General features: G+C 50.2%; 8 protein-coding genes across 8 annotated transcripts; 3 read left to right on the forward strand and 5 right to left on the reverse strand.

Moving 5' to 3' along the window:
• Window positions 1-20,931: 20,931 nt before the first annotated feature.
• Window positions 20,932-23,158, reverse strand: MIND_01120900 (SWIM-type domain-containing protein; the record flags this gene model as incomplete). Its single annotated transcript, XM_037367766.1, has 5 exons — window positions 20,932-21,504; window positions 21,556-21,810; window positions 21,857-22,011; window positions 22,058-22,800; window positions 22,854-23,158. The coding sequence occupies 5 exons, from the start codon at window positions 23,156-23,158 to the stop codon at window positions 20,932-20,934; spliced, it is 2,031 nt and encodes a 676-aa protein (XP_037215598.1).
• Window positions 23,159-28,078: 4,920 nt separating this feature from the next.
• On the forward strand, window positions 28,079-29,274 carry MIND_01121000 (Fe2OG dioxygenase domain-containing protein; the record flags this gene model as incomplete). The annotated part of the gene is made up of 4 exons (XM_037367767.1): window positions 28,079-28,206; window positions 28,258-28,558; window positions 28,628-28,736; window positions 28,784-29,274. 4 exons carry the CDS (start codon window positions 28,079-28,081, stop codon window positions 29,272-29,274), a joined length of 1,029 nt encoding a protein of 342 aa, XP_037215599.1.
• A 1,740-nt stretch (window positions 29,275-31,014) lies between these two features.
• MIND_01121100 (uncharacterized protein) lies at window positions 31,015-32,367 on the forward strand (the record flags this gene model as incomplete). The annotated part of the gene is made up of 1 exon (XM_037367768.1): window positions 31,015-32,367. The coding sequence occupies one exon, from the start codon at window positions 31,015-31,017 to the stop codon at window positions 32,365-32,367; it is 1,353 nt and encodes a 450-aa protein (XP_037215600.1).
• A 27,168-nt stretch (window positions 32,368-59,535) lies between these two features.
• Window positions 59,536-61,227, forward strand: MIND_01121200 (uncharacterized protein; the record flags this gene model as incomplete). The annotated part of the gene is made up of 5 exons (XM_037367769.1): window positions 59,536-59,706; window positions 59,750-60,108; window positions 60,152-60,884; window positions 60,933-61,159; window positions 61,206-61,227. 5 exons carry the CDS (start codon window positions 59,536-59,538, stop codon window positions 61,225-61,227), a joined length of 1,512 nt encoding a protein of 503 aa, XP_037215601.1.
• A 1,954-nt stretch (window positions 61,228-63,181) lies between these two features.
• MIND_01121300 (DNA-directed RNA polymerase subunit) lies at window positions 63,182-63,568 on the reverse strand (the record flags this gene model as incomplete). Its single annotated transcript, XM_037367770.1, has 1 exon — window positions 63,182-63,568. One exon carries the CDS (start codon window positions 63,566-63,568, stop codon window positions 63,182-63,184), a length of 387 nt encoding a protein of 128 aa, XP_037215602.1.
• A 1,014-nt stretch (window positions 63,569-64,582) lies between these two features.
• MIND_01121400 (DNA-directed RNA polymerase subunit) lies at window positions 64,583-64,846 on the reverse strand (the record flags this gene model as incomplete). The annotated part of the gene is made up of 1 exon (XM_037367771.1): window positions 64,583-64,846. One exon carries the CDS (start codon window positions 64,844-64,846, stop codon window positions 64,583-64,585), a length of 264 nt encoding a protein of 87 aa, XP_037215603.1.
• Window positions 64,847-67,363: 2,517 nt separating this feature from the next.
• Window positions 67,364-69,290, reverse strand: MIND_01121500 (DNA-directed RNA polymerase subunit; the record flags this gene model as incomplete). Its single annotated transcript, XM_037367772.1, has 8 exons — window positions 67,364-68,194; window positions 68,238-68,503; window positions 68,550-68,833; window positions 68,892-68,959; window positions 69,009-69,069; window positions 69,117-69,164; window positions 69,212-69,233; window positions 69,278-69,290. The coding sequence occupies 8 exons, from the start codon at window positions 69,288-69,290 to the stop codon at window positions 67,364-67,366; spliced, it is 1,593 nt and encodes a 530-aa protein (XP_037215604.1).
• A 496-nt stretch (window positions 69,291-69,786) lies between these two features.
• On the reverse strand, window positions 69,787-70,224 carry MIND_01121600 (DNA-directed RNA polymerase subunit; the record flags this gene model as incomplete). The annotated part of the gene is made up of 4 exons (XM_037367773.1): window positions 69,787-69,867; window positions 69,920-69,992; window positions 70,053-70,061; window positions 70,118-70,224. 4 exons carry the CDS (start codon window positions 70,222-70,224, stop codon window positions 69,787-69,789), a joined length of 270 nt encoding a protein of 89 aa, XP_037215605.1.
• Window positions 70,225-70,987: the final 763 nt, after the last annotated feature.

Below are 70,987 nucleotides of genomic sequence, written 5' to 3' on the forward strand. Positions count from 1 at the left end.
CTGGGCCGGCGCTGACGTCATCATCTCGGCAAAGGCTCGTGTTCGCCACTGCCATATCTTCAACACTCCCCCTCGAACCGAGTCGAGCCGAGTGCTCCGGATTGCTCAATAGCAATGAGACTTGATCCGGGCTTGGTGTACCGGCGTGTTCGCGGACCAATCACTATATTGTCCGTTGTGATGTCCAGATTAATCGCCTTGGGCGCAAGGTGAGGCGGTGAGTCGCGCGTTGGACTGGGGTGGCGCAAAGACATGGGCGTAAGTGTGCTCGGTGCGGCGGAGACGGGCGGCCTTGGCGCGGTAAGCGGTGGGGTAAGCGGGGTCGGCGATCCGGGCTTGATCTCCGAATGCGGTCCATCGGTCCGCTGCTCCCCCTTGCTCTGTAGTCTGGGTGCAGTCCAGTAGCCGTCGTCGTCGTCCGCGTTGGGTGGATAGACCGGGGTAACGTTCCCAAATGCGAAGACGTTGCCAACGTTGCAACAGTGGGCTAGTCGTTGCCCAGTCGTCTGATTGGTGATTTTGACGTCGCCTGATGACGCCGAAATTGATGTTGTAGCCGGCGCGGTGGATTCGTCCCATCGAGATGATGTTGTGAGGGGAGTGGGGCACATGCAGGACATGCAATAGTGTTACAGTCTTGGTTTGAGTTCCAATTCTGAACTGCAACTTCACAGTTCCTTCTCCGGGTGCTGCAAGTTGTCCAATACCAAAAAACCTGATGTCCGTCGAGTGCTGTGTAGGTGTGAAATAAAGATTTGTTGTTCATGATGTGTGTGCTGGCACCACTGTCCAGCAGCTAAGAGTTGCGCATGAGCCATTCCCGGCCGAAAGCCATGAACGCGATGTCTTCCTCGTCCTCTCGGGCCATGTGTGCCGTCTGCCGGCCGTTCTGCCCACCATTCTGGGCCTGGTATCGCATAGCACGAGCATAGTTCTCGTCCTTCTCTTGATCAGTATACGTGATTCCCTTCTCGGCGTCGGGGCACCACTGCTTCCGGTGTCTGGGCCGGCCGCAATTCCAGCAGCTCCGCGGCTCCCGTTCCCACTGCCTGATCCATTCTCATTCCCATTCCTGTTGCCCTGCTGCCCATCTCCGCGTCGCGCTGGCATCGCCGTCGTCATATCTGTGTCGGCGTCCGGCTTGGCGTGGGGTCGTCCGGCCTGTTGCAATATCCTTCCAATCACATCTTCTGAATCATCAATCTTCGTCAAGTCAATTCCATTCACCCAGTGGTCCCACGAAGTCGGTAGTGATGTCAAGACAATGATGGCAAACTCGGCCTCGTCGATGGAGCTGCCGAATCCCGCAAGTTGTGTCCGGTAAGTTGAGAGCCGTCTGATATGTTCTTCTACATCCTCCCCCTCGGCGCACGAGGTGTGATATAGCGCACGTCGAAGCCGTATAATACTGATGGCACCCTTTGGCTGGTAGATCGACTCCAACTTCCTCCAGGCCACAATGCCGAGGGTCATGGTGTTGATATAGGCCATTGGGCCATCGCTGACGCGCTGTCGGAAAAGCGACAAGACCTTCCGCTGCTTCTTTTCCCATATTGTCGTCGCCTTCTTCTCTGCCTCTGTTGGCTCCCCCACCTTGACTACCTTCGGCGGCTCCGTCTCATCGCCGATAAGGTACTCATCCAAGTCGTGCTCATTTGCCAAGTCAAGGATCTTCACGCGCCAAGTCGTGCTCATTTGCCAAGTCAAGGATCTTCACGCGCCAAGTCGCGTAGCCGGCCTGGCCTTCAAGAGCCTTGATGACATTGCGAGAAGTCGAAGTCGTCGAGTCTGACATGATGTGTCAAGTGGGTGGTGCAGCAAGTTAGAATGTCGATGTCGTTGTCTTTTAGTTATGGCTAGCGGGGCCCATAACCTGTTGAAAGAATAAGAGCTTAATTCAATGTTTATTACTGAGAAAGGCCACAGTATTTATACTCCTACAAGTATTCTAGCAAGTTCTATAAAATGAGTCAAGAGAATATTAGAGAAAGTTCCCGATGTGTCGTGCGTCGGTGATGGCGCCGGAGCCTGGGCCGGCGCTGACGTCATCATCTCGGCGAAGGCTCGCGTTCGCCACTGCCATATCTTCAACAGATGCTTGGCTGGATGGAATAGATTGTCATAAGCATAAATAGAAAGCAAGAAAATTGTGCTTACGTCTCAACCTTTGAGCTTTGACTTTGCTCAACATCTTTCTCGGGATTCCTGGCCGCAGTCAGTAAACTGGATTGGACTTGCTAGGACATACTGTGTGGATTCATCGAGAATGTCTTGTAAGCTGAAAGTTATTAGAACATAACCACACAAGATAATTTGCTTAACCTACATTTGCTCGTCCTCCGAAGCACTAGGAGTTAACTCTGGGAGCGGAGATCCTGATTGAGGCTGAGAATTATCGAGAGCAGCTTGCTGAGTGATGGCTTGTTCTTTGGCTTTCTTCTTGGGAGATGTGTCGGGAGTAAGACTAGAAATAGGTCAGCGGAAGCTTGTGTGGATGTTCGTTGTGGACGAACTCGACTGGTGCAGATTTACGCTTAGGAGGCATGGTGGAAGAGGGCGAAGAAAGAAAGAAGAAGATCAGACATGTTGTCTTTTGTATGCTCAGAGCGTTGAATACAAGGCTCGAGAGCATGTGGTGGGGGCGAAATATGAAGCATGATTGAATTGAAGCTGAGGTGACGCACTCGGTGACGTGTGTCACGCTCTTGTTTGGTCCATCTTCGTCCATGGCCAGTGAAGAAATGAAACATACGACAGCCTGTCACTCATCCACATAACCTCGTACTCGTATCGTACCGATGCCCCCCCGCTCGCAATCTGGATCGCAAGTTCAAAGTTAGTCCGGTTGAGTTCTGTGAAATTGTCAAAAAAGGCGTAGATTGTAAGTGGTTGGATACTGAAAGATATATACTGACTTTCTCGAGGGAAAAAAATGGAAGAATATCGTGAAGAAGTCTTCAAAGATGAAGAATACTCTCGCTGTGTGTTGCATGAATATAACTCCGCAAACCTAGTGAATGCTTGCTTCCACACACGCGAAGGGAAGAATGGCTACACCTATATAGTCGACAGCGCTGATCAAGACATTGACTTCCTGGTGGTCGGTTTCATTACCAATGTTGCCCTAGGTCCCATCAACCAAAATCTTATGCAAGTAGTCTGTTACCACAGAAGCGTTGACTGAGTTACTCTAGGAACAACAAAATTCACGACGAACCTCATCGCTTCATCCAAACCATCACAATTACCGGGTTCGACGACCAGATATTCCAAGCAACAGCCAAGGCCATGCGTCTGTTCTCAGATCTACTGGTCGAAAGTGGTTCAGATATCTTCCCGCTGGTTTCCTCCTCCTCATTCGGCAATTATCCAACCATCACTGCAGGAAGTCGGCTCATGACACCGTCGAGAAACAACTGTTTTGAACCTGCTGTGATACCTGAAGATCTTGACCCTCAAAAGTTTATGGAGCGTTGGAATGCAAGCCAACAATTCGTGTTTACGACAGACAATGAAGTGGCTTTGCATGACCTGCTTGGAGTGGGTGCAAATGAGTATTTTTTTCTCCTTGCATAGCAAGACATTGAGTTGAATTTTTCAATCAGAGAACGTGACATCCGCGACAATCCAGCTTGCAGTTCATTCTAACAAGGAAATTTGGTGGAAATTGCATTCAACTTGCGAGCAGCGCCGTTTAATAAGGACAAGCAAGTCCTCTGTCACTTGGACCGCATCGTTCGCATTAGCAAAGAAGCGACGACAGTATAGCTTAGTAAAAGATGGGTTAACAACTGACATTGACATAGGACCTTGCTCGATTCGAAGAGACCAAGTCTACTAGTGCTCGATACGACAGCAGACCAAGATCCAACCCAGTTAAACGGATTCTGCCAATGCCGTACCTTCGCAACGTGAAACAGCGTCGGAATCAGGAGTTGGATGACTATCTTACGGAGGAAGAGGAACAAGAGGAACAAGAAGACGGGGGAGGAGAAGGAAGAATGAGATTACTACATCGATGAATATGTTTTTGTATCAATACTATGTAACATTATCGAGTTTATCGCCCTGGAATCCCATCTCAGAAGGAGTCAGGGACTGGCGCCTCGCCGCCATTACCGATATTGTAATGAGCCTTTATTGTGTCCTGGACAGTGAGACAAGCCATCGCTTCTCTCACTGTACCAGGTAGGACATTATATCTTACTTATGCCAGTTTACTCATCGCTTCTCTCACTGTACCAGTACAAATCTATCTCTTGTTTGATAGGTTATGGGCCCCGGTGCACTTGTAATCTGCGATACATTCTGATCATTCACAACAATTTTGACGACTACCACTTGCGAAACATCCACCATGTCGAATACTACAACAAACACATCAGCAGATGGAGAAAAAGAGTGGAAAGGCTTAAAGCTTACCGCAATCAAAGACAACGACGATGGGACCAACAATTATCGAGAGTTCAAGCAGAAGGCGATGTTAGAACTTGATGCTGCTGGATACTGGCAATATGTTGATGGAAGCGACTATCATCCACCGTCAATTCCTGCACTCCGAGTTAGTTAACAAGTCGAAGGTATCGACCAAACTGGAACGGTCACCACCATTACTGTTCCAGGCAACGAGGCCCTTGTGGCGACAGCGAAAAAGAAAGCTGAAGCCTGGATTGCGGGTGACAAAAAGGCACTGGCTATAATTGTCAAAGCGGTTCCGAGCGAGAAGCTGTATGTGGTGCGAGATTGCAAGTCAGCTCACGATGCTTGGTTTGCACTCAAGAATGAATACGAACCTGCCAATGCTCTTACGGCCATCACGATCAAGCAAAAAAATCATCGGCTACCAATACAATGTCGAGGGACGATCCAGTTCTTTGGCGAGAAGTCATGGTCCAACTTTATCAGCGGCTGCACGACGCAGACCCCACCATGATGTCGGACACGGAGTTTGCAAAACATCTGGTCACTCTCATGACACCAGCGGAGCAGTGGCGTTATTGTCGCGATGCACTTCGAGAACGAGTTCGGCAAGCTGAAGTAATGGGTCATCCGTTCTCGTCGAACATGGTTATTCAACGTCTTCGGACTGAAGAGGTTGAGTTGAAGATCGCACGCTCGGTCGTGGCAGTGAATGCATTGGTGTCTGGGAAAGGGAAAGGTCGTGAACTTCCAGTTGTTCCAAGTGCGTATGCGACAGCGCCAGCAAATTGGCGTGACACCAGGATTCAACAACGCCAAATGAAGCGCTTCAACCCATATCCCAACGCTTCTACCCAGCGTTCTCCCATTCAATGTCTTTCTCCAAGCATTTGCGAAAACAAACATTGTGACACACCAGTTGGGCATAGCATTGGAAACTGCTTCTCGTATGGGGGAGGAAAAGCAGGGCAGTACCCAGAAGGTTTTCGCGGTCGCCGGGATGTTCATCTCGCTCCAGAAGCGAGAGTTGCAGCGCAAAGACGTCAGGCCATTGAAAATGCGCAATTGGGCAGTCCAGGGAACTCGCAAGCGGGGAATCGATTTGTGGGATTGGTTGATTTTTCGGAGGACACTGAAGAAGATATCGATCGAGTGATTGGCCAAGTGGGGGACGAGTTTGCGTTCATGATGAATGTTGACCGTGGCGATGATATCGGAACTGATGAAGAAGTTTGGGTGAACGCTGCAATCTTCGGTGTCTCTCTTGCACAAGACGACACAGTCAACCATGACACAGGCGCCTCTCGCCACATCTTCAATAACATGAAATTTTTCCACGAGTACACGCCATTCGAGGCACCTTTGACTGTTCATGGATTTGGGACAAGTTTGACGACAGAAGCTGTTGGGAAGGGGAAGATTGTGATGAAGTCCAAGTACAACAACGAACCTAAGGGGTTTACAATATCGAACACTCTCCATATTCCAACAGCTCGATGCAACTTGATTTCTGGTTCACGCCTGGATAGAAAGGGCGTCAAAACGAAAACTGGGAATGGCCAAATCACATACTTTAGCGCAAACGATACCCCATTCGCTACAGGGACAATCGTCAGAGACCTGTACAAAATGGATGTTGAGTTGGTGGAGGAGAACGAGAAGAGGGAGGAATTGATGACATTTATGATCCCATCGGTCACACAACCTTACTAGCCGCTTGTAATATGTTTACTAGCCAAAAAAGTCATCACAATCACTCTTGAGCCTCATGACAGGTTGAGAAGGGCAATGTAAGGGGATCTCGAAAATGAAAATACGTTACAAAGGTCTTATAATCGCGTGACAAGTCATTTTGGCCTTGTAGCAGCTTTTCCCCCATGCAAGTTTGCACCAGCCTTATTGCGGCTGATTACATGTCCGAAGGACTGGGTGGACTTGTGCAATCTAGGAAGGGCAGTAGGCTGCTAATGACTTGCTCCAAGCTTCCCAACGCTTGCAACCGTTTATTCTTACCTATGACCACTGACAACCGTCACATCGCATTTCAAATGCATCCAACCACTCGAACCAGTTTGCAGATAGAAAGATTGTTATTATAGCATGCATTATCGCGATATACATCATCGTTAAACAGTTACGGGGAAGGATCAAAATCGCCAGCATGCGGTGCCACGAGGAGTGAAAGCGGACAAGCAGGTGGTGGTCAGTGGGGAGCCACAAGCTGGGAGCTTAAAGAGCTGCTGATACCGGGAGATGTTCCGAGGCAGCACGACGACGGCTCTGAATAATCGCCTCGTCGTCATCACTTGCAACTTCCTCATTGTTCGAGTCATTTCCATCTTCTTCGCATTCACCAAAAACATGTCTGAGTGAAGCGCATCAGTAGTCAAAAAGCCAAGGGCAAGCGAATATACTGGGTCAACCAATTCAACGTTTCCGTCGACCAGTTTGGTAAATCAGGGTTGGAATCGTCTCCTCAAAGGCGCGAATAACCTTCTTGTACAGGTCCGTGAACTTATATTTTTTGCTCTCCTTCGTCGCCCACTGAGAAACACTGCTTATAGAAATACGAATCTGAAGTAGAGTCAGATTCGCTGGCAGATGACAGAAATACGCCTGCCTGCACCACAGTATATGCCACGATATGCGCCGTTACTTTGAAGGTGTTGTGTATGGCGGCGAGACAACCAGTTGGAATCTGGTCTGCTTCATGGCTTGCATCGGATCGACTAATGAATAGTAGTCGGATTCCCTGGTGGTCATTAGATGTTGAACCATTTGCGAAAGAAGGCGTCTTACTAGTACTCCGTAGGTTGTCTGTACACCAGAGGTGGAAAATGAATCCGATCCTTCCATGGCAATGATGGCATTATAAGCATCCGGAGTTGTGGGTGCCAGTGAGCGAGACCACGACGAGATTTGCTCAATCCAACATCGATGGGCAGTGGGTAGAAGAAGTCGGATCCATGAACGGGAAGCAGAATGCGCAGGTTATTTTTGAATGTATTAGTATCCTGGGTTCGGGCATCGTGTGCAGCCCTCGCAAGCTAGAGGATAAGAAAGAGACTTGTCGTGTATGGGAGCAAGGGCTTACACGAGAGGCTCCCAGTGCATTCCATGGTCCAGGATTGGTCTTGGACTCAAAATAGAGATGTTGAAGTACCGGAAGGACATCGAAGCGGCAGGTCGCAAAGATGGTAGAGAACACCTGAGCATGATGCTGGGCACACTCGCTAGAAGCTGAAACGCGCGAGATGGGACCTAAGCTGGATGTGGAATGAACTCCACAAACAAACAAAACACCCATCACGTGGTCGGTGTGTTCGGGGCTCCATGGAAAGTATATCTATGCTGCAATCCATAAGAAGCAAGTGCTGACAAGAGGGAATGGTGAAAAGTAGAAGATGAAGAGAAAGAGGAGGAGGTGATAATGTGAGAGGGCCAGGTAGAGGTTGAGCTGAGCATGATAACAGGTGTGACATTTTGAACATGTCTCTTGAGGTGTGACCTGTACTCCCCAACAACTAACCCAAAGGAAACCTAACCAAAACCCAAAACCAGAACTACAACCCAAAATGGCAATGGTCACAGTCACAGTCACATCCGATTTGTTTGAAGGTTTTATGTTTTCTGTTGTTTTTGGTGCTTTTCTTCCTCCTAATAACATAGCCACCACCACCACCACCACCACCACCACCTGCATCAAGAGCAACAGCTGCCATGCTTGCAGCTCCAAAAGGGGTCGCACAATCCAGGAAAGGCAACGTTCCCAGAAGGAAAGTGCATCTGAGAGCAGTGGTATCCACATCTAACCACTCTTACATAAGCGACACCAGTTCAGAAGTTGGGACGATCTTCTTGGAAATTGAGGGATTCGGGGTTCAAAGACGTTCGGCAAAACAAAGCAGAGACAGCAACGGAGACTTTCAACAATAACGGCAGAGGTTCGTCAACAGAAACGGCGACGGTGATCAAGAACGGCGAGAACGGACACACACCCCGCTTCAGTCCGGGGTCAACTCTCTTCTGCTCTCTAGCTACAATACAGCGGGAATTTATACTATATATATTTGTCCCTGCCCGATCCATTGTTCACTAAATCTCATCTGCGAGATTCAGATCTCAATCTCAGATAACATCTCACAACCCAGCGCGCATAGCCCTGCAAGGCTCTCGATGACCTGCGCTGATGGCACCCATATCGCCAGCGCGGCTGTGCACTCCATTCCAATCTTTAGCGATCCATCGGGCCTCCAGATTGCATCTCAGGTGCCCGATTGGGGTGCCCGATACTGAGCTCTGCCTATTGCTGCATACCCCCACTATCTGCCCTCGCAAACGAGCTCTCCCTTGCGCCTGCCATACCGCTGCCTGCCACCAGCTGGCGTCCGGACCTCCGTCACACCGGGTCACACGCTGACTCGGCGTCGCTGTTGTGCTTCGCGTGCACTCATTGACACGCTGTACACCTGTTGAGGACATTCCTCCATCCTCTTGCTGCAGTTCTAGAGCTCTCGCGGTCACCGGGGAGGCACCACTGCCTCCGGATTTGACGTCCCCATCGGCGCGACTCGGTCCGGCTCTCCGCCCGTTCGAATCAGCGTCAACCTGCAACTGGGCTTTTGAAAGTTGCCCTATGGGGGCGCTTCTGCGTGTTTCCCGCGATGCGCGCATCCCGCGCTCGTCAAAGCCTAGATTAGATCTAGATCGCCCACAAGTGATGAGGTGGTACCTCTCTGGCAGGGCTTGAAGCTGTTCGACGCCAGCTTGTTCGAAAGATTTCAGGCAACCATATTCTAAAATCCTTCGCATGTCCCAGAAGGCGTCAGCGCCGCGAGGTGTGAACTTGGCAGCATCAATAAGTTGTTGGTGCGCGCTTCGGTTGGAGCTGGAATATGGAAATCAGCTTGACTTGGACGGTCGTTCGATGTATGATGAACGGACGCATTTCGTGGGGGACCATGACGTCGTTTTGTCGAAGCCGGAGGTGACCGTGAACCGGATGGTAAGAAGCCAAGATTCTTTAATATATCATCGATGAACTGTTGGTGCTCGGCAGAGAGAGAGGGAGCTGATGCGCCAGCTGCTGAGATGGTACTCGTAGCAGTCGCCGCTAACAACTCTAAATTGTTGTTTATGGTTGTCATGAAAAGTGTCGCAGGCTGAGAGCGCGGACGCTGAGGCGCAACCCAATTCCTAGTCGGAGGTGGATTTGGGACGGCCCTGATTCCTGGCAGACGACCCATTTATGCGCCGTCGAAGGTTGTGCTGGTTGATGGAAGAGGATGAATCACTATGACGAGTCATCGGCAGGTCGGCACAGCTCTGAGATTGGCACGTGACCGTAAACAGGTGCCTATTATTCGAGATGAACTAGTGCCGTTCTACACAGTACTAGCACACAGAAAATATAGTTATTCATGGTCATCGACATTCTCTACTAGAAGATTGGATGGCTCCACGCCTAAGAACTAAGAAACGCGGCAAACGCCAGTAGGTTGCGTGAGTGAATTGAATGGCGACAACTTCATGCCAGAGGTCAGCGCAAGAATAGCAAGAAAACAAAAGCGACTTGCTTGGCGAATCTGAAATCAAGTAAGCTACCAAGTTTGAAGACAGCACTGAAAATACTCACACCCTGGAAAAGCCGGATTGAACGAGGGACTTGTTGGCGAAGAGCGAGGTGAAGGAGGACTAGACGACAGCGATTGCGGGCTGTAGCGCGGGGAAGTCAGATGGGCTGGTTGAGGTTAATATCATTGGTGATGTCGGTGAGTAAGTTGGTGAGGTGGGAGCACGGCCACGATCATCGAGTGGTAATAGAGTTGCATAGGGAGATGTGCCGAATGGTGACGTCGCAGCCCCAAACGGCGACTGTGGAACATAGGCAGGTGAGGTTGGAGAATACATATTGGGGGAGCTCGGGCTAAGTTGGTCCAGGCGACATCGCATCAGACCGAGTGGGTGTTTGACCCCAGCCAGGCTGGAACGATGTAAAGTTGGGACCGTCGTCTCTACCATTGACTGCCAAAGGCGAGAAAGCGGCCTGATCGGCCTTGAAGCTTGACCCTGCTTGCCACATGGGTGTGTCGCTATCGTATGGGGTCATCGCAACTTGTCCAGGAGTCATTCCGCCATCGATTCGAGCCACCAACATATGTTGGACTGGGACCCGATGATCGACAATGGCATCTGTCAGAAATCGGCGCTATAGACCACGCCACACGCCCCCGATCGAGTGTCCAGAAGACTAGTAGCTTCACCGCTACAGAGGGTACAAAGGAGACGTAGGGGAGATAAAAGCGTGGCTACCTGCCACGCGGACGCCGCTACTTATAGCGCTATTCCGGCCATGCCCTAACCCGAGCTCCGGCCGGCCACAATCACATGTGGGACCGCGCATCACCGCGCGTCCATCCTTCCTGCTACCGCTAACACACCCCCTCGCGCGTGAGGCGCGAACCCACCCCACCCTGCGAGTCCAAGACCACCGACCAATCCAGCCGGTCCACATCCACCGCACGTCGAGACCAGACCACCGCGCACCTGCGCAGCTAAGACTCTCTGCACGTCCAACAACCTGCGCCACTACCAGCGCCACCCGTCCCGGCAAGCCAAATCCGCCCACCATGACGCACACCCCTGAATCGGTGTACCAGCCCGTCCCATCCCAGAGCCTACCCAACCCAGGTGAAAACCCAGTCCTCCAGGCCGTATTGCGCAAGACCAGCGCCGTGACCAAGACCGAGTTGAAGAACCAGCAGCATGCCGCCACTGAAAAGTCGTCGTCCCGCCAAGTTGATGTTCCTGGAGCAACCCAACCATCCAACCTGACCCGACACCAATCGCACCCCCTCCACGAGTAGTCCCATCCGCCACCGGCGTGTCGAGTACGCCTGAAGCCCGCGAATATCCGAAACTGGCAATAGTTGCCCCCTCGCTGAGTGCGCCCCGCGTATCCGACCCACACCCGCAGCCGTCTGAGTATCCGGTGCCACGCACCACCCATTGAGTACTGCCGCGCTTAGTCGTAACGCAGTTGTGAGCCTGCACGCCCACGTCACCTGGCTGAGCCTCCGAGCCAATCCGTAAGTCGCCGGATGAGTGTGTCGCAACAAGTTCAGTCTTCAGCTACATATTTAAATATATAATTAGTGTGAATGGGATAACAACTTTGTAATGACTTTGCATAAACTTTCTAATGAATGTTACCAGATTGTAGGGACCCTTAATACATGTTACTATTCAGTTTAGACTTATGCTTCAAAGTCAATGGTTGAGTCAGAAAATGCAAATTACTGACCCAACCCTGAGTTTTCAAAACAGTGGTAGGGTCATATCTCAATGAGTTCTTATCCGTTCTCAACATGTTATATATGAGCAGGAAGGTGTTCAATAGGCCTACAAACTGGTATTCAACATAAAGTTTATTGTATACAAAACCATAGACTTTATTACAAAATACATTTTGACTATTAGATTGTTAACCCAATTACTTGATGGTTTCTAAACTGTTCATTAAAAGTCAGATATAGTCAGAAAGGCATTTCAAAGTTCTACAAACTTGATTTCAACCCTGCTATGCTTGATTACAAAACCACAGACTTTCACTACAAGTTAAGGTTTATTGAATTGATTTCAAAATTCAAAGTCAACCAAATGACTCCATATTGCACATGGTAGTAGAGCTTCATTGATTGAGTAAGTGTTCAGTTCAAACCTATTTAAAATTCATAATAGTTGACTTACAGAAGGTGAAATACTCACAAAATATCAACTTTGTTATTTTAAGGCTAGCCTGGCTCAAATAGTATTAGCACTAAATCACTCTTTCTGCTTACTGCTTGCTTACCACTTATAGGATGGAGCACAGGTACAGGTCTAGGTCTGCTTAACTTGACTCAGACCCTGACCCAGACCCCGACTCCGACTCAGACTCAGACTCAGACTCAGACCCAGACCCTGACCTTGACCCTGACTGTCAGGGTTCAGGTTGGCCTGTGCAAGGCTCCTCTTGAGAAACAAGTGCCCAGAACAGAATAGATGAATCGTCAGGCCCATAAGTACGGTGGGTGGGTTTAAATCAAACGCAAAGGGCCTGTTAAAGTGGGTGTCAGGGTCAGGGTCAGGGTCAGGGTCAGGTCAGGCAGGTCAGGTCAGGGTCAGGTCAGGGTCAGGGTCAGGGTCAGGTCAGGTCAACAAGGCCTAATGAGTTTGTAATGCCTTCTTGCATAGGGTGAGGTAGTACAATAGGTGATCTAAGTGATGGAGTACAGTGTATACTATCACAACTTATATATGTAGTCCTGCTAAGGGGTGATCAGACACCCTTAGCCTCTCCTGGTTCCTGGTTGTAGAAAAGATGATTGCACATTCCTTGCAGGCCAGGCACTATTCCTAACCTCCTAGCACTCCTTCCTATTCCTCTGTGCTGCAAGTTGTCAGACTGCGGGTCGGGCCGTGCAAGGACCTCTCCTAAGAACGTGCACCCGGAACAGAACAGACGGATAGTCGGGCCTGCAAGTATGGCGGGCGGGGCATATCGAAACCGAAAGGGCCCGTGAACTTGGTCCCTTGTCGCTGTCGGTGGTCGAAGGTTTGAATCGCGTCGTGTCGGGCCCGATGAGTCGCTGATGACTCCTTGCACGGAGTAAGGTAGTTCTTCAGACAATCTAAGCGATAGAGTACATGGTACACTATCGCGCCTTATATACGCGGGCCCGCAAAGGGGGTGATCAGACACCCTGGCCTCTCCTGCTCCTCCTCGTCCCGTTCCTGGCCGCAGATGGGACAATCGTACATCCCTTGCGGGCCAGGCGCTACTTCTAACATCCTAGCACTCCTTCCCAGTCCCCTTGTGTCGAGTTGGGCTTGGCGACGGCTTGACGCGTCATTCTGAGTCATGTGCTTCCCACGTGTGCGTTCCTCCTACTGGGGCGCATGGTCCCCGTCGTCACGTGCTGCATGCTACAGGACCGCGATGGCCCGACACCAGCGCCGGAGCGGACGGGCCAGGTCTTATCCGTATCACAAGTTAGGCTTGGTGTCAGGCCTGACACATCTTTCCTGCTCATATGCTACCCACGTGTGCATTCCCCCCTCTGGGATGTCTGTTCCTGTCATCACATCCTGTCCTGTGTGTTATGGGCCCTCAGTGGCCTGATACCAGTGCTGGAGAGGACAAGCTAGGTCTTATCCATCACTTAGATCACCTATTGTACTACCTCACCCTATGCAAGAAGGCATTACAAACTCATTAGGCCTTGTTGACCTGACCTGACCCTGACCTGACCCTGACCTGACCCTGACCTGACCCTGACCTGACCCTGACCTGACCCTGACCTGACCCTGACCCTGACCCTGACCCTGACACCCACTTTAACAGGCCCTTTGCGTTTGATTTAAACCCACCCACCGTACTTATGGGCCTGACGATTCATCTATTCTGTTCTGGGCACTTGTTTCTCAAGAGGAGCCTTGCACAGGCCAACCTGAACCCTGACAGTCAGGGTCAAGGTCAGGGTCTGGGTCTGAGTCTGAGTCTGAGTCTGAGTCGGAGTCGGGGTCTGGGTCAGGGTCTGAGTCAAGTTAAGCAGACCTAGACCTGTACCTGTGCTCCATCCTATAAGTGGTAAGCAAGCAGTAAGCAGAAAGAGTGATTTAGTGCTAATACTATTTGAGCCAGGCTAGCCTTAAAATAACAAAGTTGATATTTTGTGAGTATTTCACCTTCTGTAAGTCAACTATTATGAATTTTAAATAGGTTTGAACTGAACACTTACTCAATCAATGAAGCTCTACTACCATGTGCAATATGGAGTCATTTGGTTGACTTTGAATTTTGAAATCAATTCAATAAACCTTAACTTGTAGTGAAAGTCTGTGGTTTTGTAATCAACCATAGCAGGGTTGAAATCAAGTTTGTAGAACTTTGAAATGCCTTTCTGACTATATCTGACTTTTAATGAACAGTTTAGAAACCATCAAGTAATTGGGTTAACAATCTAATAGTCAAAATGTATTTTGTAATAAAGTCTATGGTTTTGTATACAATAAACTTTATGTTGAATACCAGTTTGTAGGCCTATTGAACACCTTCCTGCTCATATATAACATGTTGAGAACGGATAAGAACTCATTGAGATATGACCCTACCACTGTTTTGAAAACTCAGGGTTGGGTCAGTAATTTGCATTTTCTGACTCAACCATTGACTTTGAAGCATAAGTCTAAACTGAATAGTAACATGTATTAAGGGTCCCTACAATCTGGTAACATTCATTAGAAAGTTTATGCAAAGTCATTACAAAGTTGTTATCCCATTCATACTAATTATATATTTAAATATGTAGCTGAAGACTGAACTTGTAGGGTCTACCCGGAGGCTAGGGTCTGACCTCTGGGTAGACCCTTAGGGTTGACTTGAGGGTTAACTTGAGGGTTGACCCTCAAGTCACTGATATACATACAATATCTCTTAAAATTTCTCCAATGTATATACTGACAGTTTCAATCACAATTTCTGGCACAAATAAATCTGAGATTTCAACAATGATTTCATTACACTGTAAACCTATAGTTTCAGCAGTGGAGAAATGCAAATAGAAACAAAGAGAATCTATCTGCATTTCTCTGCTGCTGATTTGCTTTGTATCATCAGCGCTAAAACTGTTATTGAAACAAAGGATTTCAGTGTCAGTTTCACCATGTTTGATGTGCATGATATCACTACCAAAGATATGGGTGCAGATATGAACCATTTCAGGCATAGTTTCAGTACCATAGATAGTTTTCACTTCAGACTTGCTAAAACTAGTATATATTTGACCAAAATCAATCTCAGTTTCAAAACAGTATATTCTGGACAAATCTCCACATGTTGATTTGGTTCTAGATTCTACCAGAATCTAGAACAGTTTCTACTTCAAGGGATATTTTACCAAATCCGGTGTGTATACCGTCGAACCAACAAACGTGACCACGTGCGCCGGAAATTGCCAAACATGAACACCGTCGGCGACTGATCCGTGCAATGTGGGAAAGGCGTAGCTGCTACAAGAAATTAGAGCAGAAGGTAGCTGAGCAGTCGACAGCCATTGAGGTGATGGCCCATGACTCTACTACTAGCCAGAAAGGAAAACAACGACATGTTTGGACGAATATGACATCAGCTTTACGTCCTACGCCAACCTCGCATGGACGAGTTTATGTCCCACCCAAACAACACCACTATATATCTGACTCAAGAAGGTCGTTTTGGCGCCTCTCAGATCTAGCTAACTCTGAAATTTCGAGCGATGACTCCGATTCGGGTGCTGATGGGCCTATAATTGATCGCATGGTGAGTCCAAATCCTTGCGTTTCACACAGCTGATTGCGCTCAGGAAATTGATCGTGAATCTGATCCCGCTCTGAAAGTACAACTTGCACTTGCTACATCCTAAGCATGACATGCTGATTTGTGCACTAGGACTTTGGTCGCAAGCTTAAATCTCATTTACGCCAGCGACTTCTAAGCCTGGACTCCAACGCAGACCACATCGAATTCCCTGAGCAAGACTTGATGAACGTCATCATTGAAAAAGACCTGCTCTACACACATGCGACCATGCAGGTCAACTACACGACTTATGATGTACGTCGGGATCACGACGTCTTGAACCCACGCACTCGAAGATTTTTCCTTGTCCACGCACAAGATTCCGAAGACCCTCATCGTTTCTGGTACGGCGAAATTCTTGGCATCTTCCACACTTACGTCTCACTGGCGGATGTTCCTGGGAGACCTCAACGACTGGAATTTCTCTGGGTGCGATGGTTCCAGCGCGACATGACACATGTTTGCGGCTTCAAACCCAAACGACTCCCTCGGATCTGCTACATACCACATCAAAGTACAGATGCGTTCAATTTTCTCGACCCACGAGATATCGTGCGGGGCGCTCACCTCATCCCCGCCTTCAATCATGGTCACACCACAGAGTACCTGCCGAAATCGGTAGGTAGGCATACTGGAGACAAGGACTGGCGCTTTTATTATGTGAACATGTAATTATTCGCACCTGTTGTCTGTTCAATGCTTACATTCTCTAGGGTAGCTGACCGCGATATGATGATGCGATACCACAACCATGTCATTGGCCATCGGAATATTATCCCTACTCAACATTTGGCAAATCAAAACAACATGGGTGAGGCGGAGGAAGAGGGCGAACAAGTCCACGATGGCTTCTCACCTGTTACCGATCTACATAATAATAATAATAATAATACAAACAGATACCACTCATGCGGGTAGAAGCCAAGAGGAGGAGGAGGAAGAGGAGGATGCTGATTGGTGTGCAGTAAGCTCAGATTCAGCAAGCGAAGAGGGGAATGAAGACGATGAAGCATTTGGAGATGATGCAATACGGAATGTACTTCATCTGGCTGAATAAATACTCAGTTAGAGTACTAGGGAATCATCAATGTATATATGTTTTTACTACAGATTATGCCAGCTGCGCGAGGACGCGGGCCAGGCAGGCATCATAAATCTGTTGTTGCTGCATGGCCGAACTCCAGCCGCACACAGCGGATAATCGGCAACTGGCCCGGCAGTCGCGGTGGATCTACAGACCCGCTGCCCACCGCTCCGCTCGGCGTTTCGGACCGCTCCTTGTCATACTCAGGGTTGTTGCTAATCTCGGTCCCAGATCGTTCGAGGGCGGTGGGGACATGCCGGACGTGATGCGGGGATGTACCATCACCCATCACGCCAGAGAAATCAGCCCTCTCCATCACCCCTCCCATCAAAAACTACCCCGGCAACGTCAAGCGTCTGTTCCGGCGAAGCTTCGCTCGCCCGCTGCTCACGAACGTCTGGAATCGAGACTACCTCTTGCAGGGTTGCAGGATTTAATCTTTCTGGCGCTTTCCTGTTAGGGTCTGCATCTGTCAAATTTTCGTCACACACCTCTTTCTCCCGACGCAATGAGGGTGGCGCAAACATTGCGCCGCTCTGACATCCTATTTTCTCCTGGTCCGTTAGGCCATGAGGTTTACCTTTTATAAAGGCATATGCACCCCAATCCACCTCAGGCTTCTCTTGGACCATCTCCAGGCTCGTCAGCCAAGTCTTCCTCTTCCAATTCGAACTCACCGCCGCTGCCGCTTTACAATGGACAATGCATGGGGACAGTCGCGTGAGTCTTCATTCCTTCCATCTTCAAGTCTGCTGACGACATTCAGCAAACGCCGTACCGGGTTCCAGCCGCCCTCATTATTCATCACCCAGAGCTTCAAGCGTTGGCCTCGGAGTCGCACCAGGTATGTCGCCATTTCTTTATTGCCTAATTCTATACTAACCAAGCTCCAGCCTTATTACTTGAACTATGGTATGTCATCGGCGTCTTCCAAGCTGTTCGTTGACACGGTTTAAAAGATCAAGACGATGTGATGATCCCTCAGAACACAACCAGCGCCTACCCATCTGGCAGCCACGCCCCACTGCTACATGGACAACAAAGCTACGATGGTCTTGGTCGATCCCTACCCGCGTTCTCCGAGTTCTACGGCCTACCAAGGACCTCAACTTCGGCAGCCTTCGATCAAGTGGTGCTCAACCGCCATTACGGTCACGGTCGGGGTGCTGCTGTCTTTAACAGTCGGCGTTCTGGTATCGGTCAGCAAACAACTTTGTTATCGACGTATCTTACCCAACGCCAACAGACCCGAATACTCAGGCGCGGGACCTCGCAAATTTTCCGATCTCACCTCAATTCGACGTGTATTATCCTAGCAACCTTCTCACAAGCATGGTCCCCAATTCACTTCTTGCTCCGCAGGTAAATATCCTTGCTGTTTTGACAACGCACCATCTTATCTATTGTAGGGGTATGGACCTGTTGAGCACGGCTTTGCTGAAGCCACTCAACCTGTCCAGGATGCCTTGGCCCAAGAGTCTCCCAGTTGGCCAACGTCCTCCAGTTACTTCGGACAGGGCAACAGACAAGAGTCTCAGGGGAGCCAACGAGAGTCGAGCCGACGAGAGTCTTGGGGGAGCCGACGAGAGTCTCGGGGAGCCGACGAAATTTGTCGGCAATCTCAAGGCCCTGTCCAGAGGGTTCCCGTTGCCCGACTTGCTCCTGCCCAACGTCCAGTTAATCCGGCATTGCCCATCGATCACGCCGCTCGACTGAGCGCCACCAACTTTGCCCAATACCACTACGACAGCGACGATGATTCACTCTCTTCTTCGGACCAAGAAGATGAGCCACCTATCAACGAAAGACCATATACACTTGAGGAAATCGAAACTGGTTTTCCCGACCTTTATCAAGCCTACAACACTGCTCGACTCCGTGCTATGCACGACATGGCAAATCTGGACATGTTCCCCGTTATCGCCCACAACCGTGTTAACCGCTATGCACGCCTCGACCCGGTCTTCCAAGACGCTTTCAAGATGCACAATTTACATGTCGAAAATGGTTCGTTCTCCGAATTGATCACCCATTTCATCTTCAATCACATTCCGTTACAGATTTCTGGGGCAAGCATGGTTTCACTCTCAAGAGCGCGGTCAGTGTTATGTTATTTTACTCTCAAATTGCACTCAATGGGCGGACCAGGCTGCAAACCATGAATCCAAACTCAAGCTGGACCTTGCTCAAACCGCAGCCCAAATCGTAGAAGAAGAACTTGAATATCTCTCTGAATTCAAAGGCATCAATCCGGACACTCAAGCACCTTACACTGAGGCCGAGCGCGTCGTGGCCGAAAGACGACACATCGATGGTCTAATGAAGGGCCAAAGGTTTCTGCATACGGCCAAATCGGTACGTGTTATCTTGTTTGTGCGTCAATTCCAGTTGATAATGAGTCGTAATCAGGGCGAACGTCTTACTCCTGAGACACGTTGCAATCACCCCGCACTGAAGGCGATGGTCATGGCCATTGTGCACTAAGTACAAGCAAATCGGCTTGGCTGTTAGCCCATATGGCATCCCCCCTCCTGTGATGGCAATGGCCATGACAATGGTAACTATACTTGGTTTTCATCTTGATTCGTCAGATCACTCCTGACGAACTGCAAGATTCATCAAGCTTTGTGTGCCAAGATCAAAAAGGGCGAGTGGATGACCAGGGCCTCAATAAAGGTAAGTGATTCATTTGAACGCCCTCAGATAATAAGTATCATCAGGCGTATTATCAACGGGCCTTGAGGTCTGTCCTCAGGACACTCGATGATCCGCGAGCTGGGTTTCCCTTCGCGCGCTTCCTCTCGGAGCTCGCAAAACAAACTGGGTACTGTCTCCCGTCTGTGTTTTTGACCTCCGCTCATGTTTTTTTACAGTATGCAGAAGGAAATCTACATTCTTCGACCCAACATCATACCTTTCGACTTCGAGCTCGATGATTAATAGAGGGTTCAGTTCGATGGACAGAGGGTGGATTACTTGGCATTTCTTCTCGGACTCTAGTATTGCACAACGAACTACAACGGCGAACGAAGTAAACAACCGTTCAAGGTCACTCGAGGAGTGAGGCAAGGAGACCCCCTCTCATGTCTCCTGTTTGATCTGGCCATCGAACCGCTGGCCGAATCACTCCGGAAGTCGACGCTGAAAGGAATTCACATAAATGAGAAAATAGACAGAATTATTACCTCCCTCTTCGCGGATGATACAATGGTGTATCTCGATGAGTCAGACGACTGGAATGAGCTCTGGTCAATCCTCAACACATGGTGCACTGCCGCGGGGGCAAAATTCAACATAAGCAAAACGGAAGTACTGCCGATTGGCTCGAAAGACCACCGCGAAAATGTCATAGCAGCGCGAGCTGTAAACGGCAAAGATGGAACACGTATACCGGAAGGCATCAAAGTGGCCGGAGAAGGTGAGCCAATCCGAACCCTTGGAGCGTGCCAGTGGGTCGGCAATGAAATCAAGCAAGTCGACACCTGGGCTCGAACACTTGAGAAGATAGACGGCGTTCTGGCCTGCACCCCCATCATGTCACGGCATGTCTCGGCTGCCCGGCCGGCGAGTGCTTTGACCAAGCTTTGACTGGGTTCCCTCCACGCTGTCATTCAGCCTCCGGAGTGTGTGTGAGAGTGGCTCGGCGTCACCGTGAGGCCGGGAGGTGGGAGGCGAGAGGTGGGAGGCGGGAGGCGGGAGGTGGGAGGTGGGAGGCGGGAGGCGGGAGGCGGGAGGCGGGAGGCGGGAGGCGGGAGGCGGGAGGCGGGAGGCGGGAGGCGGGATGGGTGGCGCAAGAAACAGAGAGAAAAATCCATAAATAAATTCAAGTTTTTTTAAAATAAAAACATAAATAAATCCAGATAAAAAAACAAGGGCTACACTACTGAGTGCGACTGCTGTCGGTCTTGTCGCTTTTCGGGAGAAACAGGTATTATACGAGCACGCTTGGAATCTCTCTCGTCCTCGTCATCGGCACGCTCAGGTGCTCGGCGGACGGCGTGATTGCGTCGTCTCGTGGAATGAGATGTCCTGCGGCGCTGCATGTCGGTTAGAGCGCAGTGTAATTTGAGTTTGAAGCTTCATGAACGTGTCTCTCGAGCCCGCTGATTGTCGCCATCTGCTGCTCGGTGAACGCGGCAGGATTCTGCAAGCTCTTGAAGGCATCGAGACAGCAGTCAAGCACATGCTTGACCTTGTTGATTTCAAAAAAGAAGCGGGAGTGGGCTTGAGCTTCAAACGCGTCGGCTGCTGATGGTGTCGATGTTTGTGAGGCAGATTGGATAGATGTCGAGTCCGCAGACATGAGTGGTGCTGCATCCAGCGGAGGCAAAATGAGTGGCGTGAGCAACTCTGTGGTTGTCTCGACATCCTCTGACCCTTCGCTCGCGGCATTCTCATCCCCACTCTCACTTGTCGCCTCATCCCCATCTACCAGTACCGATTTCCACGCGTCCCGAATATCGTCCGCTAAGGCTGCCGTAGGGGTGGTCGCAACAGTCAGCGCGGTCAATCGCCCGCGAGATTGGTAACGAGGGCGTTCACGAAGACGTCGGGACGGAGACGGCGACCTCCACGCTTCCAGTCCCGCAAGTGCGAGTTCTTCAACGCACCATTGAAGCCCCTCGACATGATTGGTCGTAGGAACGACCCGAAACAGGGCAGTTCAGTCGACGTGCCGCCTCGACTCGACCAGCATCAGACCAGCTGTCGAAAAGGCCAGGCGCAGCCAGAATCCATCTCCGAGGTAGTCCAGATGTTTGAAGACATTGATGGCAATATCGGGGAGCGACCCGCCATTTGCAGCCTTGAGAGCCGTCTCCAGAGTAGCCCGCTCACGGGCGATGAATGCTCTCGCCGCAGTTTCGTTCGGCTGCTGCAGCAAAAGCTGCTCGAAGTGTCGCAGTCGATCTCGCAAATCGATGACGAGCTGGGTCGTTCCCTTCAAGGTCTGCGTCCGGTGATTGCGCCAGCACTGCTTGAGGTGGAAGCGACAGATCAAGAGCCAGATGCCCACAAAAACAGCCAGCAGGGCCCCGCGTTCCTTCATGTCGGTATCGGTGATTGCCGTTCGCGGAGTAAACGATGTGTCGCGGCAGGACGGGCACAGCGAGACGTGGTGTCAAGCTGCCTTTGCCAGTGCATGAGCAGCCTTGTCAAAATCGCAGTGTCGTAACCTGCGGAGGACTGCTGGTTTCCGGTCGGCGCTGAAAAGAGCAGGAATGCGACCGGAATGCCCTTGTTTGCTTCATCAACGACCATGACAATGAAGGGCAGCAGTGGGGAGTTGGTGACCCCGAAAGTGCCGTCGAGAAGAAGCTGGCCTTCGTGTCCATAGCGCCAGGCCGCTTCCTCCATCTCCGGCGTCGAAATGCAGACCTCCAGCCGCTCGTCCTTTGCCTTGCGGGCCGAATAATGAAAGATAGCGCTGGCCAGCACCGGTTTATAGTGCTGCGAGTCCGGATCAAGCCAGTCGTCGATGTTGTACTCTGCTCGTTCCCTGAGTTTGACGCCTTTGAGACGCTGGAATTGGCGGAGGATGCTCCGAGTCTCCTTGCGCTGATCGAGAAGCCAGCGATACGGGTCTTTGACGCGATCCACAGGAAATCCCGGGTACCCGTGTTTGCCACGCCCGATGCGGATGAGCTCGACATTCTTCCGAAAGATTGCCCGCATCTGTGCGCCGCTGGACAGCTGCTCGAGCGCCGTCCGGTAGACAATGGCCGCGACTGGCTGGTGAGGCCGATGCTCCAGCATCGCCGAGTCGCAGGCGGCGTTATGCTCGGCGAGCCCACGGACACGGAGAATGGCGCCGGTCGGTGGATGCACCGTAATCTCGAGATGGGCAGGGCAGTCCGTCAGCGGGAACGCCGCCGTTCGATTCTTGCTGTTTCGTTTTGTGTGGTCATAGCCACAAGTGCTGAGAAGGAGAATAAGCAAGAGAGCTGTGCAGAGCATGTAAAGACAACACACCAGACCATAAGAATGTACTTGATGCTCCATATGGCGGGAGGGCTACTGCGGTCCTTGTGGTTTGACCAGGCAATGGACCAATGCCCTGTCGGACAAGGACCGTCAGGATCATGGTGGACATTGTAGCGGGCGAGATGTGAGATGGCATCGACCTGGGCTGACGGGTTGGCGGTGTGGTCATAGACTAAGTCAAATACTAGGTGGCTCTTGGCCACTATCGCCGCCGCTCCAGCATCAGAGACAAACATTTTATTTTTGGGTAGTTTTGCGATTGATGTCGGCGGCAGTGAGTCGGGGAATGCCATTTGGCGGCAGGGTGCGGTCCTTCGGTTTACCAGGCATCAGGAATGATCATGAGACGGGGTAGAGATGGTGGTTTGTGGTGGTTTGTACAGAGTGGCAAAGTTTGTTGGGAAGTCATATTGGGCGGACAATGGAGGTCTGGCGAAGAGGGCGTCATGGGAAGCGGAGAGCAAAGCGACAATCCCAAAATGACATTTGACAGCTCTTGCCGAGCGTGCCGTTGTCCGATCAGCCGATGATGTAAGGCTTCTCACGAGTGTCACGGATAAATACCTGTACTCTACCTGCAGGTAATTTAGGCTTCAAAACCAATACCTGCATTTGCAGCATCCGTGGGAAACAGGTACCTGTACTCACGGATACGGGTACCTGCACGGATTATCCACAGGTATTTTGAATAAAATATTAGGATACTGAGGTATATTGACAATATTAAGAGCTTATATAGGATATAGTATCCAGTAATATACTGATATGGACACCACAGGGCATAAGAAGACTGTAGTGACTGGAATATATGGAAGATAATAAAAATTCAGATCTTCAAGAGTCATACCTGTACTCTTGGCATCCGTGGGAAACGGATACCTGTATCCGCGGATGTCAAACCTGCGGATGTTTTCCTGCAGGTACCTGTGCAAACATCCGCGGGTGTTGACACTCGTGCGGAGCTTTACGATGATGGGGGTGCGGGCCCAAAAACCCTGACACAGTCGATGCCCTTTCCTCACCGCCCACAGCCTCTTCCCCTGCAAACCACAACTTCCTCAACCAACGTTCATATCCATCCACCACGGCAATTTGCTCTGGGCCCATTTCGTGACTCCCTTCTTGAGCTCGTCATCCCCTTCCTCGGTACCTTCATGCTGGGAGCGTTTCCCGCCCTATTTCTGCTTTCAAGACGTAGCGCGGGCTTGAGCAAGACGTTTTCAATCCGGAGAGAGAATACCAGAACTCTGTGTCGCGCATTTGGACTGCTAATGCTGCGGAACATGACTATATAATCCAAAACACTTCCCCCGTAGTTTCGACATATTGGCTTTCAACCAACGACTTTCCCGATAACCAGGATAATGCCACAGTCCGGCTCTTTTGTCCCGCCATCTTTTCATGGCCTTGTTCTCCACATCGTTCTTCCCTTCGTCGTCATGTTGGTCCTGTCCACCCTCTTGACCTCCGCGTCTGTAACAGGACACCAGCATTCGACACAGAAGGCACGAAAATACCCATAAACCAGTTCCCTTTCTGTTTTCTCGCGACCAAATGTCGACTGAATATGAAATCTGCCTACAAACGTTGGGGCGCAAACGAACGAGCTCCCGGACCTCAAAACACCCACTTCTATCACGCGCGCTTGTCCCGAAATCATTCCGTTGGCCAGTTCCAAGGCTTGAGATGGCCCCCCTCCTCCCCATGGATATACGACCATATTCTGCGCTCTTATACCCCCCCCCCAAAAAAAAAACTTTCGCTCGCGCAGGCTCCGTGTCACTAATACATGGAGTAATATGTCTGGAGCAGAATTCTGTGTCCTTCCCTCTCTTCGACGATAACTGGGCTGATTGAAGTAATTGGCTTCCCTTACGTTTCCACTCTTCATCCATCATTACCATTGACTTCTCCAACTGCAATACACCACTACAACCCCCCCGCTAGAGTCCACGAGCGATATCATGGCCCCCGTTCCGAATTTGCCTTTCGGACCAGGCGACGAGCGTTGTCTTGGGTCGTTTTTTCGTGACCTCGTGCTCTATGTGGAGAAAGAACCAGATACACCGTCTGAGACCAATATCACAACGGAGGCGGGCTTGGTGTTGCGTTTTGTCAGTTTGAAAAGGCCGTGTTGCGACAGTTCCAACGATATGGCGGCGGTGATGAATGCGGAACATATATACCTTATGGTTCTTCCTTATCCCCATGCCCTCTACCCCATATATATGTTTCTGCTTCTGCTCCCTGCACGATAATATCTGGCCTTCACATGTCCTTCTCCTACCGTTCCTTGACACGTCCAAACTACAGAACAGACTCCTCCTTATAGTCTAGATGTCCACGGACACTGGAAGAGAATCTGTAGATTCATTCACGACACGGCTAAACCCGCTGATACTGTGTTGTCGTTGTCGGCCAGCAGCGTTGAGGTCGTGGGATGGCCTGTCCTTGAAGCTGACGGCTAAGAACAACTTGAAGACGTCTGGATTTTCCATAACCTGGCAGAAGATATCAATCTGGATCAGGTGAGTTGAGGAGTTACGTTGGCGAACATCTGTTGTATGGCAACAGTCTCTGGACTGTCCGGATTTTTGATGTCCGAGGCTTGATAGCTGATCCTGCATCAATCTGGACCCCAGAAACTAGATCAAGTGGGCACTTGCCTTTCTTCAGCAGACCTCTCTATATAAAACCTGTAAAGCTTTGAGACCGAGATTACATAGGTATGGTGGGTGTTGCAGAGTGCCAGTGTGGAAGAGGCAGAGTAATATTGAGCAATAGCATTCAATTCATCGAGACAGTCTCTCACCCTGAGGATTGAGAAGAAAATGGAGGATTTTTAAAAATTTTAATGATGGTAATAAGTATCCCCAAAAGGGACACCTTTATTTGTTGGGAAAAACGATTCAAAAAGACTTAATGAATGAAATAGCAATCTTGTCAGAAAAAAAGGCCAATATTATAATACAAAAAGGCTCCTTGGGACCAAAAAAGTTCCATTTTTCCCCCCTACAGGCAAGCTTTTTTTTCTTTTTGCTACAATCTGGGAAGCTGTTTTTTACCCATAGATTTATTTTCTATCCACTTGACCTTTTTCAACTTTTTTTTCCAATAAATAAAGATGTCCCTTTTGGGGGCAAATATTACCCTCCAGTTTTCTTTGGACTCCTTGGGGTGTATCAAACCCTTGCCCTGGTCATGTGGCCTTGCCAGTGATGTATAATTTGACTATCTACTGTACAGGGAGTGGAAGGGAGAGGGTATGGGCATATGTGGAGGGTATAAATGAGCGGATTGGAAAGATGTCTGGTGAAGAGGATGGTAGAGCATCAGGAAAACCCAAACTTACTAGGGTGACCTGGTGGAGCTGGAGAGCTGGAAGACCTGGTGTTAGTGGGCTCCAGAAGAGGAAATTGTGCAAGCTAGATGCCAGTACATGTCAGAAGTTGCTACAATTTTCAAATAAAATTTCATTTGCATGGTGGTCTATGTATTTGTTTACCTGAAAAGCTTGAAAGGCATCCAGAGAATGAATATATTGCAAGTCCCAGGGAATATGATGGTAAACGATAGTAACAAACCAGGTGGTGGAGCCCCAAGTCCGCATTTCAGGCTCAACAATCCACATGCCCGTTTCATTATTGGGAGAATTGTAAGGGCAACCCCGGAGGCCTGAGATCAAGGCCTAGCAGGGGAGGATCCAAAGCGTGAACATTGGTAAGCAAATACAAACAAAGCTGACCTAGCAGGGGAGGATCCAAAGAGAAGAAACTCTAAGGGTCCGCCTGCTAGGGAGCTGACTATATACTGCTTGTCCGTAGCTGCCGCTGTCGGGCACAGAAAGCTTGGGCGGCGTCGCAGGCAAGGTCCCAGGGCGACCGTTGGGAGGGTGTTGACGGATCGGTGATTGTGCGGGCGAGATGGAGGGCCGGACCGGAGACGGAACCGGAGACAGAACCGGAATCGGACCGGAATCGGAGGCGTCTCCGAGGGGCCGAAAGGGGGGTTCCCCTGACAAGTACATGGTACGCTATCGCACTACGTGGGCCCACAAAGGGGTGATCGGACACCCTGGCCTCTCCTACTCCTCCTTGTCCTTGTTCCTGGCTGCAGAGGGGACGATCGTACATCCCTTGCGGGCCAGGCGCTACTACTAACCTCCTAGCACTCCTCCCCAGTCCCCTGGTGTCGAATTGGGCTCGGCAACGGCTTGACACGTCGTTCTCGGTCACATGCTTCCCACGTGTGTGTTCCTCCTACTAGGGTGCATGTTCCCCGTTGTCAGGTGCTGCGTGTTTACAAGCCCGTGGTGGCCCGACACTAGCACCGGAGCGGACGGGCCAGGTCTTATCTGTGACATCGCAGGCTGCTGTTGAGTCGATGGAACGTGGGCCCGAGAGTGCTGGTGGTGTCTATCCGATGGGTGCAGGGAATAGTGGTGGCGATGTCGTGGGTCAGGACCGAGGGGTTTGGTGTCCAGTTGTACCATTTTCTTATTCTACCAAACCAAATAAACAATGTTTTTGTTATTAACTACAATGTATGAACTGTCTGGTCAAGAGAGGCCAGCACCAATAAACCTTTTGAAGTCCAGAACACAGTGTAAGCAATTGCAACACCTAAACGGGCCGGCCCGTCCTTGCCACGCTGGCCATCAGCTTGTAATCTTCCACCTCCAACAATTCAATGGTCATTTGTAAGACCCCTTGAGGCACCAACAGACTGGCAAGGTTTTGTGGCTGATTTCGCCGATTTTGGCATGTTCAAGCCCGGTAAGCCCTTGACACCTTCTCCATTTTTTTGCTGATGGCTCAATCTCCTTTGTAATCTGAGTATCATTTCAGTTGAATAGCCAGTAGGTACTCAAGTTTCTAATGGAACAAGTCTTCTGGGGGCCTGGGGCTGAACAGGCTAAGAACAATCTATTGAGGGTAGTCCACATATGCAGCTTTGTTTTGGGCATCTTCGTACACAAGTGTTACAGGCTATTGGCTAAGATGTAGGTAGCTGGGGTCCCTGATCACACAATCACACCACATCAATGTTCCGACGTCAAAATTTTGACAGTCCAGAGACTGTTGCCATACTGTTGAAACTTGGAAGGAAGACAGGACCAGGGCAACGTTAACTGGGAAGATGATAATGTGACTCGGCAGTCACGGCACGTGCTTATGACTCGACACGAAAAGGGGCAGTCCTCGACTACAACAATGGCTGAAGCGCACCTCTCTGCGCTGCGCGAAGCTATGAAGCAGTCTACGCCGTGGACATGCGGTGTGCTTGATGTCTGGCCCGAGGACTTGGCGCTGTTCTACAAGCAGACTGCCAGCAATGAACGGTGGGCTTGTGCGTTGCAGCTGCTCCAACTGAACGTTGACGATTTCTGAAGACTGGCCGCGGCGATGCTCAACTTTGCAGAGGCAACTGAGGCGTGTGAGCCCGCGACATTTGGGCTGGGGACAGAAGACGTGCTTGACGAGGGCTACCGCAAGGCGGGGCAACTCGACTGCGGAAACTTTGCTGCGTCGCTTGATATTGGGACGCTTAATATTCTCGATGAAATTGTTGGAGAGCGCGATATAGGCGCGATGCAGTATGGGTGGCCCGTGCATGGGATATGCCGGGCAGGAGATATTCCGGACCGATGTCACGTGCTCCTCAGTCACGGTCGTTTCCCATCCACGACTGAGGTATGCCGTTCCATTCATTCCGTAGCTACCTACTTATCATTGTAGTCTTCTACAGGTAGCTTCCTATAGAGTCGTTTCCCATCCACGACTGAGTCTTCTACAGAAATCATGCCGGAGTTGCTCGAAGGACGCGATGACGCGGTTATCCGGGCGGAGCTTTATAAGCTAAATGTGTATGGTGAGTCCGATCCTTGAATCTTCTGCCTTTTATCGAACGTTCTCCAGGCCCTGGTTCTTTCTTCAAGTCTCATAAGGACACGCCCCGTGGAAAAAGCATGGTTGGCTCGCTCGTCATTGTTCTCCCCACAGAGCATCAAGGCGGACAATTAAACTTATCACACGGCCAGAACTCGTTCATGTTTGACTCTGCAATACAACTTGCTGGTAAAAACGGCTCAATCGCATACATCGCCTTCTTCAGCGATGTCACCCATGCTGTCGAGCCCGTTATCGCTGGCCATCGGGTCACACTCACCTACCATCTTCTCCTTTCACTCAAATCGTCCTCGCATGATCTGAATACCGTGACAAGACAGCCATCGTCTGAGGCTGAAGTCGCCTTCCAGACGGCGTTGGCTGCGCTGCTTGCCGACACTGCTTTCCTACCCGAAGGCGGTTTCCTTGGCTTTGGTCTTGAGCACGAGTACCCGTCCCACGCACAATTTCCGACCCACTGGCAAACACCATCGGCCACGTGCTGTCTATGCTCAAGTTAGTGTACACCACACCGGGCGACATGGACTGGGATGGGGGTGAGGGTGTGCGCATGGCGCTGGACGGCGTGCTCGACCTGCGAAAGATCTGGGGGGGCGGAGGAGGACTCAAGGGAGGTCGAAGACGAGCTTAGACGCACGGGCCAGCCGCTTGTGCGCTCAAACGCGGCAGGCAGACAGGCAAGTGCGCAGCTGCATGCGGACGAGCACCTGGTGTCAGTATATCGGGTGACAGAACCCCAACCCGAAGACGAGAGGAATAGGGCAGAGTCGGCGTATATCGCGATGGGGAATGAGCCGGTGTTGGACCATATGTATGGGCAGGCGGTACTTCTCGTGGAGATACCGGGTGCAAAGGATCCGGAGCGGGCATAGAGTTGGACCAGATATTTAAGTATTGCTAGGGTTAGCCCCTAAGTATCACTAAGAGCGCAATTGCGTTAATAATTTTTTTTTCTCCGAAAACTTTAGTCTCGCTCGCAATCCTTTCTTCTGACCCGTGAAGACAGTCGTTCACGAGAGCGAAAACTTGTGTATTTCTAGTAAGCGACTTCAGGTGGTTGTTTCTCTCGAGTGTACCAAGCCAAGATTGTCAGACTCAGAGTCTCTAGTGTCTTGCAAGTTTCAGGCTACTAGTAAATGTGTGCATGTCCAGCTATACTTTAAGCCGATTTCTACAATATGGCGAAGAAATCCGAGGGCGCATTTGAAAGCCAGAGTATGCGAGCACCAATTCATGAGCTCCCAGTGAGAAGGTCGCGCAAGATGGGCTACCACTATTGCTTGGACTAACAGCTTGGGTAGGTCGTCGGCACCGGAGGTGTGCAGTCGTCCAGTGAAGATGAAATATCTAGGCAATCGGGAACAACCATCGCCTGGCCGAAAAAGGAAATACCATCTTGTCCTTTTCCTCCATGTCGTTTGGTACACCCGTCTGCGGCGCGCGGGCCGCCTTTCTTGATCCCATCCCTTGGGGGTATGCCATACAACCGGGCGTGTACAGAGCTTGAAGGCCGATTACGTGGCACGTTTGACTGGAAAGACGACGACAGCACGCGGGTCGACTAGGAGGGGTGGGGCAGAGATTTATTGTTGAGGGAGGGAGTTGTGCTGGGGCCAGCCTCCAACCAGTCACTGCTCCGTCGTAAATCTGCGATATCCTAGAGCAAGTGTCAGTTTGATTGAATATACCTGATTTGGTGTAATTTGATGATATGTGACAATGTGACGCCAGAGTTTTTCGATTTAGCTCGCAGTCGTAAATCGAAAAACTCTGGCGTCACATTGTCACATATCATCAAATTACACCAAATCAGGTATATTCAATCAAACTGACACTTGCTCTAGGATATCGCAGATTTACGACGGAGCAGTGACTGGTTGGAGGCTGGCAAGTCTAGCGCGTTTGGTCAAAGGCGCATACGCGCCCTCACAGTGGATGTATACCTTGGCGCGACTATATGCAACGGTTCTGATGATTCAAGGCGCGTTCTTCGGCTAGCTTTCTCAGTAGCCAAGCTCATTTCCCGCAGAACTCGCGAAAACGCGGCAATAGCACTATATTCCTCCATCTTCTTTCTCTTCAAAAACGTCCTCCCCCTTTCCACACGTCGTCTTGCGCTCTCCTCGACAATTAAATACGGACGGGACACTGTTGTCATTATTTGTTGGCGAATAAGGTCGAAAACACCACACGTTCAACCGTTGGATAACTCCCCTCGGTTGCCTCTTGCATCCGGAGAAATGACTTACCGCGCGTCCCCTCACATCGCCTTATCACCTGCGGCTGTTGTAAAACAACTCCACGACCTCATTCCCGAGTTCGCCAATGCCCTCCTCCTCCCGCATCACGTAACGCGATTCGTGGCCATATTCTGCCAGTCAAAACATATCCCTCGGTTATTGGATGTCTTCGTTTCTTACTGGAACTATATATGGTCTACGAAACAATGCCTCAGCCACTTTGTCGTCCCCCGGGCGCTGAAGCCGTGGATACACTTTCCTCCCAACCCACTGCCTTTTTCCACGCAAACCACCGCTTCCCCAACAACCATTAACACACATCCACCATGGCAATTTACTCTGGGCCCCTTTAACGGCTCCCTTCTCGACCTCTTCCTCGACATCTTCACGCTGTCAAAATTCTACGTCATGTTTCTGCTCTTGAACGTCGAAGAGGGTTGGAGACAGGCATTCACACTTCCACTGTTGGCAGATATTTGCGCCGCTCGTTTGGACTGCAGATGTCGCGGAAAACGACCATCAAATCCATATCGCCTCCTGACCAGTCTTTGCATCTCGCGTCTTCACCAACGGCTTTCCCAAAAAATTGTTTACAACAACAAATCGCACGATTTTGTCCCGCCACCATTCCACGACCTCGTTCTCGATGTTGTTCCTCCCTTCCTCCTGATATCGGTCCTGTCCACCTTCTTCTGCTCCGCCTCCTGGATTGGACACCGCGCGATACAGGACGCTCATATACTTCAAGATGAACACTTACATGCGCACGAACCCGTTCCATTCCGTCTTCCGACCGCCACATGTCGACCAAATCCGAATTCTCCATTACACCACTTTCGAGCACAAACGAACGACTTCCCCGATATCAGATCTCCCTCTTCCAGCACGCGCGCTTGTCGCAGGACGACTCCCTTGGCCAAATTCGACTCTCTAGATGCCCTTCCTCCTCATCTCCTTGATATATCGCCATATCCTGCCGTTTTTCTGTCTCCAAACCTTTGCTCGCTCATCTTCCGTGTCATTGACGTGTGGAATAATTGTGTCTCGAGCAAGAATCATCGTCGTTACCTCACTTCGTCGATGATTGCACCGATACAAGCCCTTGGGCCTCCCCCGTTTAGAGCCACAAGCGATGGCCCCGTTCCGAATTTGCTTCCAGGCCAGGCGACGAGCGCTGTCTTCACTCGTTCTCGCCAATTTCTACACAATCTGCGGGTGTTCTACGGGGAGCTAAAGCGGTATGGAGTCGAGGGGGATGGCGTGTGCATGCTGATGTGGCTGCAATACATAATGTCATCCGGTGGGGGCGGATTTTGGATGTCGGTCTTCGTCTGGATGCCTGACCAGACATGAATTTGCTCTTACGCTGGAACATACACGCTACTGTCTGCTATGCTACTACACCATATCTATCTCCACGTCTCTCTATTTCTCTTTCTCCTCTACACCGTACTATTTACTCTGAAGTCTACTACATATTCATCATCTTACGGTACTGATCTCGGACTCTTCTTCCATACTCAGGCTTATCTGTCTTCTTGCATCCACAGGTTTGATAGTAAGATAAGTTTGTAGTGGTGGTCGAAAGTTAATACTACAGTATAAGATTGGCTTGGCTCCGAGGCAAACGTTGTCGGTACTGGCGCGCAGAAGAAAGTACTAGTGGCCTTGGAAACGACCTTCAGAGGTGTCTAATGGCTCGCTAGCCTGAGACCCGTTAAACAGCGCATTTCGATTCCTGCTTCCATATCGTTCTTCTCAGACAACAAGCATTCGGCATCGTTACATCTGTCATCTCCAAAAACTACCACTACTTATTTATGTCTTCTCCGAGTCAGAGTAGTGGCTTGTGACTGGCCCCACTGTGAGTCTAGAACCAGATGAATTTCAAGTCAAAGTGTAAAAAGACAATAGAGATTATCAGCAGCCGCAAAAAATGGCCTTCAGAAATTTTGAACTAGCCTCTGAGTTTTAGAAATAATTTTTGAGAATGCCAAGGCTTTTCATTGAAAAATTGTGAGTTTTCTGGTTGTACAGCTATAACTGGGTGGTGAAAGACATTCATTTTCACTGTAAAATATTTGAAGCTGTTCTCAAATTTGTCTCATCAGTAGATCAATCTCCCTCAAATATTTTAGAAAACCAAGTGCTGATAATCTCTAATGAAATCTTTCATTTTTACAATGAAATTGCAAAATCTGTTTTCTTAAGTAGATTCCAAAAATATGGGTCCATGAACTTCATGCGAATTTTGGGTGAAATCTTTCATATTCCCTATGGAATTCATATTGATTTGGGATGAATTTCACTTTTGGTGGCTACTTGAAATTCATTTGGTATGAGTTCCATAGTGCCCGTGACAAAGCCAAAGCCAGAAATTCACTATGTAAGAACGAATAAGCGGAGATTTGGCTTCGCTTGTATACACTCCAGTCTGACGCCAATCATTGGAATCCAATTTTCCCGAGGCTCGCATTGAGCTCCAGGTACCATTGCCGTCCCGCTTGCTTCAAACCATACAAGCCTTAGACTTTCAGCAATCTCCAGAATCCCGCTCCAAGTATTGACGGCTTGCGCATGTAGATTTCTTCCTCAAGTGGACCATTAAGGAAAGCCGTCTTGACGTCGACTTGACGTAGTTCCATATCGAATCTCGCTACAAGCGCAAGAATCAGACGAATTGATTCCCATCGAGCAACAGGTGCAAAAGTGTAAACGAAATCTTGGCCTGGGATCTGAGTAAAGCCTTTGGCCACAAGTCTCGCTTTGAATTGGGCAATCAGCCCGTCTCGGTTGCGTTTAATGTGCAGCACCCATTTCGAGTCGACAGCTTTCCGACCAAAAGGAAGCTCCTTCACTTCTTCGTACACTCCCTTGGCCTTCAACGCTTCCAGCTCCTCATATAGAGCTGCCAACCAATAGGTCCAGTAAATGGACGATTTTGCTTCTTGTACCGAGTTAGGGTCTTTCGCTTCTGGATCGGTGAGTGCAGCATTCACTCTGATGAATTCGGTTTCGGCGGCCACAAAACACTGAATGAGTTTAGGAAAATCGCTGATGTCGCACTCGATTTCGAGTTTGGTATCATCAACAAGGATGGTGACACGCGGGCGCTACGGCGGGTGGTGGTCGTCGACAAGCAAGGCGCAGCAAGGTGGCGAAAGGCAAGCCAGCGCGATGAGTAAGGCTTGTTAAGCCTTACTCAGCGGCTAACTAAGCCTCAGGTAAGCCACCAAGGGAACGGGGCAACGTCGCCAGAGACGCGAGGCGGTGGTAGCGACGAGGGCGCTGCGGAGTGACCGCAGCACCGTGACGGAGTGACGGGAAAAGAGCTATAAATTAGGCACCCCATGTACCTATAGCACCAGTGAATCTTAGTGGGATTGCAAGGGAATACGCCCTGCGGGGCATTTTGAATACGATCATTGACAGACGCCGTCTGCCAATCAACGGAGCGCTAATGCCGTCGGACCGATACTCTATTGCGACAACTATATACATGTACCTACTCGTTCCCACGACTCTTGCCGCTGAGCGGACAAGTCTTTAACGTTAAACAACCACTTAAACACACTACTATTGGATATCCCCTGGGTTGCCACAGTCATATACTTTGACTGGAACCCCCGAATACGCACGCGAATAATGATACCGACCTTGTATTGGGAAGAACTATCTACTACATTTGGGATTGCTGGATTTGTTTTGGTTTGGGTTGTTGAGTGAGTGTTTTGTTTTGTTTTCTTTCACATCTCCAGCGCCCTTTTTGGCTCTTTCCTTTCCCACCCACACCCCGGTTTCCCGCGTTTCATCTGGAGCCCACCGCGAGGGGGTTCATCCAGAATATTCAACAAATATTATATTGTGTTGATCACATATAAACAACGAGTTCAAGACTATCTGCGGCGCATATAGCAAGAAATTTGGAAAGAGAGAAAGCACGTGATCGCGCAGAGCGCTGGTCAGAATTACGTAATACACAAGTCACATCTGGTCATATTGATCCAGACACAACACAAACTGAAGTAGTTGAAGAAGACTCTTTGGAACTAGAAGGACACATACTGGCTGGACTACCTTCTATCCTTGAAGAGCCTGAGCTAGAAGAAGGAGAGATATTGGAGAACAGTACTGGAGACTATCATCACCTATTACCATTGATTGGTAACAGGAACACAGCAACTCCTTCTTTAAACATTTCATCCTCAAGTGCACAACCAGAAGCAGGGCATCAGGAGAGAGTAGGAGCTTGGATTGAATTATTGGCTGCTGCACTTAGGCCAGACCCAGAAGATATCCCTGAAGATAATTCAGAGGGAGAAGTTAAACAAGAAGAACAAGAACAGGACCTTGGAGAGACAAACCTTGAGCAGGCTCTAGGATTTGACTTTGAGAATCCAGATAACTACCACAACTGGGATACTGATCTCCCATATACAACACCTATACCTGGTTCACCAAGTTCCAGTTCATCATCTTCATCCAACAACCAAGCACCAATGGCAGCAAACCAGGCTAGCAATGGGACAAATGCTGCTACATTTAAAATACCAAGACCATGGGAAACAGGAGTCCCTAGGTTCACATCAGAGGACAAGAATGATTTGATTGATTTCTTTGATCAAGTTGATGATATCATCACTTTGGGAAAAGTCAATCAGGATCAGGAAAAGAAGACTATGCTGACCAGTTACCTTTCCAACAAGAGGAAAGAAGAGTGGAGACTCTTGACAGAGTACACAGATATTACCAAGACCTATGAAGAGTTCAAGAAGGCAATCAAGAAGATCTATCCTGAGGTAGAGGAAGACAGGTTGGGTACCATGAGGGACCTAGAGGAGTTATGTGACGAGTATCATGGCATTCGTCACACTCAGGAAGGAAAACTTACCCGATTTGGGTTGAAGTTTAAGGCTTTGATCAAGAAACTTCAGAAGGACCCTGCTATAATCCTGAATAAGGAGGCATGCAGAAGATATCTGGATACCTTGGAGAAAGAGTTTTCCAGATCTTTGAAGACTGTCATGCATACCAAGAATATTCTCAAGGAGGAGACACCACCTGCAGCTGGAGCAGCAGCAACTTCAGACAGGAAGGAGGATTCAATCAAGCTGGATGATTTGATCAAGTTGGCAGAAAGATATGCCAAGACCAATGGTGGAGATACCACCTATGACATCAGTTCACCCACTGAGGTCAGAAGATCAGAGAAATTCCCACGGGTTAAATTGGAGGAACGTGATGTCAGGCTTGATGATCTTGAAGGACAAGTATCTGGTCTAAGGGATATGGTTGATGCTGGACAGAGGCAGACCAAGTCATCTATTAATGAATTGGTTAAGGCTTTCCAAAATCAGAGGAACAATCCACCGCGTGACCGTGACGATCAAGATCAGCGTGACAGGGCACAGAACTCTTATGGCCAACAGGATAGGGGCTATAACAGCAATAGAAGCTATGGAGGAGGCATGAACAGAGGTGGTAATGGTTCTAGTTGCTACTATTGTGGAGACCCAGACCACTTTGCAAGGGATTGTCCTAGGAAGCATCAACATCTGATAAAGGGTTGGATTGTGGTGGAAGATGGCAAGCAGAGGCTGTCTGATGGCAACTTTATTCCACCAGGACCAACACCAGTGGCAGTCAGAGTTGAGGAGTATTGGCAGAGAAAGGGAGCTGCAGGGCAACACTACTATGGTGATGGCTCATCAAACATCAATGATGATGAGTTTGATATGCTCAGAGATGAAGTCAGGACTATCCATGTCAAGCTTAGTCAGCTTGCAGACCAAGGTGGACCCACTTCAAATAATGGGAGATATGTAGCACAACCCACATATATGGCACAGAATGCACCTATGCCTATGAACTCTCCACCAACATAAGCTCCTATGATGGATATGGAATCTTTTGGCAAAGCAGTGTTCAATATGATGAATGCTCAGGGTGGACCCTCTATTCAGTTTGCTCAACAGAAGAAGAGCAAAGGCAACAACTCACAAGGTTCGGGTTTTTAGAGACCTTGATGAAGGAAGGCCAACATCAGAACAGGCCACCTGAGAGGGAGGACATTGATGAACTAGAGGATGATGATGAACCACCAAGACAACCAGCCAAGAGGGCTAAGGTCAACAAGGAGTTGAAGAACCTTCCTTACAAGTTTGTCCAAGTTGGCAGTGGGGCTCGAACTCAGCCACCCAAGGCTAGGCAACCTGTACAGGAGGAGGAACATGAGGGCGCTGGGCGCTCATTCAAGTATAAGGCTCCTATTCAGAGGGAAGGCCTTGCAGAAGATATTTTGGGCAGGATCAATGACACAGAAGTCACCATCAGGCTTGGTGATCTGTTTGGACTTAGCAAGGATCTGCGCAACCGTGAGAAACTTCGTCTCACCAGAGCTAGACATCCAGTGGAGTCAGTACAAGACACTCCTGGAATATCCTTGGCTTCCAACACAGCGCAGATGGTACCAGAAGAACAGTTAAGCTTGGACAGCAATGCAGTGGAAATGAGTGAATTGCCTGAAGTGGAAGGGGTTTTCATCATCAATACTGAGATTGATGGCATGCCTGCTGGATCTATGATTGCACAGGACCCTTATCCGGGCCTTCAATACCTTGATGGTCTTGAAGAGGATGAAACACCAAGGCAAATTTATGTGGCAAGGGACTCTGAACCTCTCAAAGTCACCTATCCACATATTCACTCAACTGGACCAATTGAATGTGTTCTGGATTCTGGATCTCAGATTGTTTCTATGTCATTGGAAACAGCACAAGCATGTGGCTTGATGTGGGACCCATCAATCAACATTTACATGCAATCAGCAAATGGACAATTGGAGAAATCTATGGGACTGGCTAGAAATGTGATGTTCAGATGGGGAGAATTCAAGATCTTCCTACAAGTGCATGTTATCAAGGGACCAGCTTACAAAGTGCTGCTGGGCAGACCTTTTGATGTTTTGACCAAGAGCAGGATGGCACATGAAGGGGAACATCAGATCTTGACTGTGACAGACCCAAATACTGGCAGGAATTGGACTGTACCCACTTTTGACAGGACCAAGAACAGTACTGGTGCTCATAAAGTCAAGGATTCTGCCCCACCTGCTTCAGTAGAGACCAACTTGGGCAAGGGTTTTTACCAGACTTCGATGAATTGGCAGGCTTATGCCAAGGAGAAGAAATTGCCGTGCTAATTGGGTTTGATGAGGATGGAAAGGCCTCAATAGATCAGTTGTACAAACCTGTAGGCGGCAAAATGACTTCAATGAAGACTGTGGAAGCTTATCTGGCTGCCTCTAAGTCAACTGCATCTTGTTTCAAGGAAGACTCAAATGCTAAGGAATTATTTGAAAACTACCAACAACAGAAGGTAGAAGATGTGGAGGGAGTTCCACACAAGGTCTTTGCCAACATATTGGAGGAACCAGTTGGAAAACACAGGAACAGTCAGGCTCAAGAGGGAGAAACTATGCACACAACCCATGAGATGGATGGTGTTGAAAGGTGATTCTGCTGTCAATCAATTGATTTCATCATGTCACACAAAGAGGAATCAGAAATTGAGCAAGAACCTGATGATGTGGCATCCGAGTCTGTGTTTGCTGGCAAGAAGTACAAGCCAGTTGGACTGAAAGTCAGACCTGTTTACACAGAGCTGCCTGAGAGATATAGGATCAAGAGAGAGATCAAGGGTGATCCTCTGGCTGATCTGCCACCTTTGAACCCAAGACCACAAGGGTACAAGGAAGGCAAGAGATACACTAAGGAACGGGCAGAAGACATGGAGAAGAGACATGCAGATTTCCTTCAGCCTGAAGAGATCAAACTGATGCATGAGCTTGTTGGGAATCATGAAGATGGATTTGCTTGGGTTGAGAACGAGCATGGGGATTTCCGCCATGACTTCTTCCCACCAGTGGAATTCCCTGTCATTGAGCATGAGACTTGGGTTGAAAGGACAATCCCAATCCCAAGAGGCCAATTGGAGGAATTCTGCAAGGTCATCAAGAAAAAGTTGGATGCTGGAGTCTATGAACCATCCAATGCATCCTACAGGAGCAAATTCTTTGGAGTTTTGAAGAAGGATGGCAAGAGTATCAGATTAGTACATGCACTGGAGCCCTTGAATGCTGTCACCATTGCACATTCAGGAATTCCACCAGCAACAGAAGAATTGGCCAACCACTTTGCAGGAAGAGCATGTGGTAGATGTTTGGACCTTTATTCTGGATATGATGCCAGAGATATTGCTGAGAGTTCAAGGGACTTCACCACTTTCCAGACACCATTTGGAGCTATGAGACTGGTCAAATTGCCTATGGGTTGGACAAACAGTGTTCCAATTTTCCATGATGATGTGACCTATATCCTTCAAGATGAAATTCCACATGTCACACAACCCTATATTGATGATGTACCATTAAGAGGACCAGGATCAAGATATGAACTACCAGATGGGACACCTGAACCAATCCCTGAGAACCCAGGCATTAGGAGATTTGTCTGGGAGCACTTCCAGAATTTGAACAGAATAGTTCAAAGAATGAAATACTGTGGAGGAACATTCTCAGGCACCAACTCTATCCTATGTGCAGACAAGTTCCATGTGGTTGGACATCTGTGCTCATTTGAAGGGAGAACTGCAGATGCAGACAGAGTTGGAGTTATTGCCCGATGGGGACCTTTGAAGGATGCTTCTGATGTCAGGAAATTCTTGGTTACTGTGGGAGTGCTCAGAATGTTCATCAAGGACTATGCTATATTGGCAAGGCCAATCCAGAAACTAGTCAGGAAGGATGTGGATTTTATCTGGGGTGAAGCATAAGAGAAGGCCATGGTCAAGTTGAAGGAAGCTCTGATCAATGCACCAAGCCTCAAACCACTGAATTATGAGTGGGATTCTGACATTGTCATGGCAGTTGACACTTCTTGGATGGCAGTTGGTCTTCAGATCTATCAGTGTGACCCCAAGGATCCAAAGAAGCGTTACTATGCAAAGTTTGCATCAATTCCTTTGAACAGGAGAGAAGCAGAGTTTTCTCAGCCAAAGAGGGAGCTTTATGGTCTCAAGAGAGCTTTAGAAGCTATGAAGTACTGGTTGCTAGGTTGCAGAAAATTGGTCATTGAGACAGATGCCAAGTATATTCAAGGGATGCTGAATAACCCTGGAATGGGTCCAAATGCAACAATCAACAGATGGATTGAACAGATTTTGATGTTCAAATTCAAGCTCAAGCATGTGAAGGGAGCAACTTTCCCTCCAGATGGCTTGTCTAGGAGAGAGTCTCAACCAGGAGATGAGATCTGGCCACCAGATAAGGATGGTTTTGAGCCAGTTCAACCTCCTGAGGAACATGAAGATTGGGACTATAACATTGATCAGCCTTTGGATTTTGATGACTTCAAGACTGATATTGATACTAGAGGAGGATATGTCCAGAAGATGGTCAATCTGCCCAAATCAGTCAGAGACTTCCAAATGGAAATTGATCAAGCAAGAGAAGAGAACAGAGCATACAACACTCTGGTTCAAGAAGCATACAGGGCAGAGGGACTTGCAATGCCTGCCTATCTTCAAGCAGATTTGCATGAGGATAAATTGCTTCCTGATGAAATTCTCAAAGAGGATGAGAGTGAGAGGGACCTTATGATGAAGCTCACAGATCAAAGGGTGTGAAGATTCTGGATGATAAAATGCTGCTTGTGAAGGAATGGTTGCAAGATACCTTGACAAGACCTGCTGGGATGAGTGATAACAGGAAATTCAAGAGATTTGTGGGGTTGGCATCCAAGTTTTTCCTCAGCAAGGAGGGAAAGCTTTACAAGAAAGGAAAAGAATCAATGCATCAACTAGTGGTGGAGAAACCATATAGGATGTATATGATGAGGGCAGCTCATGATTCTTTGGGACATAGGGGCTCATTTGCAACCAAAGGGTTGTTAGAGTTGAGGTTTTGGTGGCCTGACATGGAGAATGATGTTAGGTGGTATATCAAGACCTGCACTCTTTGCCAGAAGAGAAGATTGAATTTAACAAGAGCACCACCAGTGGTTGCAGCAATTCCTGGAATATTTCAGAAAATTCACTCTGATGTGATGTACATGTCTGAAAAGTCACATGGATGTCATTTTGTGGTAAATGCCAGATGTGCTCTTTCCAGATATGTAGAGGGAAGGGCTATTGGAGAGCAAAATGCAAAGTCTATTGGGCTATTTTTGCTAGAAGAAGTCATCTGCAGATGGGGTTGTCCTAAAGAGATTGTCACAGACAATGGGACTCCATTTGTTGCAGCCATCAAATGGTTAGAACACAAGTATGGGATCAAAGGCATCAAGATTGCACCATACAACTCTCAGGCAAATGGCATCATTGAAAGAGGACATTGGGACTTGAGACAGTCTCTATACAAAGCAACAGGAGGAGATCTGAACAAGTGGTACTGGTTCTTCCACCAAGTACTATGGGCAGACAGGATTACTATCAGGAGAGGAATGGGATGTTCACCATATTTTGCTGTTTGTGGAGCACACCCAACTCTGCCTTTGGACATATCAGAGATCACTTGGTTATCAGAATTTCCTGATGCCATCATCTCAACAGATGAATTGATTGGTCTTAGGGCCAGGGCATTGGCAAAACATGTCAACCATGGGGAGGAAATGAAATCAAGAATGCAACAGGAAAGAGCTCTATCTGCAAAGGAATATGCAGAAAAGTACAAGAAGAGCATCAAGGACTACAAATTTGGACCTGGTAATATAGTCCTGGTTAAGAATTCAGAGGATGAGGACTCTACTAGTGCTCGTAATAGAAGTCGCTGGGCTGGACCAGTAGTGGTCATTAGAAGGACTAAAGGGGGTGCATATATTGTGGCAGAACTCAATGGTGCAGTGTGGCAGAAAAAGATAGGAAGATTTAGGGTTATTCCCTTCCATCAACGCCGCAAACTGACCGTGGGAACGCACATCGAGGACTTAGTTGATGCATCAAAGCAACTTCTGGATGAATTGGAGGCTGAATCTGAAGAAGAATTGGAATACCATGGGCCTGATTTCCAATTTGATGGAATCAAACTCCGCATCAACGATGCCGACAATGCCGAGGATACCGGAGGCATGGGATCACCTCTAACACCTTTATCAGACTCAGATGATGAGCCAGCAGCGTCGGATCACGAAGATCAGGACTCGGAAGCCGAGAATCAAGAAAACGGCTTGCGAAGGACAAAACGGCCACCGAAGCCACGCAAAAGGCAATGGAATTACCATATTCTGACAAAGCCCGAAGACTCTCCGCTAAGTAGCCGGAACACGACAACGTGACCGCTAGATCATCTCGATTGGGAGGAGAGATCAGCTACACACAAACGGAAGCCCAGTAAAATCGAGTCACGCGTTGAAAAGGGCAGAAAAACGGGCAGAAAAACATATATTTTGAAGCCCGAAGGCTAGGCTATACGACTGAGTGGGGGTTACACAACTACGAGCAAGTACACGACAGCGAGATAACACGACAGCGACGACACCAGAGCACAGCAACTACATCACCAGTATCTTACAGCATATACAAGCAGGCGAATCGGGGCACTGCGAGACTGAAATCGAGGGAGGAAAGATGAACGAGGGAAAGAAATCTTGAAGACAACGGCGTCGTTGGCGCGTTCACTCGTTGGAAACGAGCATCCCTTCGATGGTGATGATGTACTGGTGGCAGCCTGGGTGACGCTGAAAGGAAATCAGTGAAGCAACAAGCTGAAATGAGAAACGGACCTGATGAAGAGGCACTGTCGCGTACATCGGGATCGACAGAGGGCGAGCGATGTAACCGCTGACGCGGGCCTCGAGCATCGCGCGATGTATCAACCAGCGGCCATACCCCCAGATCTCCAGCGGCGACTTCGGCGAAAATGGCGAGGATGTTGCTCTGGTCAGCGTTGGTCAAGTTGACCGTCAATCCAGAGAGGTCAACGGCAGGCTCGTAGTTGTAGCGAACTACAAAGGTATCAGCAAAAGAAGAAATAAACAAAACGAAATACGCACTAGGGTACGGAGCGCTATTGAGATGCTCGAGAGGGATTGCGGGGCCACGAATGTAAGCTGGAGCGGCAGCGAAATTCGTATAGCCAGTAGGCGCGTTAGCTGCGGAACCGCGAGCTCTAGCGGAAGGGGCTGGCGAGGCACCAGACATCTGACGGATTGAGCGCTTTGGAGGACGAGGCGCGTCTACATCGATGGCGTTGCCGTGGACGTCGATCCAACCTTCTTTAGGGCGCGGAGCTGGCTGAACAGAGTGTTGAGATGACGCGACAGAAGCTGGGCGTGGAATTGGAGCATGCGCTGGAGGACCGAATGGAACCAGGTAAACGGGCGGAGTTGGACCTCGAAGGTCGTAGATGGGAACTGGGCGTGGAGAGCTTTCCACCAGCGCATGAACAGGAATGGTGGGATAACGATAGTGCAGAGGGTCGCCGCGAGAGTTGACAGAGGGAGGAGCCGAGTAAGCAACAGCAGGCAGAGACCCACCAGGGCCACAGTCAACCACCGCGGGAGTGTTCTCGCGGACATAGTGTCCTTTTGGGGTGAAGATGTCTGCCTTTGGCGAAAGAGTTGTTCAGGATGGTTAGTTGGCTGGAAAGAAATTGAGCTATTGCGACACACCTCGCGCAGAGCCACGAGGGCTGCCAGAAGGCTCAGCGCTACCGTCGCGATGAACAGAGAGCACCTACGAGGTGTTAGTACACCCGTGAAAAAGGAAAAATCACGCACGAATGTCGGCTGAGGAGCCAAGATAGTCGGCGACTCCAAGGTTTCCGCGATCTGCGCTCCCGAATTAGCGGGCACGGCTGAAGGAACTAAGCACGCACCAATGAAGAAATGGATGAAAGGGTACCTTGGCGCTCGTCAATTGGCGGCATGCTGGAAAAACGTAGTTTCTTGACAGTGTGCTGGAAAAGAAATGCGGTCAGTAAACGAAAGACAAGAGTAAGGACGCGCACCTTGTCCTGTTCGTCCTGGCGGAGCCGTTCAGCCTCGAAAATGGACTCTTGCCCGCAGTCGTTGCACTTGCGCGCGAGATATATGGCGGCGAGCTCGGAGGCAGAAACCAACAGCTGGTTAATAAGGGATTGGGACCCGTTCTGAGCCAGCAGAGTGGGGTCCAACCATTCAGTGCAGGCCTCCGCGATGAATATAATTGAGCGGGCGGGTTGCTCGCCATCGCGCTCTTCCAATAGAATATTGGAAGGGGTCTGATTGAAGACCCAAACCTAGAAAGGTCGAGGGAACAAGGTTAGCCTATAAATTGAGTCGGCAAATAGCGTACCGCGTGGGCGGCGGCTTGCAGCAGGAACTTGAAGCGATGCCCTTTAGCCTCAAAGGAGTTAGCCCGAATGCTGCGGGCGTCCTGTGATAGCCGAGCTGCGGCGCCCGGGGGAAGCGCGTATGGAGGCCCTGGAGGATGGGTCGACATGGGGAAAAATAGCTGGTTGAGAACGTTGTAAAGTCGAACTGAGAGGGAAAAAGAGGACTATGAGGCCTTCTCTTACTGCCTCCAAGGATTTTATTGCGCGCTCCAAGAAGGAGTGGGCGCATCGCGATCCAACCCAAATCGGGTTAGATGTTGTTTGACAGCGAATCCCACGGGTAATCCGAACAATCCATTGGAAGGACGGCGCACCAGGCGCATCACCATTCATTCACAGGGACTGCAGAGTTACAGTTACAGGAAAATACTAGGGAAAAAGCTCAGTTGAGCATGGTGCATTGATGCACGCGGTGACCCAGGGTCCCGCAGTAAGCACAGCGCTTACGAAGACTGCAAGAAGCTCAATGACTAAAAATATCAGGACGCGTCACTCACCGGGCCGATGGATGCGCGGCCGCCGACTTCTTCCGCGGAGCTTGAGGAGCTGGGCGCGACGCCGTTGTAGAAAGTGTCGAGGGTCCAGGCGGCGCAGGCGCGTTGGCGCTCGAGGAGTCGAATACGAGCCTCGATGTCGAGGAGATGCTGGAGGGAGTTGGCCTCTGAGCGAGGTTGGGGACCCTGGGTGGGTACACGTGCCCGCGGAAGTGGGAGACACCTTCTTTGGCGAGCTGAAACAGCCGCGTTAGCACGCGTAAGCACGGCAGACGGGACACGCGTACCCTGCCGCTTTTGGGAACGAGGTGATGGCAGGGGCGATCGGTCGAGGGGTCGACCACGTTTAAGCGAGGCCGTGGGGGTACTTCCCGAAACAGCCTGGAAGTTTGCAACTTCGAGAGGGGGACCGGAGTTGGCGACTGCACCTGCACAAATTAAGATAAAATTTGGGCAAATTTGAAATTAGTCACTGGAAGTCGAGGGCCCGAATTGAGGTCCCTAAATTGGGCAAGAAGCAAGGTGATTGGAGACGGAGGAGCTAAAATAACGCACTATTAGAGGTCAAAGGTGGCGCGTTCCACCAGAAAAATGTCGCGGGCCACGGGATCTTGCGGGATCTGGTGGCGGATCTCCTGCAAGATCTGCTCAACGGAAGCCAGCTCCTGGGTCGAAAGGCGGATCAGGAAAGAAGTCGCAGACATATCAAATGATGGAAAGGCTGAGATGGACGATGAAGATTCACAATCTAATGTGTACATTTATACAGGACAACATAACGACGCTGCTAAGACTACAAGCACTGGCCACAGGCTGTGGCATTGCTATCCACCAGCGCTGAGAGACGAGCGATGCGTCGAGAGGGGACGTGTCAGCGCGGAACAAAAGAACCTAGCAACGGCAACCGTCAGCGGGCTGTGCGATCACAGAAGGGACCAGACTCATACCAAATTACGTGTAGCAACACGAGGCTACTCGAGCTGCGAGCGAGCTAAGGCGGCGACGCGCTCAGCAGCAGCCACTTGAATCGAAGGGTGGATGACGCCCGACTCTGAGGCAAGATGGATAAACGACCCAAGGAAGAAAGGAGTAGGGCAGGCGTCGATGAAAGCCGCGTACCCATCGGCAACGAGGCCATGGGTGGCATGTGACGTGTCAGGAACAGGGCCGGCCCGGGCCCACGTGACGGTCTCCTGCCAGTCTGACAAGTGTGGGAAAGATGGTTCAACCCCCATAGCTGGGTGGTCGGCAACCAGGCAGGGCAGGTGGTGCCGCTGCAATAGAGAGCAGGGTAGGGACGACTCGGGGCGACTCGGGACGCCCCGCTGTCACGTTGTGTGACAGCGGTGTCACAGGATACGAGTAGTCGTCTAGAGTTTCCTACCCCTGCTGAAGGGAACGAGTCCATAGCCAAAGAGTGCTGCCTAGTAGAGTTGGTGCCCAAGACATAGGGCAAGGCATAGGCTGGGCCAGTTGAACAAGCCGTTCGGGCGGGGCGTGACGTAACGCGGTCACGCCCGACGGTTCGGGGGTCGAGGGGGAGTCGCCCCGCAACAGGGGCTGCGGGCCCGAGACCCCTGGAGCGCTTGAGAAGGGTTGCCAGTCCAAGGGGCGACAGATCTCCTTTCCTGGAGCAACGAGTCGCTGTGGCTCCTAGACACCGCGTGACGGCGCGGTGTGACGCGTGACATGCGGGCCCGATCGGGCCCGCACCCTCCCGTCGCCCCGTACCAGGGGAACCCAGAGCTTGAGGCCAGAGAGCAGGAAGAAGTGGCTAGGACAAGGGTGAACATAAGAGACAAGAGCCTGAGCTGTCCAGCCCAACCAAGGGCTCAGGTCAATGAGGCAAGCTAGCCTGGAGTGTTGGAAGTCGTCTAGACGCCCCTTTCCTGGGGTATGGTCGCAGCAACCCCGCTCTAGGGGACCAGGCCGGAGTAGGGTTCAAAGGAAGAGACTTCAATGCTAAACCTAAGGTACAGGAGTAATACTCTAGTCTTTATATACTGTGGGCGCTAGGGGCCGATCGGGCCCGCTGAGGGTCGATCAGAAGGGAGCAGGGGATGTCTCTGGTCGTCCCTGGTCGCTCCGCTAGGAGCCCAGGGACCATTCCTCTGGAAAGGAGCCATGCCAATGTCGACACTAAGGAGTGTTTGACAATGCAACAGTAAGGAGCTCCCTCCTGGACCCTGTGGTTGTCTAGGGCCGATTGGGCCCGCTGTCAAGGGCGTCCGGCGGCGCATCATGATCCCTGATGGCGGGTCATGATGGCTTGATGGCTGACTAAAGCGCGATCCGTGATTATGTCCCTTCTCTGGGATATTAGTGTTGTTGCTCATTGCTTTGAGCTTGTGAATTATGAGGGCTTGTCAAGCCCTAGGGCTCTAAGGGTGGTGAGGGCCCGATGGGCCGTATAGGGCCCGTTGGCCCGACCCGAACCCTGACATCACCCCCCCACTAGGCGAAACTCGTCCCGAGTTTTATCGTCCGATTTCCGTATTCAATTCCGATTTGTTGAGAAAAAAATTTCGTCATTCGCATGTAGATGCCTTCTCGTCGAAGGGCTTAGTCGATTCCTCTCTCGCGTCCAGGCCCCAGTCGCGTCCTCCCAAAGGATGATCAGACACCCTGACGCTCTCCTGGGTCTCCCCCGTTCCCCGTTCCTGGCCGAAGCGGAGGTGTTCGTACACCCCATCCGGTCCAGGCGCTGCGCCTAACCTCCCAGCACTCCTCCCCATCGCCTGTTTCCCCAGGCACGCCCTTGCAAGGGATGATCCGACATCCGGACGCTTCTGAGTCTCCCCCGTATCCCGTTCTTGGTCGCAGAGGAGGCGGTCGTACACCCCATGCGGTCCAAGCGCTGCTCCAAACCTCCCAGCACTCCTCCCCTATCGCCTTGTGTCGAGTTGGGCTCGGTGACGGCTCGACGCGTCGTTCTCGGTCACGTGCTTCCCACGTGTGCGTTCCTCCTACTGGGGCGCATGTTCCCTGTCGTCACGTGCTGCGTGCTACGGGCCCGCAATGGCCCGACACCAGCGCCGGAGCGGACGGGCCGGGTCTTATCCGTGACATCGCCCCCTCCCTTGGAACGACTCATCTCGAGTCGGCGTGGCTCGGTCGCCCCGGTTTCTCGGGGTGTTTTGTTGTTCACATTTTCCGAACACTGGCTTCTAGTTGCATGCTGAGCACCGGCTGCGCGTTTTTAGACCATTCGTAGCTTCTCCCGTTTGCGTGATGTCAGCCCGGTCCGGTCCAGTGCGTCCGCGCGTTTGCCATGTTCAGTCTCGTTGCCAGTCGAAGCCCAGAGGCGATGGGGTCGTTATGACGATGCCTAGCCATCCCTCTGTCCAGCCTCCAGTTTTGGGGTGTTATTGTCCCCGGTTTTTTGCTGCCAGTGTGCAGCCACCCCGTTCCAGGGGTCATCGTTGTTTTTTCGTATATGCAGATTTGGCCCGTCAGTTCGTCGGGGCCCGTCAGGCCGATTCGGGCCGATGTGGGCCGAATCGGGCCGATTCACGTCATCGATCCCATCATCTTAGTCGTATGAGGGTTTGAACATCAATTCGCACGGTTTTGGGTTTGTCTGGTTGAAGGCCAGCACCTTTGAACGAAATTTCCCACGGTTGGGAAAGGGGTGACGTTTCGGGCGCACGGGACGGGTCTCTTGCTAGTGAAAAGAGCCTGGGTCTGCTTCTTCCCCCAGCGCTCCCAGAGTGGTTTTCCACTCTCCTTGGCTGCTATAGAGGTGGGGACGGACTCAACGTTTCCCGTGCCTCAAGCGCCGTTCACCGGAGTGGACGCCCCATGGCAGAAAGAAGTTGCAGCCCAGAAGTCGACATCTGGGGGAGCCGATATTCCTTACCTCGGCGCCAGGGTACGAGAATTCGAAAGAAGAGGGTATAGGGAAAGAATTTGCCAAGTAAGGGCGAGAGAAACAAAGGTTTGTGTTCGGACCAACGGGTCATCGGGCCCGTGGATTGACAGGCCAGACTTCGAGTCGGGCCGCGCAAGGTCTCCTAAGAACGCACACCCAGAACAGAACAGACGGATCGTCGGGCCCGCGAGTATGGCAAGCGGGGTAGATTTGAACCGCAAGGGCCCGTTGATTCGGTCCCTTGTCGTTGCGGTGGTCAAAGGTTCGAATCGGGTCGTTTCGTCGTTTGTTAGGCGCAGAAGGTATTGAAGAACTCCTTAACCGGAGTGAACGAGTGGAGCAGGTTTTGACCTGTTCCCAGGAGTTTTAACGCGAAGGGGCGGACTCCTCAACCCATAAGACGAATGGAGCAAAAGTTGTTGGCTCCCAGGAGTTTCAAGACGAAAGGGATAACTCCTCAACCCATTGGACGAAGTGCCGACACATAGAGTGGTCGTTCAGCACAGAAAGGATGCTCCAAGAACTTGAGCTTTCCAGAGAGCGCCCCACACTTGAAAGAAGGACAGTAAAGGAGGTTTAGCATTCTGTCAGGAACAGGGCCGGCCCGGGCCCACGTGACGGTCTCCTGCCAGTCTGACAAGTGTGGGAAAGATGGTTCAACCCCCATAGCTGGGTGGTCGGCAACCAGGCAGGGCAGGTGGTGCCGCTGCAATAGAGAGCAGGGTAGGGACGACTCGGGGCGACTCGGGACGCCCCGCTGTCACGTTGTGTGACAGCGGTGTCACAGGATACGAGTAGTCGTCTAGAGTTTCCTACCCCCTGCTGAAGGGAACGAGTCCATAGCCAAAGAGTGCTGCCTAGTAGAGTTGGTGCCCAAGACATAGGGCAAGGCATAGGCTGGGCCAGTTGAACAAGCCGTTCGGGCGGGGCGTGACGTAACGCGGTCACGCCCGACGGTTCGGGGGGTCGAGGGGAGTCGCCCCGCAACAGGGGCTGCGGGCCCGAGACCCCTGGAGCGCTTGAGAAGGGTTGCCAGTCCAAGGGGCGACAGATCTCCTTTCCTGGAGCAACGAGTCGCTGTGGCTCCTAGACACCGCGTGACGGCGCGGTGTGACGCGTGACATGCGGGCCCGATCGGGCCCGCACCCTCCCGTCGCCCCGTACCAGGGGAACCCAGAGCTTGAGGCCAGAGAGCAGGAAGAAGTGGCTAGGACAAGGGTGAACATAAGAGACAAGAGCCTGAGCTGTCCAGCCCAACCAAGGGCTCAGGTCAATGAGGCAAGCTAGCCTGGAGTGTTGGAAGTCGTCTAGACGCCCCTTTCCTGGGGTATGGTCGCAGCAACCCCGCTCTAGGGGACCAGGCCGGAGTAGGGTTCAAAGGAAGAGACTTCAATGCTAAACCTAAGGTACAGGAGTAATACTCTAGTCTTTATATACTGTGGGCGCTAGGGGCCGATCGGGCCCGCTGAGGGTCGATCAGAAGGGAGCAGGGGATGTCTCTGGTCGTCCCTGGTCGCTCCGCTAGGAGCCCAGGGACCATTCCTCTGGAAAGGAGCCATGCCAATGTCGACACTAAGGAGTGTTTGACAATGCAACAGTAAGGAGCTCCCTCCTGGACCCTGTGGTTGTCTAGGGCCGATTGGGCCCGCTGTCAAGGGCGTCCGGCGGCGCATCATGATCCCTGATGGCGGGTCATGATGGCTTGATGGCTGACTAAAGCGCGATCCGTGATTATGTCCCTTCTCTGGGATATTAGTGTTGTTGCTCATTGCTTTGAGCTTGTGAATTATGAGGGCTTGTCAAGCCCTAGGGCTCTAAGGGTGGTGAGGGCCCGATGGGCCGTATAGGGCCCGTTGGCCCGACCCGAACCCTGACATGACGTGATCTGGGGACGTGAGAAGGGCGAAAAACACGGCAAAAAGCCCACCTGGAAGCGCTGAATGGCGCCCTGTGCGACACAATTAACACGACAAACGGCGTGCTCGTAATAAGAGTCTGGCTGGGTCAACGAAAAGGGCTAGGTACTGGGAGAATTGCTCACCGACGTCCTCTAAGTCGACACTGCTGTCGGCGATACGGCCAGCGAGATCACGGCGAACCTCGGCGAGCTCCGATCGCCGAAAATTATTAAGCGCCTCAACGAAATTAGCTGGGTCGACAAAGCAACAAGAGCTAGTGCCGGACGCAGCACAAGGAGGGCATGGAATGCCTATGGCCTTGAACACACAGACAAGCCTGCGTTCTAGGCAGCCTGAGCAAGACTGCAACGACTAGGGAAGTCAATGAATGCAAGGAAAAGAATTAAAGCTCACCAATGGCCGCATAGAAACAGCGCGCACTACTTCCGTGGAAGTAGCAGGGTACGGCTGTGGGCTAACAGGAGGAAAGCTGGCCTGGCCGAACGCGTCGAACACGACCTCTGACAGAGGCTGAGGCTTCCAGCGGGGAGGCGCTGGGTCTGCAGTAACGAAGGTGGCAGCGCCGTCGGATGAAGCAGAAGAGCTAGACTCATCAAAACATGATGTTTCGGGGACGGAGAGTCTCACGCGGACACCAGAAAAGCTACGTGACACGGGCATATTGCCCTAAAGCATCGTTAGAGCGGCGCTAAATACTACAGAAGAGTGGTTCTAGTCGACTCGAGGAGAAGCGCAGAAGTCGGCCCGCCGACTTGACGCGTAACCAGCGCATCAAAGTGTAATCAAGCTGACGTGAAAGCATCTGGGTCGAACACGCAGGAAGACAAACAGTGTGTGAGGACACGCTCGAGGTGTGAGGAGGAGTCGGGAAGCTGGACGAGATCCGCGTAGCCAGCGGCCGCAATACCCTTGAACGCCTAGGCGGAAACCTGGGCGAACTCAGCAAAGCAGAAGAAGGAATTTGAGCACGCACCTCGAACAAGACGATAGCGCCCTGCGTGGCACGGTCGGTCTGCTCCACCGCGTGGTTGAAGCAGATGGCTGATTGGGATGAGCCCGGGAACCACAAAAGAGAAGAATCACTCACCAAGCTGGAATGGATCGCTGACCTGTCTGGACAGCTTGCGACATAGATCGCGGATCTCTTCGGACCGCCACTCTCGGAGTGACGACAAGAAGAGGACGGGGTTGGTAAACGAACAGTCATTGTCGGCGGCTAGCAGGCAGTTGGAGCAAGGGATGCTGCAGTGGCGAAAACGACAAGGGAGGTCGTTCAAAATGCAATAGGCGCATTTTGTCATAAACTGAACAGTGGTGAGGACAGGAAACAACGAGCGAATGGACAATGCTTACTCGAGAACGCCAGTGGATGGCGCAGTATACGTCCGGAGTGTTGGCTGGGGTAGGGTGCTCATAGATCCGCGGCAACACGGACTCGCCATTGGGGCCAATCGAAACCTCCAGCGGCATAGATGGTGGCGGGACACGGAAGTCCTGGAAGGCTGGCGAGATGGGCGTGCAGGCCTCGACGACAGGGAATTGCGGATCAACCGCGAAGTCGGACGCGTCAAAGTATGCGGGGTAGGCCATGATTGGAGGGAAATAGCCCAAGAACCGCCAAGAAGAAGCTATATATGGCAAAGAAGAGGCTGTTCGCGGAGATGGCGACCATCAGCATAACAACGGCCTGTGGGAAAAGAAGTGAGTGGGGACACTCAAGATTTCTTTTTGGGGGAGATGACGCGTGGGCGCTACGGCAGGTGGTGGTCGTCGACAAGCAAGGAGCAGCAGGGCGCAGCAAGGTGGCGAAAGGCAAGCCAGCGCGATGAGTAAGGCTTGTTAAGCCTTACTCAGCGGCTAACTAAGCCTCAGGTAAGCCACCAAGGGAACGGGGCAACATCACCAGAGACGCGAGGCGGTGGTAGCGACGAGGGCGCTGCGGAGTGACCGCAGCACTGTGACAGAGTGACGGGAAAAGAGCTATAAATTAGGCACCCCATGTACCTATAGCACCAGTGAATCTTAGTGGGATTGCACTCCAGCCTGATTACCAAAGGGTAAGGGCTTTATTTGGACAACGAGAACACGGAAATGGAACGGAACGGAACGGAACGGAACGGAATACGGCCCACGGGGCATTTTGAATACGATCATTGACAAACACCGTCTGCCAATCAACGGAGCGCTAACACCGTCGGACCGATACTCTATTGCGACAACTATATACGTGTACCTACTCGTTCCCACGACTCTTGCCGCTGAGCGGACAAGTCTTTAACGTTAAACAACCACTTAAACACACTACTATTGGATATCCCCTGGGTTGCCACAGTCATATACTTTGACTGGAACCCCCGAATACGCACGCCGAATAACGATACCGACCTTGTATTGGGAAGAACTATCTACTACATTTGGGATTGCTGGATTTGTTTTGGTTTGGGTTGTTGAGTGAGTGTTTTGTTTTGTTTTCTTTCACATCTCCAGTGCCCTTTTTGGCTCTTTCCTTTCCCACCCACACCCCGGTTTCCCGCGTTTCAATGGAATGGAGGTAATTGCTCTCCCCCTCGTCCATTGTCGTGCCTTGATTGATGATGAAGCGCGCCGGTATCCGTTTCATACGCTGTGGTCGAGTACTTGGTTGTGGAGCAACATCAGGCATATCAACATCTGGAGCATCACGCCTGCGAACTATTATTCTCAGTGGAATGAGTTATGTTGTTACATACTCAGAACTTGCTCGAAGGCGTATACTCTCGAAGGATGGCTGTGATGGAGTCCTGAATTAACAGGTAAGATTGTCAGCCAGGGTATGCAGGTATGTACATACTCGGCAATTGCTCGAAGGCGATTACTCTCAGTGGAGATATATGTCTCGGAGGACGACCTGGATTCAGGTCAATGATATGTTCGATAGAGTTGAGTATTACTCACTCGTTATGCTCGATGGCAGGTTTATGCTCAATGGCAGTTTGTTCAATATCCTCACGGAAACGGGGTTCAAGTTCCCCAGGTAATTCGTCCCATAGAATGTCGGAGAGAGGTGGTGAGGGAATAAAGTCAGGGAATCCGTGAAATTCGATATCTCGACGTGGGCGAATAGCGTGTGACTTTGGAAACCATACCAGATATCCTTGTGAATCTCGAGCATAACCCACAAATCGGCCTTCCTCTCCCCTCGCTTGAATCTTGTTGATGTCCGTTGAGTCAAGTTTTCTGGAGGTAACTAGAGCTCCAAAAGGACGAAGATGTGAGAGGTCTGGTTTTGCGTTTGAACCATCCTTCGAATGGAGTTGAATTCGAAGGGTTGGATGCGTGGGGTACACGATTCTTGATATGAACAGAGGTTTGTGCGGCCAGAGGCCAAAACCATGCGCTCAGGCTCGTGTCCACAAGCATCGCGCGTGTCATGCGCTCAATAATTTGATTTGTTCGCTCGGCTACCCCGTTTTGTTGAGAAGCATCAGGAACAGTGCTCGTACTGTATGCCGTTTTCTTCGCAATAATGTTTGAATGGACCAGAGATAAGCTCTGGAGTGTTGTCGACTCGGAGGAAAATGATCGGATGACCGAGAAACTTTTCGGTAGCTGCTCGATATTGTTGAAAACACTTTAGAGCTTCGGACTTGAGTTTGAGGAAATAGACTGCGATGTACAGTAGTGGCAAAATCAAATCCACTTTCCCATCTGCCAAAACCTGTCAAAATGGCGTATGGGAAAGTGGATTTGATCTTGCCGCTACTGTATCGTCGGAAGTCGTCAATGAAGGTGATGAAGTATTTGAATCCTCCATAACCCACGGGAAGTGGCCCGCAGATGTCGCAATGAATTGGGAATAAAGGGCGGTCGGCACGATGGGTTGCTTTTGAGGGAATTTTTGTCGTTTGATATTGGCCAGAGCACAGACTCGGCAGTGCTTGACGCACACATTGGCCACCGGTAGTCCTGTTGTAGTTCGCTCCAGTCCTTTAACGTCTATATGGCCCATTAGACGGTGGAAAAACCCTGACGCACATCGTCTTGAGTAGGGTCTGAGCCGAAGAGAGACGTGGCATCACCAAATTTGTCCATTTCGTGTAACCACTTTGCCGATCAGAAATCAGTCACAACCTCCTGTCAGCCTTTCCTCGCCTCAACAAGTCCCTTGGAGATGACTTATAACCATATCCTTGGCCTTGTGCCGACCGCGAAGGTATTTAGGCCTTATAAGCACTTAAAATATCGGTGACCTGACTAGGTACCCACTATGATATTTTCCCCCAGTGCATCTTTCAAATCGAAATTCTTGTTGCATCTCGTCCTCACATTTGAGCCGCTTGACCTTTTCAACGAAAGTTTAATTATTGTCAGCTTCCCCTTGTTGTTTCGTGGCAACGTAGTATTCAGAATGTACTCTTAATGGCCAACAAGTTCTCCTTCATTATCACGTCCTCGAATGCTTCCTCGATATCTGTGTCACTACCACAGACAGCTCCGTTGAAAAACTTCGGTGTGGTGGTGGTGACATCCCATACAATAGACACGTCGCAACCAAGCGCTGCGCTCGTAATCGAAGTAGTCATGAATGACTCGCTCTATCGACATCATTGAGTATGGGTAGACTCGACAGAGAAGGCACAAACCGAACGCGATACACCAGAATGCCCAATAGAGCAATAGTGGTTGGTACTGGACACCAGCGCACTTGCGCAGGTGTTGCGAGAGGCGTTGCCGACTGTTCACCGAGTGGCCAATCTTAATGGTCCGCGGTTGACCAGGTATTTCGAGGACATAGACGTAACCCGGTGCATCCTTCTTGTGTCGCGGTCGCTGTTTACGCATTTGTTTCCGTGCCATCCCTTGGTCTTGTAGTTTGTAAGTTGATATTCGTAGAAATAAGAGACTTCACCCACGAGTTTTGCACATCGTTTGAGGTCTTGAATTTGTGCTTGTTCCTGCTTCAGTATTCTGCGTGACATGCAGGAAGAAGGTGAGCGAATGGAGGTTTGGAGTTGGACGACCGCAGATGGTAGCTGGATGACTGCAGATGACCGCTGCATCATCTGATCGGCGCATTTGGCCCTTGGGGGACACAATACTCCCTCAAACGCTTTAGCAGAACACTGGTATTGTAGTGCACGAGAGTTGGGTGCCCGGTTTAACTGCACGGGGTGGTCAAAGTCAAATAAAGATCCTCTTGGTGCTCGGAAGGAAGTGGAATCGCTGGCCTGTATGCCTTGGATCAATTTTGAGGGCTTGTTGCGGAGGCCATATCAAATACTCCTCATTTGCGGGCCGATTCATGCGGAAATGGAGGAAAGGTGCGGGTAACACCTTAGTTGGGTTGTTGTGTGCTTATCCTTGCTGACAAGCTTTGGTCATGAGATAAGTGCCTCCGACTCGTCTTGATTACCTCTCTTGAGTTGTGCTGCCACTGGGTGTTGGTCGATAAACAAATGGATTCCTGCCGCATTTGTGGATTATTTTCCCCTTGTGACTCCGAGATTTCATTAGAACATCTTGAACAAGTAAGCCTTGATGATAACTTCGCATATAATAGCAAGTACAGTCCAAGTTTTGATCAGTATGGGGATGAAGAACATCGCATTAGCTTTTTGAAGGCTGGATAGCGATAGTATTTTGGTGTGTGCATGTATCGTTCTTCAAGTTGAAACGCTTCCTTCGATCCGGTAAGCAATTTTGGAAACATTTTTGAAGGCGCTTTTGAAGATGCGACTCACTACGTGTGTTCATTGAAGAAGTCTGGTCTAAGTTGCTGCGTGACTCTAGTGACAGCTGGAATTTTTCGGTGTGGATTAGTAATCAGTCATCCCCCATTCTGTGAAGAAACCAACTAGTTTGATTAAAGGGTACTACTAGGTCAATCGAACTCAATAAGAGCTGGAAGGAATAGAAACAAAGGCAGCGCGTAGCAAAGGAGAAGGAGAGTAAGCAACGAAGTGTCGAGAGGGGTTCTAATCTAGCACTTGAACACTGTCGGACGAGATCTCAATGATATCATTGGAAATGTTCACCGCTGAATCCATGGAAAGATCGCCAGCGTCGGGCTCTGTATCGTCGAGGGCCCCGAGCGTGTCCGCCACCGCACGGATCAGATGGTTAAGAGAGGCCACACTTGCGCATGCCTTGCGACTGACATCGGCCAGGGCATTTTCGGCATTATGAAGTTTGAGCTGAGTGTTGGCAAGATCGTCGAGAAGGTCGTCCTTTTCAATTTGCAGCCTGCATACATCTCGAGTGGCTGCGTCTAGTGCATCGTAGAGACTGTTAGACGTCCTTTGGAGCAACTGATTATTTCTTGAGCGCAGCGTCCAATTAAGCATTGTGTGAGATTACCTTGACTTTATCAACCTTGGTGATTAGATCTTGACGCGTAAAATTGAGCTCGGTTTCCAGATGTGCCTGGCGCTCCAGCACCGCGTTGAAATTGTGCTCAAGCAGCCCCATCTCTCGCTGGAGATCTTCATTGCTGGCCTTCTTCATCTCGATTTCGTGGTTTAGCGCACCGAAGGCGAAAGTCAGGCCGTTATGCTTCTCGTTCAGCTCTTCGAATTCAGAAAGGAGCGTCCGGTAGGTGACAAAAGCTATCGGGACAAGCTGAGATGAATACAAGAAGGGGAAAGATCACATACGAATGGGATTATCCTCATTTGTTGGAACCAGGACTTCCGGACTAGTGGAACGTTAATGAGGAGTGAAACTCGAGTCAAAGGACGCACAGGCGGGGGAACATGGTTTCGATGGACGATTCAGATCGATGCGTCGCTGATGTTGAGGTGAATAGGCTACGACGTTGAACCTGATTGAAGTTGGGGGAGGGGGAGTCGGGAGTTGCGGCATGGGAAATTAAGCGTCCATATCCACGCCCTGGGAGGCCAGGAAACACAGCGGAGTCAGAAATGTCGGAACTGCTTGTAGACATTGTGAGGGTGGTACAAGGGAGAAACGAGGCTCAGGCTTTTAAGGGAAATCGTGGTACAACCAAGGGGATCGCAGTCATGGACGACACGAGCCTTCATAGACTGCTAGACTATGAGCAGATGAGGCAGAGAGTCTGCCGAGATGCCGAGTGACAACGTCTGACTGCATTGGCAGAGCAGCCACCGGCGTTCAAGTTGGCGTTTGGGGTGCAACTTGAAGAGCAAGGCGCGGGGGCAAGATGCGCCGACTGGAATATACGACTTCAAGCAGGCATACTTTGGCTTCAAGTTCGACGACATATACAATAAGCGTGAAATTTTAACGGGTTGGTTGCGGAGATAAACAGGTACATGAGACGACTATGTACAACAGATAAAACAGATAGGAAACCGGATACAACTACACAGACACAGCAGTCATAGCCTATGAGGAGCCGTAGTGTTAGTATTTAGCCTAAATCCAGTAGGTGTATCTAGGAAATGCATTGCCTAGGATACTAGGTACAGCCAGAGGCTATGTACACCTAGAACTTTAGCCTAGCAATTCTCCCTAGGCCAAAGTATTATTTTAATAGAAATATATATTATCACTCTTTATCTGGTATTCTATTACCTAAGCCGGTGCACCTATTTATATAATGTTTTCAATGTGGAACCATTTTTGATTGCCATCAGTACTTTTGATGGCTATATCACAATACATCATTTTTGTCCAAATTAGGATTGTTATTGCCACAGGCCTTCCCAACTATATACCGGATCATCGGCCTGAAGAAAAGGAGTTTAAAGTATTATATATGTATTATTATTAATATTATAGGTATTATATAACCATTTATTCCATCATTGATGCTATATTGATCCAGACACCCTGAGGTGATTCTAGCCTAGATCACTGGGTACACCTAGGCTAGGTACATTTAGTATCCTAGGCAATGCATTTCCTAGGTGCACCTAAGCCAGGAGGCTAATTCTTACAGCTACAGGTGGTCATAGACGTATAAGTTGGCGAATAGGTGGAATCTGTAACATCCCCAAAAGTTTGTTTATACCGGGAAATTAGGGCACGAAGTTTGGCGTTTTCCGCGTTGAGCTTGGAGGCTTCAGCCATAATTTCGTTACGGGACCGATGCAAATGATTGTTCGTCCAAGTAAGTGCCTGGCAAAATGGTAAGCTAATACTCATTGGGCAAATGAGAACGCACATTCAGGACGGAATGTTTTGTCTGAAGTTCTCGTTGAGTAAGGTTAAGGTGAAATTGTGTCTGTAGTAATTCCTGTTGCATTGCAACACGCGATTGACACGCATTTCGCAAAGACGCTTCGGCTTGGCTCTGAGCGCGTACAAGGCCCCGCGTTCATCATATTAAGCCCCTCGTTCATGGCTTTTAAGACTACTAGGTCATCTTGAATGTAAGCTCGTTCAGAACGAAGCTCGGCCAGCCGACAATCTTTGACAGTTTCGGTTTCGGTTTCAGTTTCGGTTTCAGTTTCTAGGCGAGGTTGAATCCGACCTTGAACAACGGCGAGCGATGCATACCTTCGAAGACTGGATCAAAGGGGGGGCAGTGAGGGGAGGGGCGAGAAGGGGAGGGGCGAGAAGGGGAGGATAAAGCGACAGACATGAGAGGAGATGGTGAGTGAAAGCAAAGAAGCTTGACTGTCACCGTGACGCCTCAGGCTCAGGCTATGCGATCAACAGACTCGTCATTTTTGTAGTCGGACTCGGAGCTTGACTACTTCTCAGTACGGCAGGACACAGCAGAAAAGTGCTCTTCCAATAGAGTCCAGACTCGAAACTATACCAGGAAAAGCAAGTGTAAACTACTTGATTTCCGCCTTCTCCGCAATAATTTTTTCCGACTCAACTTCAAGTTGCACTCAAAACTGACGGCCAGTGGTTGCGGCACACGTACACGGCCTCTTTCTTGCTCAGTAGTACCTGGTCATGCCAAAGACCCAACACAAATGCGACCTATGTGGCAAACCACTTCGGAACCTGGCAGACGCGAAACGTGTTTACGATCGTACATGCCCTGGCTTCCGGGCGCTGCATATTCAATCTGTGGCGCATATTCGGCCGCATCTACCTCCTCCACTTCCTCCTGTTGAAGTCCAGGTGAGCTCAAGCCATATCAATACCAAAATTTTGACGAATGCAGGTTGAAGAAACCCCGCCAGAGCCTCTCAAATATCGCTCAAGTGGTCTGCCAGACCGTCATCGTAAGGCTCCGGCACGGCTGAATGACGCTGCCCCAGCCCCTCCACCACGAGTAAGACGACAGCAAAGAGCAAATATGTCAGCAGTCTCTATGGCACCAGCACCAACACCAGCATCCACAGAACCAAAAGCACCACGAACGTACATCCAAACAGAGCCCAATGCTTATGGGCTGTATAAGGTGTATCCACGACGTCCAACGCACGATCCTGATGACGGCCTCACCATTGTCGACCTCTATCAGGTCCCCTTGCCGACCCAAAGTAGCTTGAATGAACTACTACCCCCACCAGAGCCTTGGTACCACCCATTTCCGAATACTTCGGTCGCACATTTAATGAAGTATCACATCGAGGAAGAGAGCGCGGGTTCTATTGCTGGCTTTGATCGACTTATCCAAAACGTCCTTCGACCCAACGCAGAAGCCGAATCGGACGGCGTCAACCTACACGATCTCCCGTTTCCCTTTTCAACCAAAAAAATTTTTGGACGACCTAGACAAAAAGGGAATCGAGCCTCTCGGAGTAAACGAAAAATGGATCCAAGGATCTGTTTTGCTCAAATTGCCTTGTGCGGGTCGAAAGCAAAAGGAAATTGACGCTCCAGAATTTACAATCACCGATATTCACTATCGCCCCCTCCTCGACCCAATCAGAGAGGTTCTCCAAGGACCGCTATTCAAAAACTTTCACACCACACTCAGATTTGACCCGACATTTGATCCCAATCAATCGACTTCACCCGACATACCACTCGATGAACACAATCCAAGATTGAATGGCCATGGCCTCCCCGAACTACCTCCTCATCACGAAGAAGTTTTTGGAGAAATCTACACGTCAGCTGCCATGCTTGAGGCGTACCATTCAATACCGCAACCTCCGCCTCCTCAATCTCCTGACGATCCAATAGAAAGCATCGTCGTCGCCCTTATGGAGTGGTCCAACGCAACTCACCTTGCTCAATTCGGTACAGCATCACTTTGGCCGTGCTACACATTTTTCGGCAACCACCCAAAGGCGTATCGAGGCAAACCATCCTTGAATGCTGGCTTCCATCAAGCGTACTTCACAACCGTATGATATATTACAGCCGTGGCAGTCTTTGTTCTCACAATGTTGTAGCTTCCCAACTCCATTCGCGATGCATACCGGAAAGAGTATGGACAGGACATGTCGGACGATGTTTATAGACATCTCAAACGCGAACTAATGCATCGAATATGGGACCTCTTACTCTCAGAGGATTTCATGGACGCCTATGATAATGGAATCAAGATACGTTGTTGGGACGGCATAGTTCGTCTCATTTTTCCGCGGTTCTTCATCTACGGTGCAGACTATCCCGAGAAGTTTGTATCCATTGTTGTTGTTGTTGTTTTTGCTAACAAATAACAGGGTTCTTCTGGCCACTATCTGAACCCTCGGCGGACGACCTTGTCCTCGCTGCTTTATTGAAAAGTCGCAGATTGCAGAAACTGGAACAATCAATGACATGAAACGACGAGCAGTGCTCCGCATCGACAATCACCATCGACATGTAACTATCGAAGATGCTCGTAGGGCCATTTTCGACAACGGCTTCGCTGTTGCAGGTTCCTCTATCGACAACATGCTTAAGCCAAACTCATGGGTCCCGATTCGTGTATGCCAAGTTCCATTTATATCTTCCTGCATCCCTGCTTACATTTAAATCAGAACGCCTTCTCCAAACTCGACACACCAAAAACGCCCTTCAATTTTCATAGTATGTTCGTTCCTGACCTCTTACTTGAGGTCGAATTGGGAGTCGTCAAAGCGATCATTGTTCATATGATTCGTATGCTCCAAACCTTCAAGAATGTTGATGAATTTGATGCACGGTAGAAGAAATTTGCAGATAATTGGAACAGTATTGACTCTGTCTATAGATTGCGTCAAATTGAAACATTCGGTCGAAGGCTTGTTTCCTCTCCACCAAAAACTGATCAATCAGCTCTGTTTCGAGCTTGCGGTCTGGCACAGTTATGCAAAGCTTCGTATGCACACCATAACAACAATAGAGCACTTCCGGGTCGCAACCAGTGATCTCCTGACGTCAATTCGTCGTTTCTCCCGAGAAACAATCAATGTTTTAACTTACGAGCTTCCTCATGAAGAGCGTCGGCGCCTGAAAAAAGCTGCGAAGGGTCCTCCGCCGTCTACCACACTGGCCACTCAGCCGATTCCCATTCCTGCGACTCCTTCGTCTTCTCTCCCTTCCATTCAAACAACAAATATGAAAGGAAAGAAAAAGTCACGCACGCAGGTGACCCAATCAACCTCCTCGGCCACGGTTGTGGGTCCGCCAGCTTCATTGCCAGAGCCTTCTAGTTCTGCGCCAAAACCGCCAGCTAAGAGAACCAAACCGGCGAAAGAGACGGTTGAAAAGCCATTCAACATGATAACCTACAAATTGCATGCGTTACCAGACTATCCGGACTCAATCGTGCGTTTTGGAACCACAGATTCAACGTCTACCCAAGTCGTGCGTGCTCACTTTTTCAATTGGTGCCGTTCTCAAACTGCTTTGTAGGGTGAACTTGCACATCGCCTGGTCAAATATCTATCACACCGGATTTGGTAAAATATCTCTTGAAGTAGAAACTGTTCTAGATTCTGGTAGAATCTAGAACCAAATCAACACGTGGAGATTTGTCCAGAATATACTGTTTTGAAACTGAGATTGATTTTGGTCAAATATATACTAGTTTTAGCAAGTCTGAAGTGAAAACTATCTATGGTACTGAAACTATGCCTGAAATGGTTCATATCTGCACCCATATCTTTGGTAGTGATATCACGCACATCAAACATGGTGAAACTGACACTGAAATCCTTTGTTTCAATAACAGTTTTAGCGCTGATGATACAAAGCAAATCAGCAGCAGAGAAATGCAGATAGATTCTCTTTGTTTCTATTTGCATTTCTCCACTGCTGAAACTATAGGTTTACAGTGTAATGAAATCATTGTTGAAATCTCAGATTTATTTGTGCCAGAAATTGTGATTGAAACTGTCAGTATATACATTGGAGAAATTGTAAGAGATATTGTATGTATATCAGTGACTTGAGGGTCAACCCTCAAGTTAACCCTCAAGTCAACCCTAAGGGTCTACCCAGAGGTCAGACCCTTAGCCTCCGGGTAGACCCTACAAAGAAGAGCCGCGCCGACACCACTGCCGCAAGAGACCATGTCCAGGATAATTCTGTCGTCCAGATAGGTCGCCCAAGCTAAGCAGTCGAAGCAGAGGTACAGGGATGCCAGCCCGGACGCTTTTATGTCAGAAATCGGCGCTATAGACCACCGCCACACGCCCCCGATCGAGTGCCCAGAAGACTAGTAGCTTCACCGCTACAGAGGGTACAAAGGAGACGTAGGGGAGATAAAAGCGTGGCTACCTGCCACGCGGACGCCGCTACTTATAGCGCTATTCCGGCCATGCCCTAACCCGAGCTCCGGCCGGCCGCAATCACATGCGGGACCGCGCATCACCGCGCGTCCATCCTTCCCGCTACCGCTAACAGCATCCTTCAGCGTGTCGATATCCAACGCAACCTCGAAAGCGCCTGTGCCCATTGGCGCCATTTGACCAAACATAACGTTCTCCGCAATGCCATGGCAGTCGTCCTTCTCACCCACCGCTGCAGCCTCCATAAGGATTTCGACCGTTTCCTCGAATGAGCATCTCATCAAGGCCCCCGTATCTGCTCGATTGATCCCGTGACGCGTAATTGCCATTGGAGACGGGTACGCGAATCGGCCGCTGCACTGCCGCTGCGGCCGCTGCAGCGGCACTTTGCACAGCCACTGTGAGCGGCAGCTCAAGTATTCTTTTCACATACATCACATCCTTGTACTTGAGTACATTTCGAATAATATCAGTCAATTTCCACTTGTATCATTAGCTAGAACAAAGTGCAATTGTGTTTAAACCTTCCAGAAATGCCTCATCAAAATTGGTACAAACAATGATAAACAGCCGCTGACAGCTGTGCAGCGGCTCCAGCGGCACTTTGCAGCGGTAGAGGTTGATTGTTGCAAGCCGCTGCCGCTGCTGACATAATACTTGCAGCGGCCGTGCAGCAGGAGTGCAGCGGCACTGCAGCGGCGACACTGCAGCGGCAGTGTTACATTGCTACTGTGGTGTCACACTGCCGCTGCAAATGTCACAATACTGCTGCTTCACATTGCAGTTCGGCAAGTGCAACGTCTAGCCTGTACATACATAGAGGAATCGGCCATGATGGCTCGCAGTGTGAGGCGGAATCCGGATTCCGGATACGGGCCTCGAGCGAGGTGCGTCGCCTCTCTCTGCCTTTCCTTCCCACTGCCAACTAGCCGGTCAGGCGCCGGAAATTTTCAACCGCGCTCAGGCTGCCCGCGCACTGGCATGCGTGCCGATGTTTATGCCTGAAGGCCTCAGGCTGACTCCTTACCCGTGGCGCAGCGCAATCGCCGGCGCCACATGCATCTGGACCAACTTGAAGCAGCCTGAGCGCCGTGCCGCATGACGCCGGTCTGGTACGCGAATCAACCGCTGCAGGGTCGCCGCTGCGCCAAAACTGGACCAAAGTCGAGAGCAGTATATTCAACTTCAGTCTTGACTCTTCAAGTTCAGATAACTTCAGGAGGCGTGACCGCGGCACTAGCAGTGGGCAGCGGCAGTGTAGCAGCGGTACTGCAGTACTGCAGCGGTGCCACAGCGGTATTGCAGCGGCAGTGCAGCGGCCCTGCCGCGGTTGCAGCGGCCGATTAGTGTAGCCACATTGGAGACCCTCGGTGGGTCATCAAGTCGCAAAGAATCGCCAGATGTCGGTAGTTGACGTAAGAACCATCGAACTCGATAACACCACGAAGCTCCTTCAGGATAGCCGCACGAGCGGCTTCAATACCCAACACATTGAAAATTTCAACGCAGTTGTTGGAGTATGTGCGCTTGAAGTCAACACCGTCGATGCACAACACCGTCCGTCTCCAGAACCCATTCCTCTCGCTTGCGAAGAGCGATCCTGCCATCGTCTTCTGTCACGACCTTGTCGTGCTCAGCCAAAAACACCTTGCGAATGTCTTTCACACCTCGCAAGCTGACCGAGTTCAACATTGTGTTCTCGAGCTGACGCAAGAATATATCCTCCTCGACGTTGTCGTCGTCTTCCTTGTCCCTCCGCCAAGCACTCGACACTGAATGACAAGCTTATCCGAGTTGTCTTCGCTCCAGATGACGAATAGGTGAGTTTTGAAACTTTCAGCAATCCGGCTTGCAACATAGTGCATCGTGAGTTTGCCGACCATCTTGTTCCGGTTGAGTTCGAGACGAAGGAGCCAAGGAGACTGCAAATGCAGTTTGTTCTCGACCTCCTCATCCGGAATAGCAAAGAAATCTTCAACGAAACCTTGATCCTCCTCAATGATTGTCGAGGTGGGATCAGGATATAAGAGCAGTTTTCACAAAAATTTAGTCATTTGAGTCTGTCCTCTTTCCATTGAGGTTTTGAAGAAGGTTGTGGTTTTTTTACCAGGTTGTGGTGTGTGGTCTACATGGTTTTTGCTTCTCAATTGATGGTTTGTGGTGGTGCTATGAGATTTATGGTTATGTTTACTATGTTTGAGCTTCAGGTATTGTACATTAAACCACTTACCCACATTCAAATCTAGTAGAAATTGATACTATGATGGCCGATCAATCTCATCAATCTTGCTATCGCAGTTTAAGGCATCCACCTTCTATATATATCTAGATTCTCCTGGTCTCACCGAGCTTTAGAGAGCCTCAGACATTTGAACTGCAAGGTAAGTAAAGCCTTCCAGACTTTGGAGCTTCGCAAAGAGTATTAACTTGTTGTAGAGCATTGATGAATTGATCTGAATCTGATGGGAGGGGAGAAAGGAAATCTTAATTTTAGCTTCTATGTCAGGGGAACCCCTGATGCCGTCACTTGATCCCATCAAGCGCCGCGTCTCCGCTCGCGTCTCCGCTCGTGTCTCCGCGTCTCCGCACCCTAACGCTCTCCCTCCCTCCACTGCCTGCACCACATCCCACATCCAGTGATCCCGAGTCTTCGACTTCCCTGGCCACTCCCCTCCGGAAGTCCATCCGGAATCACCATCATGGATCACTAACGCCATCGGAGACCTCTCCGGATGTGGATGCACCACTTCCCTCCGAGACCTTGAGCTTATGGCCTTCTAGCCTCTCCGGGCTGTTACTTATCAAGGTCTCCCTACCATCTCTATCCGCTGGACCTCTTGGGTGTCCCCAACCTATGTCAGCATTTGGGCTTACGTTCGGATGGCTGAGCTTTGCCATGGCTCCGCTCTCTACTCCGCCACCACGGCCCCCGTCATCGGGTCTTCCCCTGGGTGAGGCCTACTGCCGTTAAGGCTCGTGCCTACTGCAGCGCCCCAGGCTGCACGCCCTCACACCTCCACCTCTCTGGAGACGTCTGGGGACGTCTCCGAGTGACCCCCTGTCGCTACCCTCCAGTGGTCATGGCTGGCCGCCATTCCCATTGGTCCTCTTCGACACTCCCCAGCCCTTGGGCCAGACCAGACTCCTTCCCTTTCCGCTCCACGCCTTCCCTCTCCGTTTCCGGCCGTCACGTCACGGTCACACACCCGGAGTCGATTCCGATTCCGATTCCGATTCCGGTTGTCACGTCACGGTCACAAGCGGAGACGCCCAGAGGCAGCCTGGACCTCCCGAAGCCCTTCTTGGGCCTTCTAGGGATGCCTGGGCCCCTCCCTTGGCATCACGGTCCCAAACCTGCCTCTCCGGAGCTTCGAGGGCTACTCGACACTCACCTAGGGTCCATTAGCGACACCTGACTTCTCCAACCCATCATCCGTCGTTACGCAGTCACTCTATCATTACTCCGGTCACTAGTATATAGTAGTGCACCTGGGCAGAGGGCTCCTTGGCTTGTTCTCTAAGGATTCCCCCTCTGCTCAGGACTCTGATTTCGAGCCTCGCGAGGTTGCCCTTACATTCTAGACACTTGCAATACAGGCCTGAAACCTCAACCACAGAAATCAAAACCTTAACCACAGAAATCAAAACCTTAACCACGGAAATCAAAACCTTAACCGCAGAAATCAAAACCTCAACCATGTATGCCACAAGCAAAAAAATGGCCTCAACCACAAAAAATGAACACAATCATAAGTCATAAACCACAAACCACAAGCAAATAATTTTTTGTGATAACTGGCCTCATATCAGGATCATAGTAGATCTCCACCGCAGAGGTGATTGTTCGCAAGGACGTATATTCGAGTTCATGAGCGACAGTCAAGGCAAGATTGCGGTTGACCGAGAGATGCGGTTGGAGGTAGACAGTGAGGGAAGGCGTCTTGATGTTGGCGGCGACATGATTTCCTTTAGACGAGGGACACCGAGCGTCACGTTTTTGCTAGAAAGACCAGCATAATGGAACGTGTTGAGCGTCATTTGTGTCGCAGGTTCTCCAATCGATTGTGCGGCCAGAGTACCACACATTTCACCGGGGTTGACGATGGCCTGGTTGAATTTAGACTCTACTTCACCCAACATCCAATCGAACGCTTCTCGAGTGAAATGGAACCGTTCGAGGACATGACGTGTTGCAAAGGTTGACCGAAGGTGCATTTGGAATCGCAAGACAGCATCTCCCAAGCATCTCCATTAGCAATTGTGCTTATCGGATCATTTCCACGAACGACCACAAGTCGTTCGCCCAATTCCCTGACTGCATCAAGTATGTATGCTGGCTCAAGGTCACTGGGTTGGCGGCGATCGATACGGAAAATTTGGGTGGCATTTTGGATAATGCGCTGCATGTTGACAGGAAGATAGAAGTTGGTCGTGTTGCCGGCACGAGGGAAGATGAAGGTTCGCAGCAGGTTGCGGTCGTCAGAGAGTTGTGTGTATTCCTCGTCCAGTTTGGCCTGTACTAGTAGTTCCAACGAGCTGTCATCCAGGCCGAGTTGGAGAACACCAGGCATGAAACCGCCCTTCTCGTCTGTCACATCCACTCGGTAGTCGTGACGAAATTGTTCGTCGTTCATAGCGAAGGTCGCGATGTCCTGCTTTTCAATGAAAGCACCATCCATACCATCCTCACCGTAGATGAATTGGATCAAGTCGCCAAGGGAGTTTTGGACCGTGCCATCGTAGGAAACCATCGCGTCCTCCAGTGCCTTCACCAATCGCCGTTGGATGTAACCCATCTCTGCTGTCTTGACGGCTGTATCAATCAAACCTTCACGACCAGCCATAGCATGGAAGAAGAACTCCTGGGGCGTTAAGCCACGCAGATATGAGTTTTCCACGAAACCGCGAGCCTCGGGACTAAAATCGTCCTTGGTGAAATGTGGCAAGGTTCGGTGCTTGAAACCGTCAACCTTCGACCGACTGCTGCCCAACACAGACTGACGTCTGCAAAATGTTGATGAAGGAACCCTTGGAACTGCCACCACCATCTGCTTGACATCGTTCTTCCTTCCAGTCCTTCTGCGCAAATTGACCCGAGTCGTCAGGAGCCAGATTGAGTTGTCGCTCGACCAGACTTTCGAAGGACTCTCGGATCGTCATACCAAGAGCAGCTTTTAGCCTGTCGTGTGTAGCATGCTCGATAATGTTCATGACGTTGGTTTTGCACTCTACGATCTTTGGCAATAGTGTCGCCAATACCGATACTAAAGCCGTTGTGAAACAGCCAGTAGTTGACCACCGTCTGTAGACCAGTGGACAGCTGCCGAGTTGCCTCTGGCCCTTTCTCTCGGAATACTACGTGCACGAAACCACCCTGCGAGGTACCGGAAGTCTGTTTCTCCACGGTTCCGAATATGATCTCGCCGTTTTCAATCAACATGCCATCGTCGAACACGGGGTTGTTGCTCTTGTCTTCAGCGCCGCAGGATGGTGATGCCGTGAGGAATGACCATACTAAGAATCTGCTTGCCGGACCAGGGAGGTTTGGGCTTGAGGATTGCAGGAGTTGGTACTTGTCCGTCCCAATCAGGAACCTAGAGCAAGATGTTTTGAACTTGGTTCCAGTCAAGGAAGGTATCGCGGAGGGTGAACTTGCAAATGCCGCAAAGCGTGTCTTGGACAATACCCATGACTGGCTTATTGGCTTGAGGAGAAACGATCTATGAATGAAAGATGAGCTTCCGCGTTGGAAGAAGCGATAATTCGAACCTGGCGTGGAACCCATGCCATTTGACTGAGCTCTGCCCACGTCTCTTCGCTCTGAGGCACACTGAATGATTGTCAGTCATGGACGAGGATCAACGTTGGTATACGTACTGCATGTTCATCTCGTCTCCATCGAAGTCGGCGTTGTAAGGAGGTGTGCTGGATTTCTGGGTAAGAGATGCCGAACGACATCACCAATAACTTACACGGAAAGGTTTAGATGGAAGGCTAGAACAATGAGCTGGAATTGACGAAGCAGATCAACAACTTACTGGAATATGGCATCAACTTCAATCAGTGACTCATCATACTCATTTTGTGCAGACTAGGCTGACGGTTGAAGAGAAGTTAGAGAACAAAGCTGGCCGAAAGATCAGTAGAAAGTTATGGAGTTCAACAACAACAACTCACTCGCCGTCCTTCAGATGACGTTCTACAACCCATCCATATTGGAGGAAAGCATCCACCCGTTTATTGTATCTCCAGTCAATTCGTTCACCAGTATCCCGTGTTAGCGAGCGCCGGGGTACGCTGTCGGACCATTATGAACGAGCTCTTGTAGGTAACTGATGCTGTATGGCGTTACCGAACAAACAATGAGAAATGAAAATGCAATCAATAGTAACCCCTACCTCGTTCAGGATACGTCAAGTTCATGGCAATACGCCAACCTCGTCTATTTCGAGATTCGGGTCACCGGTAATGACGGTCCGCGCAGAGAAATCGACCTGCTTGCCCATCGAAATTGCGAATCACCCCGAAGACGACCTTCTTTGCCCTCTCATCGAGCATGAATCAGTGACTTGGCGGGGAGTCCCGACGTTCGTGCAATATCCTTGTCAATGTAGGGCGCGACATGGCACTGCGCAAGTAAAAGGTCAGAAAGAGTCAGATATTCAGATAGAAAAACGAACCTGAGATGCTAGAACTCGGAGATGTGCGGGAGTCGCTTCATTTTCACATCTCCGGACATTGTCGGACGCTTTCCTAGCTTCTTCTAAGTCGAGTCATCCTCGCTCCTCATGGTGCCACTATCGACAGCAATACTGGGTCGGACTGGAGGCGGTGGAACAGGTAGGATGGTGAGGATTATCCATTCTGGATGAACATACTCGTCTGAGAGTCCGAGTGGATGAAGATCGCGATCAGAAATCTTTTTGAAGGTCGTATGAATATCTGTGGGGTTGAAGAGACGTTTGTCGGGTTGTGAAGACTTCATTTCTTGTGAAAGCATATAGTAATGAGTGGGAATCGTGAAAAGACAGCGCCTACACCATCGTCATCCTTGGGCTTCTCGTATCGTGCGAACTTGAAAGGCTTAAGCATTCTTTACGGTTGCTGATAGCCACATCTTCCGAGTCCATGAGCTTTCTTCTGTCTCCCAGACGGTGAAGGACTGCCAAAAGCCGGTGGGTAGGATGGAAGGATGGACCGCGAAGAGGATTGGAAGACTAGGACCACCTCGGAGCAACGGTAACACCCGCTTTGCGCTTCCGATTCACCCAAACACGGGCGCCAGCGCGCTGGAAGGTGGAGGACAGGATGATGTGGTGCTTGATTACATCATCATCTCAGGCCCACCGCTCTTATAAAATTACTAGCAGGGACCCGTGCTACGCTACGGGGCTCAAGCGATGATGGCAGGGGATTCAAATTAAGGTAGATATACTGACTATTTTTAAGCAGATACTTGGAAATGTATTTAATTTTGCGTCGTGACATTCATATGCCCAAGATTGTGTCGAGCGCGAGGTTTCGTGTAAGGCTGGCGAGCCGGTGGAAGATCAGTGTTGCCAACATGCTGGCGGCGGACATTTGTGGCTTGCCGTGGTTGTGAAAGTGGGTCTGGTCGTAGTACGTGAGGCCTTAGAGGTGACTGCAGTATCGAAGATAGTTAACATGGTTCTTAATGATGTAAAGTTAGAACGGTCAGAAATGAAGATAAAAACATACCTGGCTGTGTGTCTGGCGGCGTCGAAAGC

This window comes from Mycena indigotica (assembly GCF_014461135.1).
Source record: "Mycena indigotica strain 171206Taipei chromosome Unknown Mind.scaff0010, whole genome shotgun sequence".
Taxonomy (NCBI): domain Eukaryota; kingdom Fungi; phylum Basidiomycota; class Agaricomycetes; order Agaricales; family Mycenaceae; genus Mycena; species Mycena indigotica.